At 35.3% G+C, this 72,089-nt stretch overlaps 1 protein-coding gene across 5 annotated transcripts; it reads left to right on the top strand.

Annotated features, from left to right (window-relative positions):
• Window positions 1-46,321: 46,321 nt before the first annotated feature.
• si:dkey-22o12.2 lies at window positions 46,322-69,438 on the top strand. 5 transcript variants are annotated; one of them, XM_073943635.1, is made up of 4 exons: window positions 46,322-46,783; window positions 55,511-55,561; window positions 56,327-56,624; window positions 65,161-69,438. In XM_073943635.1, exon 4 carries the CDS (start codon window positions 65,181-65,183, stop codon window positions 65,793-65,795), a length of 615 nt encoding a protein of 204 aa, XP_073799736.1. In that variant the 5' UTR covers window positions 46,322-46,783; window positions 55,511-55,561; window positions 56,327-56,624; window positions 65,161-65,180; the 3' UTR covers window positions 65,796-69,438.
• Window positions 69,439-72,089: the final 2,651 nt, after the last annotated feature.

Raw genomic sequence — 72,089 nt, 5'->3', positions numbered from 1 at the left:
AATCGAATTGACTGACAGCCGCGTATTAAGATGTCTCCATAGTAACACGTGTATCCACAAGACAGGACATGCGCAAAGCAACTGGGATTAAAAAGTCTGTTCAGCTCAAGAATAAGTTTTACAAGTTTAAAATATTTTGAAACAGTGCATGTTTCTAATAAAATAAACTTGCCTTTAAAATAAACTTTACTCTAAAGTAAAGAGTAAAATCACTATGTAATTCATCACCACAGCTGCATGTCAGTACAATCGCTTCAATATTGATTTTGCTCTTTAAATCAGGTTTATTTTGTACATAACATACACATAGTGGATATTAATGTGTTTCTTGTCACATTTGCCATGCAAACAGTGCAAAGTTAAACGTGTGTGTGTTCACGCAAACTTGTGTGTGCGACTCTTTGCTCCAGAAAAGCTTTAATTCACTTCACAACAAGTACATCAAACAACCATACTATTACTATAGTATTTCTAATTTTTATCTGTCGCTGTGCTGTTGATGTGACATAAGAAAATGGAGACATGATGTGTCAGAGCAATAGAGAGCTATCTCTGTGTCTTTGACAAGCACTGTGGGAATGGTGGGCAGGGAGAACCAGCTCATTTGCATTTGGCACAGGCAGGGGCGTTGCTAGAGTCGAAAGGAGTTCACAGTTCATCCCCCAGAACCATGTTACAGTAGCTATAAAATAATATGCTCACTGTCATTTAACTATTATAGGAACAGATGTGACGGGCTATATCATATCTAGATAAATATGTTTAGATATCTTTATCATATCTAAGCTAATACAATTTACGTTTTTTTTTCTCTAATTCGCATGTATTTACATTTATATGATGCACATATTATTGATTAGTTATTTTATTTCACCAAAACTACACACATTTTATGAAAACAAATATTAAGCTTCATCAGTAGTTGGAATTATTCAGTTTCGCGAAACAGTTTTATTATTACCTCATCAGCTTCAGCTCCTCAAAATAATGAAGGAATGATGAGAGTGCAGTGGCGGGATTTTTTTAACACTATGTGACAACAGTGCCACTCCAACCTGCCGGTAGAAACAGGTACTGCTGAACAGCTGACTATTTAATCACCAGACACAAATGCTGCTTTAAGTGGAATGTGCGTGATGCATGTGGTCATTTTAAGTACTTAGATAACAAAATAAATGTTATACAACCTATTTTTATTTAAGTGCATCAAATTCTAAAAGATCAGGGGCTTTTGACAATACATCAGGGGCTTAAGCCCCCAAAGCCCTTTCATTCAAGCTTTTCAGTAGATGGTGTAAATGCACCATATGCTAGTTTGCCATGCAACCATGAAGGGTGCAACCTTGATGTCACATGTATAGTGTGAGCAGTCAAGTTGCTGCTCAACAATCGGGTCTTATAGTATGAGTAGCCCACATAAATCTTAAGCTTTGATGTTTACATTAGTGTGCCTGAACTTAATGAGTGTCACTGAATCATTCATCCTGCTGATTAAAAAAACGTAAAAAATAAAAATAAAAATGTAACCTTTCACCGTGTATGTTTTTAGTACTTCAGCTGATAACCATCCCACAACATAAATCATATGTTTCTCCTATGTGTGTGTGTGTGTGTGTCAGAACACACATGATAACATGGGTATGATGACAGAGGCGGTGATTGCAAGATGGTGGTTTATTATGAGGACGTGCAACCTTGTCACCAAGGTGAAACCAATAAATTATCACATTTCAATTGGCATTTCATTGAAAGTGATAAAAGCAGAATAATTCTCACTAGAGCTTTGATGCTTCCCTATTTATTTCATTATTGACGTTTTAACAAATTTTTATTTAATAAAAAATCACTTAATCAAAGAAAATAGAACAAAAAAAAAAATACTACAAAAAGACTTTATCAGTATCTTTAGTACACCAACAGATATAGAACGAGGGTTGACACAGCATCACAGAACAGAAGTTGATTATCTAAAAAAAAAATTGTATTTTTAAAAAATGTTTAATAAGTCATTTTTATTATTGATGAAACTAGTAGATGACTTGTGCAATACATATGTTTGTTGGTTGTGTTAAAAGGTCAGGCAGATGTAACCTTGCTGCACTATCAGGCAGAGTCTTTGAAGGCTGCGTTTTTGCGTAAAGTCACCTCATAAAACAGATTTCAGTCAGACTTCATGAACAGCATGACAGTTTAATCATGTACAACAAAGTAAAGAGAGCATGATAACTAAGGGAATATTTGCTTAATTAATAACTTCTGGCTAGTAATGTCATCAAATGTGCAAAAAAAAAAAAAAAAGAGTAGGTCAAGAATGTTTATTTATCCATAAAATAAAACTGTATGCCAGTTTGACCCACACAGTGAAAATAATTGTGAAAATAAATCGTACAATGTCTTTAATCAAGTCTTAACCTGCATTTTAACAACCCTCTTTTTAGCAGAGGACTGGAAAGGTTTGTTCTACTTCATTACCACTTGATGGCAGAGTTGACTTAAAAGCTCAAACAGCTGTCAACACAGGCAAGGCTTTGGAAGGATTTGGAATTATTAACTGCCATTGTATCACAGAAAATAGCTTAAACTGCTGTCTAAAATGTGCAGAAAACATGTATAATGTATCAGGTGTTGTTTCTGAAAGCTTTGGCAGATGAAAGGAGAGGGGTCTGGCTGCAGACCTGGTGCAGTGCAATCTGAGCTGCATCCAATGCTTTTTAATGCGCTCACCTAACCTTACCCCTAACCCTACCCGTCATAGTGACTTCAATTACTCCATTGAGTGCATTGTGTCTGAGATTGCATCGCTGAGTGGTGCAATCTCAGCTTGCATCATAAAGGCTGCATCCAGATACTATTGGATGAAAGTGAAGTTTCTGTTTCTTTTTAAATACATTTATTGTCAGACTTGTGTCAGTTTTTTCTCCGGCATAAGTTGATACAGACAAGACACATAGACTAAAACAGTATGTTTCTAGACAGCCTGATATACAAACGAATGTTTTAATTTCACTTTATAAAATCTTGGGATTTTAATAGTACAAATTCATGATTCAACACATGACTAGAATTAGAAACAATATTCGAAGCCAGCCTTGTGAAGATCTTGTGATAAGAAAGATCATATAAATTTTGCAACACTGTAAAACGCTTATTGTCAGAGTTCTGGTAGAAAAAGGATCCAAATACAGAATGAGTTGAGAGGGTTTATTGACAAAGGGAAAACAGGGGTAAGAAACAATAACAGTCCACAGGTGATGATTGCAGACAGTGCAGGTTAGCCCGGAATGGTGTGGATGGCAGTCACAGATGGCGAAAAGCTGGCAGACAAGTCAGGAATGACCAGGACTGGCAGGAGGTGGTGGATGTCTTGGACAAGGCACAGCAGAGCACAGTTAATCAAGATTAGTAGTCTTGGGACCCATCAACGAAATTACCAGCACCCAGAGGCTCACATGTGGCAGGGCTAAACAGGCCCAGTGAAACAGAGACAGTACACATGACGAACACACAACAATCAAAGAAAAACTAGAAAACCAAAGCAAACGATAAACCAAATAACAAAAGGATAAAGTTATGTAACTGAAGAAAGAAAAAAGCAAAGTCTAAAATTCTTAAAACAGGCTTGAGATCAAAATAAAACAAGATTGTGAAAGGAAGAAAATTACACAACTAGATTTAACTAAACAAAAGCAAACCAGAAATGGAATATAAAAACTAAGACAAGAACTCTAATAAAAGGATGAACTGGACAAGCTGTGGAGACTCTTGAAGCTCAGGAACAAAGCAACACACACCAAGTGCAAAGATCACATAAAGTACTGTATAAAGCACAAAATGAAATAGCAAAGAAATAAGGGAAGAGTAATATAAAGGGAACTATAAAGGGAAGGAAGCACACAAGGACCAGGTGGAGAAACAAGCAATAGAACAGAGATAAACAAGGGACCATGGTAAAGGGAAATGAGGAGAAAGAACAAGGAAGCACATGGTAGACAAACACAGAAACATGAAACAAAGACAATACAGACATGATAGACAACATGTAAAGTTTTCCATAACCTTTAGGAATAGTGTTTTAATAGATTCTTGAAAAGTTGTTTGACACACTGGTGCCAAATGATAAGTTTTTTTTACGGACTACACATCCAACAGGTCATGAAGCTTTCTTACAATAAAAGACTTGACACATCCTTCTGACTTCATCAATATCCATAACAATCACTAATATACTGTCTTACTTTAAACACATGCTTTGATTTATTAGTAACACTTTACAATAAGGTTCATTAGTTAATGCATTTACTAACATGAACAACACTTGTACAGCATTTATTAATCATAATTGAACATTTACTAATGCATTATTAACATTTAAGTCCATGCTTGTTAACATTAGTTAATGCACCATGAGTTAACATGAACTAACAATGAACAACTGTATTTTCATTAACTAACATTGACTAACATAAATAAATACTGTAGTAAATGTATTGTTCATTGTTTGTTCATGTTAGTAAATGCACTAATTAACATTTAATAATGAACCTTATTGTAAAGTGTGACCGATTTATTCAGGTAAAACAACAGTCAAATTTATCTGCCCTATAAAGCAAACACTGTTCACATCAGTGGTGATGACTAAGAAAATTATGATTTTCTGTGAATTTCAGTAAACATCTGACAAAGATAAATTCAAGCTAGTTAGTAAGAAGTGAAGCTGTTGATACTGCACTGTAAAACCCAAAAGGTTAAGGTAATTCAAACCATTTGAGAAAAACAATTTAAGTTCAAAATCTAATCCTGAGTACAGTGAACTTAATCCATTTGAGTAAACACAGCAATTTGAGCACAGTAAAACCCAATAAATTAGAGAACTCAAAGCAATTGAGTACTGTAAAACCCAATAAGTTAAAGCAACTTAAATTGTTTGAGGGAACCAGTTGCTACAAACCATTTGGGTTAAAAAAATGAATCTATTTGAGTACTGTGAACTTACTCCATTTAAGTTGAAGTAATGAAGTATTTAATTAACTCATTACCTTCAACACTGAGCTCAAAACTCTTTTCAAATGAGTAGTATTAAATTTCAGTAACTTTTAAGTTAACTATACTCATTTTATTTGATGAAGCTGACTGTTGGGTTTTAGTGAGTTTGTGAAGTTGTTTAATGAGCCTCTGCTGAAATGTTGAGAAATTGATGTGTTTTATTTCTTTTAAAGCTGTGACTGAAGTCAGCTGTAGTTTTGTGTTTCTCATCAGGAATTCTGCTTGCTAACAGCAGGTGTTCATCATTTATGCTTAATCAACACTTACTTAAATACTTAAAAATCTCACTACTTCATCTTAAATGGAATAAGTTCTCAGTACTCATATATATTGTTATTATTATTATTATTTTTTACTCAAATTGTTAGCAATCAATTTCCTTAAACAGTTTAAGTTACCTTAACTTATTGGGTTTTACTGCTCAAATTGCTTTGTGTACTCAAATGGATTAAGTTCACAATGCTCATCAAAAAGAAAATATTCTGTTTTTTTTAAGATGTTCTTAAAAAAATATTTTTTAAAAATGTTATTTTTTAAAGAGGTTTTAAGGCTTGAATAACCTTGCTAGCAGGGCCGGAGTGGGATTCTTTTTCAGCCCTGGAGTTTCAAGCCTTAGACCAGCCCACCTCAGTTCACCACTGACTATATTAAAATAAGATCATTTCTAATTCAGTTTCTAATTACACTATCACGTCTTTTTTTGAGAAAACAGCTGTTTTAGAACTTCAAATGTTCAACAACACTTACAGTATTGTATGTCTTAACAATAAAAAAAGGACGAGGACTTAACCCAGATTGGCAGCGTAATAATCTAACGTGCTAACCACTGTACCACAACAGCTGTACATTGAATAGTGACTTATCTAGTTATATCATCATTAACTTGCAGGCTGCAACCTGCTCACGAGGCTACGAGAAAATAAATAAAAAGAGCAGAGCTGCGGTAAAATAATGAATAAGAAGGCTGTGGTCAAGTGAATAAATATATTATTTTTAAAAAGTGTGACTGCTGAGAGCGGCAGATTCTGGAGCTAGGGACACCGGCCCTCGCGGCCAAAAAACGGACCAGCCCGATTAGCCAATCCGGGCCTGCTTGCTAGCTAACTTTAGCAGTACAGTGCATGGGGAAAAAAAGATTGGTATAGAAATGGTTGAAATTGGCATTAACTTTTAATTAAAAGTGTTTTTTTAAAGTATAAAGCATAAATAATAATAATAATAATAATAATAATGATAATAATAATAATAATAATAATAATAATAATAATAATAATAATAATAATAATAATAATTCCTTACATTTATATAGCGCTTTTCTGGGCACTCAAAGCACTTTACACATAGGGGGGGAATCTCCTCATTCACCACCAGTGCGCAGCATCCACCTGGATAACGCGACGGCAGCCATATTGTGCCAGATCGTACACAACACACCAGCTGGTTGGTGGAGAGGAGACAGAATGATGAAGCCAATTATGATATGGGGAGGGTTGGGAGGCCATGATGGACAGAGGCCAGTGGGCATAATTGGCCAGGATGCCGGGGTTAAACCCCTACTCTTTTTGATTTTTTAATGACCACAGAGAGTCAGGACCTCGGTTTAATGTCTCATCCAAAAGACGGCGCTCACTGAGCAGTATAGAGTCCCCATGACTATACTGGGACATTAGGACCCACACAGATCGCAGGTTGGGTGCCCCCTGCTGGCCTCACTAACATCACAAATAGGCTAATATTGTCATGTAAAATGTAAGTCAATCATTTTAATTCTATGCACAGCTCTGAAAAAATATTTTTAGCAATGTGGTTTTAATTTTAGAGTAAGGGGAAATTGAACTACTTCAAAGACAATCTCAAGGCCCAGGCACAAAGCAGTAAAGCAAGGATGCTAGCCTGTCTGTTTATTTATTTTTATGTTTTGTTTTTTTGCATTTCCCCCTCAAACAGATAGAAAGAGAGAGAGAGAGAGAGAGAGAGAGAGAGAGAGAGAGAGAGAGAGAGAGACTTATAAATGTTTAATTAATGTTCCCCTTGCGGAAGTTATTTCATCATCAAAGATTAAAATAAACCTTCCCAGCATATTGCAGAGCCAGATTCATTGATAAAATTCCTGTGTGTAGACTGCAGTTCCCCAGAGAGATGCCATGACTGGGAATTATAGATTGAGGCACATTTGTTTCCACATTTTCATGATTGGTTAAGGATTGAGTGATTTGTATTCTGTGGAACATCTTTAAACAACTGAACCCGTTCATTGATGGGCAGCATGAATACACGTGGTGAACAGACACACATACCCACACACACACTGCAGGCTGTGCTGGATACAGAACGAATGTATTGATTTTGCATTGTGGAGTCAGTATCAGGTTTGTCATTGATATCAAAACTATACAGAAAAAAAGAGTGATTTTACAAGCCACAACATCAGGACACACATACATAAGGAATTATTCAAAAGAAGGAATTAACCTTTTCAAGAAAGAAAGTAAAGATATTGTGCCTTGTCCATCATCAGTGTTAAAGTGTGTCATTCAGACTGTGTTTAGCATTATAAAAGCATGTCTAAACCATAGAAGAATAGGTGCCTTTTACATTAATAATAATTAGAGGATGACAAAGAAATGTATTTAAATAGACTTTTAGAAATGTGGTGGCCAAGAGAGCTTAATGCACTGCACTGCACAAAAAAAAAAAAAAAAAAAAACACCAGCAAATTAAGAAACAATCTTAATCAGTTTGATAGCACACGTGTTGCAAATTCTCACAACTCAAACAACTGAAACAATGCGCTGCATTTTGTCACAATACAAACAACTGTAGAAACACGCTGCATTTATTAAATGCGCTGTATATAAAAAACAATGTTTCACATTTAATCATCAGTTTTTCTAGGATAATAATTTACTAAAGGCAATGGAATCGTGTAATCAAGATATAAAAACAAACAAAAAACTGACATTTTAAAGACCACTAACAACTTCACTGAGCAGCAGTCACAGCATAATAACATTATCCATATCTCAGAACTGTCTGTCATGTTTTTGGGTCCCCTTGAAACATTTCTATTGTGTTATGTGGATATCTGCAAGTCTTGTGACAAAATGCAGTAAGTTTCTTCAGTTGTTTGAGTTGATGGAAATCATACTGAAATATCACTTTGTGTTTTTTAATATAGACTCACGTTACAACAGTTTCATTTAACACATCCATATATTGTCGCAATAATAAGCTTTTAGATTTATGATCTGCTGAAAGTAATTTGTTACTACACTTTTCCTTTTAATGTAAGTGCCATGTGGCATAGGAAAAAGTGAATACACAATGCTGTTGTATAAAACCACTTTCATGTTACAAATTAAAAGTTGAAAGACTCAGTTTCTCTTTCATTGTGACTGTTTTAAAAGAATGGCTATTGTTCCTTTGCATGGAAGAAATCAGTGCATGTTTAGAATGATTTGTGGTAGGTAAATTTGATCCTAATATTAAAATAAAATGTTTTACTTACTCACAGGGCCATTTACATCGAAGCTGATATTTAGTTACACCATAATGTTGTTTCTTAACATCTAGTTTTAATGAGATGGAACGTTAGCCCAACGCTCAATCCCCAACCTTGAAGACCAGGACATACACTATGGACAATTTAAATTTCCTAATTCATCTAACGCATGTCTTTGGACTGTGGGGGAAACCGGAGCACCAGGAGAAAACCCACACAAAATATGGGTAGAACATGCAAACTCCACACAGAAATGCCAACTGACCTAGCCGGGGCTCAAACCAGCAACTTTTGCTGTGAGACAACAGCACTACTCAATCTGCCACCAAAATAAATGTTTAAACTGAAGAAATTTAAAAAGGATGTTTGCAAAGCATAGATTTAAATCTGCTAACATGTCCGTATACCTGCAACATACACACACCTGCCATCTTCTTTTGACTTCTTTTCTTAATACAGCGGAAATATCTAGATCACACATTACATTGTTGGTTTAACCCCAATGCTGGGTCAAATATGGACAAACTTACCACCAGCGCGCGGATCTGGGACTCCACTTCTTCCAGCTCCAGCTCCAACGCCTCCATCGATGCTTCTCCTGCACACAAGGACAGAGACGGAAGCGACATTTTACGGGGTAAAAAGCAAAGCCAGTAAGTCAAAAGTGTATGGTTAAAGAGGTCGGTAGCTTTAGCTGACCAGCGGCGCTAGCAGGCTAAAGCTACAAACAACAGGCGGATGCTCGAGGGACAGACCGTTTTTAAAGCAGCTTTGTTTGTATAAATGTATTAAGGGTTTGGTCACCCTAAGTAGGAGAGACAAATACTTAGCGAATGAGGAAGAATTTAATGATTAAGATTTAAATTGCGAGTAAATAGCAAGTCCAAACTTCAAGCACACAGTGTGTGACCGAACGGAGACAGTGACGCCAGTGACGTCACAGGAGAACATGCAAACTCCATACAGAAACGCAAACTGACCCAGCCGAGGCTCGAACCAGCAACCTTCTTGCTGTGAGTCGACAGCACTACCTACTGCACCATCGTGTTGCCCAACTGCAACCCAGTAATGGAAAATATTTATGATTATATTTTATTGTTCATTCATTTTTTTTATTAATCAGGGTTCGCCACAGTGGAATGAACTGCAAACTTATTCAGCATATGTTTTATACAGTCAATGCTCTTCCAGCCACAACACCACATTGGGTAACATCCATACACTCTCACATGCACACACAAACACTACAGCCAATTTTAGCTTATGCGATTCACCTATAATGCATGTTTTGGTCCCACTTTATATTAAGTGTCCTTATATGTACTTACATCAAAAAAATAAATACAATGTACTTACTGTGTTTATAATGTATTTTAGAACACTTGTGGGGCTATTGAGTTGGGATAGAGGCTGGGTTATGGACAGGTTTGGTGGCATGGGTAGGTTTAAGGGTAGGTTAAGGTGTAAGGGATGGTCAACAGTGTATTTACAAAGGTAATCACAAAAGTTAATTACAGATGTAACTACATGTATTTAATCAAGCATAAGTACACAGTAAATACATGTATTTACACAATAAGTACATTGTAACAAATTATTAGTTCCTATGTAAGTACATATTAGTTAAAGCCACTTAATATAAAGTGGGACCCATGTTTTTTTAACTGTGGGGGAAAACCGGAGGACCACGCAAACAAAGGGAGAACATGCAAACTTCACATAGAAATGCCAACTGACCCAGCCAGGGCTCAAATATAATATTTTACATATAAGCATCTGGCCACTGTTTTTATCCACTCTCACTCCGCCATAATAAGTGAACACAGTGTTAGGAAGCAACCTGCTAGAAACTCAGGAGGGGAGGAGTCAAGGCTACAAAGAAGAATGGAGAAAGATATTCACACAATATAAACATCACAAAGCTGTAAAGAATATGTCTCTAAATGAATGCATGAATGCATGAACATAATAAATTCATAATACATTAATCTGAGTTAAAAAAAAAAAATCCAACATTCAGCACATACATTTTATAATTAAATAATTCTGGCTAAATATAAATGAATAACAATCAATAATAATAGTAAAACAGTAGTCATGCTTTAGAAAGGTTCAGAAGAAAGCAATTGAGCAGCCATGCATTGCAGGCATGTAAAATCATTTGCAGGATCATGTTAGTTGAGGTTTTCCCCCAGCTGGGAAGCTGCACTGTTGAAATGGAAGAGTAACCCAGTTTCGGTGATGGATATAACTCAGTGCATCAAGCTGAGAGTCCAATTTCTGCCCAGATCTCATTACACAGAGAAAGCAAGACAACCTCACACACACACTAAACAGCTTTAGAAATGCACCATCCTGCCAATAACAATCTCAGTGCCTGGGGCAGTGTCTGTTAGGTGGATGATAGCAAATGTGATATTTAAGTTGCTCAATAAAGCCCAATGTCTGAGTGTGAGAAGGATTTCTCAGATGTTAAATAAAAATGTGTGCATGCGCGCGTTGTGAGTGTGTGGAGGAGGGGTGCTTTCAACCTAAATATAGTTACAGTATAGCTGCAGGCTTTAGGATATATTGAAAACGTCCCTCCAGTTCATGTGCCAGACTCAAAGAGCATCCAAAGGGGGAATGTTCTATCAGACACAACATCTACGTCACAAATCCTGGGCTAATTTTACTCTCCGTTTCTGTGCTTTCAACACCAGCACATCAGAGGGCAAGTTTATCTCGTGATTTATCATCTCCATGAACCTTCAGGCAAAGCTCTACACATCAAGACTGCCTCTTTATGACATTGTCTAGATTTGTGTGCAGGGTGCCTAAAATCATTGTTTTAATACATTTTACAGCAAATAGGGCATGAAATGTGAAATAAATATAAAGCTTTGCTGTTGTTTCATCATAAATGAATGACTTTTAGAAGCAGCGTCCTTGCTGAGATACAGAAGCATGAGCAGCATGAGGATGAGCTGAAGTTGTAGTAGGAGAACACTTCAATGATAATTCTTTCATAGCTTGAGACTTGCTTCTTCTCAGTTGCTTCATTTATTTATCAGTGATGTTTTGTAACTTAAATACTTAAATGAGCTGGCTTACATATATTAAAGGTCTCTCTCTCTCTCACACACACACACGCATGCACGCACGCACAGCATGATGTACTCTGAAATACACATGTACAAAATAATCATACTTTATCTTTCAATCCTTCAAATTTAAAGGTGCTGTATGTAAGATGTGAGTTATGTAACACGCCAAGTGAACATTCTTGTGTGTCTGAAAAACAATGCTGGGGTTCTTCTTTGTACATGGATTACTCAATTAGCTGGATTTGGATATTGACGATTTGACACGGATCGTTTCATTTTTCAAAACTTCAAAACTGAGACTTGTTGTCATAGCAACAGTTCTGGTAGCACAAACCTGCTTGGGAGCATGTTCATTTTATATAAACAGGATTAGATTGGGTCAATTCAAAAAGATAATACTGAAAGTATGTACCGAATGCTGATAATTTCTTACAGTAGTTATATATATATAATAGTGTTAAAAATATATATATTGATAAAACTTATGCAATCTGCACTAAGAAATAAAAGTAATAGACTGCCACCTGGTGGATCAAAGAGAAAATTTACAAGCGCGTAAATGCACAATATTGGACTTTTTTTAAATGATAATAATTTATGCATTCATGCTTGTGTTATGACCGCTAATATGCCAGTGATTGACACCTTTGCCGATATCAAATTGCTTTTTTGATGTAAAATTTATTTATACAGTTATTCCTTATGTCGATTTAAAAATTTTGAGTAGGCCTAGGCTGCTATAATAAAGAAAATCTTCTTTAAATGTAGAACTAAATACATTGATATGCATTGAAAAACATGATGAATACTCTTGACACATGAAAGTGTAAAGACTGCAGCTCACAACAAATGTGGAAAGTTATTGCGTGTCATTTCAACAAACCGTTTATTGCTAATTTTATGTAATTTTGCTTGCATAGATAATTGAATAATAATCAGATGATGTCATTAAGCTGCTGTGCCGTCAGCCAATCATTGCATTGCTCATCATGATTTCGAGGATCGATAGATCTGCCCTTCACAACACACACAGCGATCTCAGATAAGTTCATACAGACATTTTAATCTGATTCGCGAACTTGTTTGAAGAACCAAATAAGCCAGAGATCCGTTATCAAGATAAAAGATCCAGGATCTGCCAAATCATCCTAGATCATTTAAGTGAGGTACGAAGAACGGAGCCCTGAAGTCAGATATTCAGCTTTGAAATAGGCATTCCGGAACGCTGTCTTGTTTTTTTTTTTTTTTACCTGCCCAATGCCAGTTAAGCCAATTATAATTTCATCATCCTGTGTTGTCTTGTTGGACAACTGCATATTTCATGCATTCAGTCAGGAAGATTGCGACCTTCGGTGGACAGTAGCAGACTCTGAAATGAGATGCAGATTCAGAGTTCCACATGAGGTTATTAATTTGCAAATGATACAAGCATTATGAACATAAAAATTAGATGAGAAGGTTACATTGTAACTGCATGTCCCAACAACACGCTACATGATGAGATTTGTAGTGATGAGCAATTTGGTTGTTTGCACCAGACGAAACACAACAGAAATTAAATACAGCCATTCAGAAGCACAGAATATGCACTCACTCATAAAATGGCAAAATGGTATTGTTCACTTGTGAAAAATAGAAGCCGTTTATAATATATCAATTCGAGATGTTGGTTGGAACAAAAAAATTCATTTTAATATTGAAAATATTCCTTCTATCATGTGCCCTTGCTTTTATTTAGCACACGATTTAAATCAGCCTTTAGGCTCAATAGTCTTACTGTTTGTCAGGGATGTCTGTATAAAGGACCCAAAAGCAGAGGAGTTCAATTCAATAGGGTTTTTCAATAGGGCATTTGCTGAGATCCCAGAGCAGATCTTGGACTTTTGTAAAAAATAAACTGAAAACTGAACCACAGGCAATGTTCAATAATACAGGAAAAAATACCAACAAAAATTAGTAGCACCACATGAAAAAGACAAATCAGGAGTGGGCTAAATTTCAATAAAAAAATAAAGTTAGTCTTTGGTCCAGGCCTGGTAATGCAGGAGAAGGGAAATGGCAACGCAAAAGATCAGCTCTCCAGAAGGGCAGACCAAATCCGGAATGGCTCCAGGGAACTGGACAGAGAACACAATGATAATACAACAGACCGACAAGAAGGCTGTAAGAAACCCAACACTCTGGCAAAAGGAGAAGCGAAACACCCTCAGATATAGGAGCAGCAATTAGCAGAAATGAAAGGCAGCTGGCAGTAACATGTGAGGCTACTAATTGTTAAAGACGATCAGCTGAGTGAAGTTACAAAGCAAATTGGAGACAAATTAGAATGTTGTCAGTAAGGAAAGATAGAAAACGCTGTCAGAAAAGAAAGAGGGCAAAGTTCAAACCCGGGTTCTGACACTGTTGGCCATCAATCTGGCAACCTGCGCTTGAGTTTGTTTTGATCCAGGAATGCAATACCTAGTTCAACCACTGGGTGTCAAACTTACATACTGTAATTAATTGTGGAGTGATGTATTGGAGAGATTAAGGCCCAATCCCAATTCTATTTTTTTTACCCCTACCCCTTTCCCTTCCCCTTGGCCCTTAAAACCGGGTGTGAAGGGAGGGGGCTTCAAAATTTAACCCTAAGAATTGGGACAGCACTACAGCACCTGCACATCATAAGATGTCATCACAAACTCTTGCTTCATATGAGATCAGACGATCGCGACTGCTGTAGTTATTCCAGTCGTGTTATTTTTTGGTATTTATCTTCAGGATATCACTGATGGCATATATTATTTTATCATAATGATCTTATGTGGCAATAAGATACTATACCGTGCATTTACATAGTGGCCATATTCATTTATTTAAACAAACCAAAAACAACATTAACTATATAGCAGACACTGTAAAAAGTTCCTTTCCAGCCTATAGACATAACTGACAGGATATTCGAATGTCATCGAGTGTCAGAATGTTGTAGAACTGCTATACAAGAGTTATTATTATGGATTATAGCAATATTTAGCGTTTTTTTTTATTTTAGCTTTTTATTAAAGCATGACGGTAAAACACGAACGAGGTTATGAATATACAGTATTAAAACATGTGCTGGTTTGTGGTAAAAATTAGTAATAATGATGAAAAATAATAATTTGTGGATCTCCTTACTTTCGCGTGCAGCGTTCCTGTCGTTGTGGCTGGGGTATTCTTGGAAATTTTCTTAGCCCTTGGTTTCGAGTGTGGTCCTGAAATTTTTTCGTTCAAAGGGCTATATACCCCTTCCCTTTAGCCCTACACCTTCAAGCTAAAGAGAATTGGGACACCCCTACCCCTTCACAGGAATGTGCAAAACGAGGGGTAGGGGGAAGGGGAAGGGCTAAGGGGCAGAATTGGGATTGGGCCCTATTAGCTAGAGATATCTTTAAGTCACCAGAGTTTATCTCCTGAGTTTTGATGTGAATGACATTAAATGACATTGATATTTTGTTGACTTAAGGTTGTGTTGGAAAATGACCAAATCCAACGCCAAGACAACATAATACACCAACGTATATTGACATCAAATACTGACGTTTATTTGTAAGGTATGGCAAACAAAATTTAACGTCTGACAGACGTCATGGTGGTAACGCCCACACGATATTAAGCTGTAACATCATTAGACACTGAAATTTTGTTGTTTTTTATGTTGCATTGCAAAGTAACCAAAATGCAACATCTGTCCCACAATAGATATTGATGTCAGCCTGGTGTTGGGTTCTGATGTCAACTAGATTTTCATTTCCAAACAAAATGTGGTACAATGTCAATCTGACATTTTGTTGATGTGCTGTGCTTGCTGGGATAGGTTTAATTTCTCAACAAAAGGAACTGACAGAGACATATTTAAAGTTGGGTTTTAAAGCTTCAAAGTACATGAAAACACAGGCAAGGACTAATATCAAGATTTGCATAAACAAATGAGGTTTTGATGTTTATCGGCATTGTTTCATATCAGGAAAATAACAGTGGCATGGATTTGTGTATCTCCATTTCACACATACATAGTCAAATGTATGTGTGAAACTATAAACTTAGGGTTTAAACACTTTATACTGTCCGAACCATGCTTGGGCATGCTTGACAAGTTTGAGTCCCCTGTGCCATGACCAGTAGTGGTTCAGTTGGTCAGACCTGGCTGGGTTGGATGTGGTGGGCTAGAGCATGAAACTAAACATGCTATGTCACTTTTAAGGGAATGTTTGATATGGATTAATAACTCTTTCCTACTTTTTTAATGAATGCAAACTATCATAGTTTATCAAATATGCTGCACTTCAGCTGCCGACTTCAGCTAACTTCCTAATAAATGCAGCACAGATTTGTTGTATCAAAGTTTATGAGTATCAAAACCAGTGAATCTGTTAAGCAAAAGATTTATCCATGTCTAACTGTATCCCAAGCAACTCAAAATAATGCAAAACTATAAAGCAATATCCATTGTACTAAACAGTTACATCATCGATGACGTACTATGCTCGAAAAGTAAAAAATACAGTGTGATAACTTTAAAGACAAAAAAAGATACCCTTATAATATCTAAGTTGTTTTGGCCAATTAAATGCAGCCTGGAGTGTGCATATTAACAATAATGTGTGTGTTTTGTTCTGATTGTTCTATATTTCACTTGCACTGGACTCCTATTATTCAGCTATGCCTATGGATACATTATACCCAGATTTTCATTATTTGGCACCTTTAATGTTATGTAATTATGTAATTATCACCTCTAGATGCATGAAAATAAAGTTATAGTTTGATGACCCAGTGACTTGGAATGATGGAAGTTGTTGTCATTACATACGGCACTCCTGCAGAAGTCATGTTCATGGATGAGTTACAGTTTTCTATTCTACTGTGCTAGTATGAAGCAGAGTAGGGCAGAAATCTGTTTAAGCAATTTGAGACCTCTGAAGCAATTGCTGATGAGAGGCCAGTACAACACAGCACGAAAGCAGCTGAGCTTTTTGCCACAGTTGACTGCTTTCTGTTTTCCTGGTCATAATCGCCTAGGGAAGAAGTGTGCTATATAAATTTTAAGGTATATAGCTCAGTCTCATTTAGCCCACTCAGTCAAATAAATCGTACAACATTTTAAAGGGGATAGTTCACCCAAAAATAAAAATTCTGTCATCATTTACTAAATTCTTTATGTGTTCCTTACTTCTATTAAAAAAGAAATCATATTTTGATTTGACTTTTTTGTTATTATTATTATTATTATTATTATTATTATTATTTCTAAAATGGAAGTCAACAGAAGCAAGAAACCCATGAGATCATTAGGATTGTGTCACGATTGCATAGTCCTTGTCAAATAACTTATTTTTTTGGATTTTAACATTCTTTGAAACCTTTGGAATAATGTAAGTACATAATTAATAAATGGAATAAGCCGAAAAGAAATTGAATGAATGAATGAATGAATGAATGAATGAATGAATGAATGAATGAATGAATGAATGAATGAATGAATGAAACACACAGTTGAAGTCAAAATTGTTAGCCCCTCTATTCATTTTTTCCCAATTTCTGTTTAATGGAGAGAAGATTTTTTCAGTACTTTTCTAAACATAAAAGTTGTAATAACTCATCTCTAATAACTGATTTATTTATCTTTGCCATGATCACAGCACATAATATTTTACGAGATATTTTTCAAGACACTTCTATACAGCTTAAAGTCACATTTAAAGGTTTAACTAGGTTAATTAGATTAACTAGGCAGTGTAGGTTAATTAGGCAAGTAATTGTATAACGATGGTTTGTTCTGTAGACTATCAAAAAATAGCTTAAAGGGGCTAATAATATTGACCTTAAAATGGCTTTGAAAATGTAAACTTCTTTTATTCTAGTCAAAATAAAACAAATAAGACTTTCTCCAGAAGAAAAAAATATGATCAGACATACTGTGAAAATTTCCTTGCTCTGTTAAACTTCATTTGGGAAATATTTAAAAAAGAAAAAAAAATCAAAGGGGGATTAATAATTCTGACTTCAACTGTATGCTGTAGGCCTATTGTTCTAGTGTTTTTTGGATACTTTAATAAAATAAATCTTACATATTCAGTCCAAGTTTCTGACTTGAAGGTATGAAGGTCTATGGGAAAAGTATCAGATGCAATGGATGCAATTGTATGAAAGCGTCTGTTAAATATTTAAAGACTTGGATGCATGATTTAGGGTCAGTGGTCTTGAATCTTAAAATGACACATATGAAAAGGATGCATTTATTTTTACTAAGCTTTTTATTTCATTCTTTTTAAATATGTTTTTTTTTTTTTTTGTAAATCACAAATGTACATTCTTTGGTTTGTCGCTACAAAAGGACTGTCATCCTATGACATGGGTAAACATTAGGATCTCATGTTTTTTTATTCTTTATTTTAGATGTACTGTAAGTCCCAGGTTTCTTTTGGGTGCTCCGGTTGCCCCACAAGTCCAAAGACATGTGGTACAGGTGAAATGGGTAAGCTAAATTGTCCTTAGTGTATGATGGGTTGCAGCTGGAAGGGTCTCCGCTCTGTAAAAAATATGCTGGATAGGTTGGCGGTTCATTCCGCTGTGACAACAACAGCATAATAAACTGACTAAGCCAAAAAGAAAATAAATTAATGAATGTAAGTCCCAACAAAGAAATAACCAAGTTGTAACTTTTTAATACTATAGTTATAATTTATTTTATGCTTATATAATACATCCTATATTGAACATAATAATCTAAACTCAAATAAACTTCATATCCTAACAAACTATGTCAATTGTAGCCACATTTAAACTTCATAAAACTTATTGTATTACAAGACTTTGTTCTTTATAGTATTCACCATGAAAAAAAATCTAATGAATAAAAGCATGTACTGTACAAGTATTTTTTTCTAAGAATATTATTGTTTTTATTGATAATTGTGCTTCATTCGCTGAGTGCTGTATGTTGGAAATGTGCATGTGGCTGAGTTTCTCTGTAAAGCCAACAATTCTGTAATAAAAAAGAGTGAATGTGGACAAAAGAATGCCACTAGACGTGTGTACTCTGTTTTCTGTCAGAGCATATAGCTTTTCTAAAGTCAGCACAATGGCACGACGCCACACAGCAGGTCTTTTCTGTCAGAGAAAGAGAAAGCAGAAGAGGTTTATAACAGGATCGGTTTTGTTCCGTATGTGCGCAGATTGTCTCTGGCAGAGGCATATGCAGCAGTGCTGAGCAGAGATGGCACCATGCCCTTCTCTCTAACGCAACACACAACGGAAGAGACAAACACTCTCTCACAAGATAAGAACTGCTTTAAGACCTTGACTGTAATTGAAATATTATATCAACAAAAATATATAAATACAAGGTGATTTTATTTTATTCATAGTATGTTTTTTCTGCCTACATGCATATATATAAATCAAATCACTCGATATGTTAATAAGTTATCATTTAAAACTCAGTTTTCTCTCAGAAGAACATTTCTACTTAAGAGTAAATAACTAAATATTTAAACGTTATCATCATTTTACTGTCTCCTATATTTTTCCAAAAACCAAAACATTTCTGTCCTTCCATGGTGCACTTAAACGCACACACAAAATTATATTTTGAAGAACCTTGTTGTCTACAAGATGGAAATGGATGTGCAAGTGGTATATATTGCAAATCATCACATTTATGACATATCATGTCATTTCTATAAAGTTATATTACCTTTTGTGACAAGATGAAATGTCCAAGACAAGATACAGTATTACAGAGTAACACAAATCTGGAAACTTTGTTGATTGTTTGTTGTATGTGTCACAGCAGTTTGACAATAACATGTTGCTACCCACTTTAAAAATGCAGGGTTCCGCACAATTCATTCATGTTTTCCTAACACTAATTTAGGTTAACTTAACACTTTTAACAAGTTTATGTGGATTGAACATAGCAATTAATTGTCCCAATGAAGTCTTGAAAACTGTGTTGTTTCAGCTTATTTTAAATAGTTTGAACAAGCAAAAAAATAAATTTTTTTGAGTGCAGTAAATGGTGTTTTCAGTCATTGTGCATGGAGCCTATTGGAAAGAATGTGGCCTTGGACTGCACTCCTCGACATGAGACCACACCCTCTCCAATCCTGCTATTTTGTATTATCCTCAAGCTCCACTAACAAATCAGATCCATGCCAATGCTTTTCTTAACTGCACCTGTGGCTATGTTAGCCCTTTTGCTCTACTGTGTGTGTGGCTTTGTTGTGCAGAGTGTGTTTTCTTTGTTCTTCATGTTTGCGTACATGACAATGACAGTGATTTATTTTGTCTTTAGTCCTGCCTGAAATAGATTTGATGTTTAGATCTTCTTTTTATGAGCTTTATTTGAGTGTTCAGTTTTTCTGGTTGCCTCATAGAAACCACACATTCAGACATTTATTTACATCCTGAGTTTATTAAAGATTTTGTTATTGAGTGCGTAGACTGGATTTTGTTGTTCTAATCGAGAACCCTCACTGGCTTCAAGCTAGACCTACTCTCCTTTCCCCTAATACTTTTTTCAAAATTTTCAAAACCACTTAAGTGCTTAATCAAACTATTATAGTATTTTTAAATACTGTATAGACCATAGACCAAAAAAATAGTTAGTATTGTACAATAATTTAAAGATCTTGAATCTGATTGTGAGGGTTCTTGTAAATTCAGGAAGCGTTTAGAAAAAATAAAACACGAGCAAAAAAACTCGACACAGAGCAACATAAACACCTCACTACCAACTAGCGTTTCGGAAGTGTTATTGTAGAACAACCTAAACATCGCACAGAAGTATTAATGCACAGCTATGCTCGTTGCATGCGCTGTGGGTCACGCCGATCACTTGATGCAGAAGTATAAACCAGGCTTAAGTTGTTAAAAGTCAGAGACATCCAAAAACAGTTCTATGGATAAATTGGGTATCCCACTACCATTCATTCACTCACTATTCTTCGGCTTAGTCCCTGGTTTATTAGGGGTCGCCACAGCAAAATTGACCCCCTACATGCTTTTTAAACCTATTTGTTTTGTGCTGTTCTGTATGGTGGAATTATTTATGATGGCATTTATTAAAAGAACACAGCTTATGACCTATTAAAATAACCTTACTAAAATTCACACCATAAATGTAGGAATAACTGTCTTTTGTTCACACTAGTTAACATTTAACGTTTCCCATCACTGTTTGACGTTCTTTTTTTACATTTTTCCCCTCAAATGCTAAAATACAACATGGGAAAGACACTGACTGTATAAAGCCCATGAATATTTCATTTGCCAAGCTGTTCAGTTTATGATTGGTTGCAACTGCTTCACACTGCATCCTCAGTAGCACAATGCAAGTGCTAAAAAAAGGTCAAAAGCAGTCATGAAATTACATGTGTAAAACATTGTTATACAGGATTAACAGCTGAGTCTAAGAAGAAAGTGCACTGTGAAACAAACAAACAAACAAACAAACAAACAAAAAATCTGTTTTCAGTTTTATCCAGGCCTCAAAGAGAACAGGTACTTGCTTTCTACCCTGATCCTCAAATTGTGCAATCTCACTGGGCACTTTGTCTGTGCGGAAATTGAATGAATTAAAGAAAGTATCCCATCTCTCTGCTGCAAGCAGAAGCTATTTTTCACAAAGAGCACCAAAGCAATAACACAAGGAATGCCTGCAGCCTGGGACTTATTCAAAAAGAGAAAGAGCAGGTGATTGCCCTTTGGGTTAAAGTTTGAGTTACTTTTTAGCTTATCCTAAACCTTTGAGAATGATAGATATGCCAAAAAAAAAAACATTTCTTGTGATGACACATTCAGTTAGTAAATACATGATAAATACATGTGGAATAATACTCCGGTTACCAAAGTAGCCCTTGTTCCCCGAGGGGGTGAACGGAAATGCTATGTGGGAAAAACTTCCACTATGGAGATTTCGTTCAGAAAGCCAATCATCTGAAAGAGTATGTAAACAGGCCAATGAAATACCAATGAGTTGGTAGCTTCACTTTGCGCAGCTGATGCTTGTTGCAATCAATTTGGCAATATAAGCACAGCACTTGTAAAGCCAAATCATCCTTTTTTAGCTGAAGAGACTTTCACACCTCAACAGCTAAAGGGCAATCATAAGTCATTACTTATCCAACTACAACAGAAAATTTACGGATTTAGATATATTTTTCGAGAGCCACAAGCGTCTAGTTAATTTCTAGGGATTTAAGAACATTGGGAAAGCTTGCAGTGCCAATAGGGAGGATGCTGCGGAGGCATATGGACTAGCCCTGAGAAGAGGGAGTACACATATGAAGATAAGATGGTTAGCGGTGCGGGAAGACACGTGTCCACCTGTAAGGGGGTACTGCACCGTGTCTGTATAAGCATATGAGATCGCCTAGTGGTGATTGCACATTGCAGGCACCTATACCCAGAATGCGGGCTGACCAGCGGGCAGACCTACAACGTAACGGGTCAGCATCTGACTCCTCCGCTGAATCAAATGCTGGGGGCCTCGGGAGAATCTCTGCAGAGCTCGCCTAAGCGGGGAACTAGAAAAAGTAATGAAAGGGCTGGGTCTACCTCCTCTGGGGTTAGCGCTTGAGGCTCACTACCTGATTCTTAAACGGTGTGGTAGAAACCTTGGGCACATATCCAGGTCGAGGTCTCAGGACAATGTGAGAGTAGGCCGGCCCGAATTTGAGGCACAGGTCACTGACCAAAAATGCCTCCAGGTCCCCGACCCTCTTAATCGATGCTAAAGCGACCACCAGAACTGTCTTCACAGACAGAAATCTTAAAGATACTGAGTCAAGTGGTTCGACTGCATCTGTACGGAGGCTTGTGGGAACTAGGGCGAGATCCCAAGAGGGCATGAGAGGGGGGCAGGGTGGATTAATTCCCTTAGCACTTCTGAGGAACCGGATGATGAGGTTATGCCTTCACAAGGGGCTGCCAGCCACTGCGTCATGGACAGCAACGCCGTCAGTAGGTTATCTAAGTCTTCTTTGCATCTAAGGACCAACGCGGAGGTTCCAAAGATCTGGGTGAGGGTGCCAGATGGTGCCATGTTCCTGAGACAGTAGGTCCTCTCTCAAAGGGATCTGCCAGGTCAGGGCCGTTGTGAGGAGGGAGAGTTCTGACATGCAGGTCCGGTTGGGCCAGAGAAGCACGGAGAAAGTTTGGTCTTTTCTCGGTTGACCTGAAGCCCCAACAGGCAGAGGTGCCGAAGCACCTTGTCTCTGTGCATAATCAATTGCTCCCGAGAGTGGTCTAAAATCAGCCAGTCATCGAGATAATTGAGTATGCGGATGCCCATCAGCCAAAGGGACACTAGGGCACCCTCCGTGAGCTTGGTGAAAACCCGCAGTGACAGAGATAGCCCAAAGTGGAGGACTTGTACTGCCAGGCTTGACCTTCAAATGCAGATCGCAGAAACTGACGGTGGGAAGGAAGAATGGAGACATGAAATACGCGTCCTTCAGGTCTATTGCTGCAGACCAATCCCGAGGACGAACACACCAGAGTGTGCAATTCTGCGTATGCATTTTGAACAGCAGCTTATAAAGAGAGCAGTTCAAAACACGCAGATGTAGGATTGGCTGTGTCCCACCTTTCTTTTGGGTAGGATGAATGACAGGCTGTAAAACCTGCTCTCCATCTCGATTGGATGGATTGATTAGATTGCATCCTTCGTCGTAATGTTATCTCGCAAGACAGGGGTGGGCACAAGGCTGAACCTGGTGAGATCCACACTTGAGAATAAATTGAATGCCGTAGCCGAATCTGATTGTGCTTATAAGTCACTGCGAAGGGCTGGATGTAACCAGGTAGGCAGAGCTCTCGCTAATAGACTCATCACTACAATCGCTGACATACCAGCAGTGGGGCTGCCTGGAGTGGGAGTGCTGATCAGGGAAGCGCTGAGGTCCCACAGAAGAGCTGGTGGTGAGAGATTCACATGCAGTATGGAAGTAGCCTGGCATTCGGCTGTGTGGGCTCTGGCTCCGAAGGAGGCAGAAAACCTTCACACTTTGGATGGGAGACGAGGCTGACTCCAGCAGAAAGAGGCACCAAACGGGCCCACAATGGCACTCTTAATCTGGGGAATCGACTCATACACCCTAGCTGTTCCACCATCAAGGGTGGTGAGGTAGAGATGCACGCAGATTGGGCAGAGAAAGGTGCCCTCCAGGACTGCGTGAGCCCATTGTGCACTTCCGGGAAGAAAGTGATGGGAGGCTAGAAGGTCTTGCATTTAGTCAGTCCGGCCGCAGGATAAACCATCTCCAGGCCCGCAGCTGAAGCAGCCCGGAAGAGCTTGGTTATCGAGTCTGTTTCTAGATACACCACCGCGCTGGCTCCGGAGTGGAGGGAGGGAATCCTTCATCAGACAATGACAGCCCGTCCGCCGATGCAGCGGTGGACATCTGAACCTCGGTGTCATCAAGTGAGAGGGCGGCCATCTGAGGACGGAGCACTTCTCTCACTCGAAATTTGGATGGAGTGCGTGGAGGAGCGAGAGGTTTGTAAGCCCAAGGGCAGCAGATTTACTCCCACTGTAACCCTTAGATCTGCCACGAAGCGGGGGACAACTAGGGTGGGTGGCTCTTTTGCAAGAGTGAGCCACGATCTTAACTGCGCAACAGACATGCCACCGCAGTGATGGCATGCACTGCCCGCGAGCACCGCATTAACATGCTGGACCCCCAGATGTATAACGCAGTGCTCACGCCCATCATCCTGGGACAGGAAACAGCGACATCCAGGAACGTACAGTTGGAGTGACGTCTTGAAAAAGACACTCTGCTCGACCGTGTTGCTCATTCAATAAATTCGCAACAATACAAACCCCTCTGGAGGACTGGACCCAAAGGACGCCTGTTTGCACGCACTGTGCTTATATTGCCAAAGTAATTGCAACAAGCAACAGCTGCACAAGCTGAAGCAGCCAACTTATTGGCATTTTATTGGCCCATTTACACACTCTTTCAGGTGGCTTTCTGAACAAAATCCCCGTAGTGGAAGTTTTTTCCACATAGCATTGAAGTTCCCCTCCTGAAGGGGAACTGGTGTTGGCCAATCAAATTATTAAAGTATATAGTATTTAGAAAAGTAATGCATTATTTTTTAATAATTAAAGGGATCAGACTCAGTTAATCCACTTTACAATTTGTTCGGTTTTTGTCCTCAAACAGCTCCTGTGTAATTTATTACACATCTCATCCAAAGACTTTAGTTTTGTTTTAATTTGATCTTTGACAGTTTTGACTGTTGTAATAATTGAAATCATTCAGTGTAGTGACATGAAACTGTAATAATCAAAACCTTTCCAGAAATAGCCTTGTGGCTCTCTGAAAATAATTGTAGACATTAGAGTATTCATTGGAAAATTAAAACCAAGTATCCAACAGCCCTGTCTTATAAGTAAGGGATAATCAATGGATTGGCAATTGTTGGGGCGTGTAAACATGACATGATGTCATTTTTTTCAAAACATACCAAATACAAGTTTGTTGTCTTTGTTTGTGCAATGTGAATTGACTTTCAAGACTTAACTTGACTTAAGGCAAGTTTACAGTATAAATGTGACTTGTAAACCTCTATTTTCATTCTAAACCACTGCTAAAACCACTAATAAATACATAAAATGTATTAACCTAAGGTTTTTTTTGTTTCTAAGTGTTCGATCACACCAAGTATTGGCCCAAATTCAGGATCAGGCTATTTGTTTATTTCTGATTCAAGCGTCACCTGTATTATTGTTGTGGTTGCTGGTACATTAAAAAAATGTTAGTTCATGTAATTAACATTATATCACTTAAATAGATAGTTCACCCAAAAATAAAACAACATAAAACAAAATATACAAGGCTTGAATGAAATGTCCATAAGAAAAATACATGGGTGAAGTAAATGTATTTAATTAGACATCATAACCTTTGTTGTCATCCAATGATGTAAATTTAACCTTGTGGGCAAAACTGGAATATCTCAAAAAAAAAGTGTAAAAGAAATATTGCAAAAGAAAAAAAGCACTGTTCATATCCAATGATTCGAAGAAAACAAAATCATCAATTCCTGACACACTGGTTCAAGTTCAGGAGCTAATAAGACTGGACCATTTTAATGATGGACTTTGTCTAAGGCAGGCATGGCCAAGCTTGGTCCTGGAGGGCCGGTGTCCTGCAAAGTTTAGTTCCAACCCCAATCAAACAAACCTGGGCAAGCTAATCATGCTCTAACTAGGCTTTCTAGAAACATCCTAACAGGTATCTTGAGGCAAGTTGGAGCTGATATCTGCAGGACACCGGCCCTCCAGGAACGAGTTTAGACACCCTTGGTCTAAGGGATTTTAGAATGACCAAAACAACATTTCAAAAGTTTTACATTGTGATCGGTCTGCTGGTTTGTTCATTAATGCTGTCCATCACACCCATTTTTTAATATCCTTATTCCGTATAACAAAATGCCGGAATTTATTCAGTAAATGGGTTTCCATTATAGTTTATGCACGTTTGGTTTTAAGTTTATCCTACTCAGTTGTGCACATACATTTTTTTTATGTACATTTTCAAAATGTATGTGCATCTTGGCGTTTCCACAAGCACAAATTGTGCATAAAAATAATTAAACGGAAACATATAGACAGCTTTCACTGTGTCTCTCTGTCCTGCGACACAACGTTAAGTTGTTTTGTAGTATTTATGTGGTGTTGTGCAAAGAACTGCAAGAAAATAATCTTATATTTGCAAAAATGTGTTCCTATATCAAATATCATTAGTCTGAAAAGAAAAAAAAAGTTGTTGGTGTCATACTGCCCCATGTAGCTTTCATTTTCTCTAGAAACTGTCGAACCTATGTTGAAGTATATGTTTTTGGGGTTTCACATAAGCTGAAGCATGTATTTATAATGAACTTGATGAGAAGTAATTGGAAGGTATTTAATTTTATAGACACAATTTAAAGGTAAATAAACTGCACACTAAATAAATAAAATATGCATTAAAACATATTTTGATGGTTGTTTAAACTACTTTTTTTATAGGGGAAATGAAGCACTCAGTCAAGTTTACAACATTTTGTACATTGGATTCCACTTGAAATCAAAATGTTAAACAAACTCTATTAGTGTAACTATTTGAGAGGGGTCTGGCTGCAGACGTGGTGCAGTGCAATCTGAGCTGCATCCGATGCTTTTTATTGCGCTCACCTAACCAGACCCCTAACCCTACCTCACAGTGACGTCACTCACTCCATTGAGTGCATTTTGTCTGACATTGCATCGCTGAGTGATGCAATCTCAGCTTGCATTATAAAGGCTGCATACAGATACTATTGGTTCCCTCCGCTGAACAGATACAATGATAACCCCCCCCCCCCCCCCCCCCCCCCTTTAAATTACACTTTGATTCACTCTGTATTATGCTGCCTGTCTGCCTGTCATCAACCCATGATTGTAACTGACTGAACATAGAGGCTGAACAGCCTAATTTAACCCAATGCGTGAAATTGTGGACCTGCATCACAGAGCTGGTGCACATACAACAAATGCAAGCATTTAAGTGTTTTGAGTTAGGTATATCTTTTTGTTAATACCTCTCGTTTGATGTGTTTGGTGCACTCTCTCACACTGCTCCAGCACTGCCTGATGAAGGGATTTACTTCCAGACAAGTGGAACAGTTAAAATGATACATGACTTCACGCTTTACTAAGTCACATCTTTCTGGATCAAGACATATTCTCTTATTAAGTCAATTAACTCAATCTCTTAACATGTAAGAAGGACGCAAAAAACTTTCATGTGAAAAAACGTACCAATCTTAGTTTGGTTTGAAGACAAACAGAGGTGAGGGGCTGTAGTAGTGAAAAGTGAAGGTACCCGTCCTCATTACGTCAGTAATTATTCACTCTCTGTGTTATGCTGCTTGACTGCCTATATGGGTTTCAACCATGGTTTCAACAAGGTCTGCTAGTGACAACACAAACAACGGAATTTTTATAAAATTAAATTGTTTTACATTTAAACCATTTTCATTTGTAAAAATGATTTAAGTTCATTGTATCGATTTGTGTGTGAACAACATGAAAGAATTGTGAAAACCAGCATTTTTACAGTGTATGGTTATAAGTGAAAGGCAAATGCAAATGTATAGGCATTTTGCCGCATTTCTTTTAAGCAGTAAATGTAACGAGTCATTATTTAAAACATGAAGAAAACAATCAAACAACAACAAAAAAAAAATCAATATACCAAGGCTGCACAGTTTTACACAGATTTTTACTTCGAAATCATATTGCCAGACCCCACAGGACTCTTCAAACACCCATAAAGGGAATGTATGCACACACTTCACCCCGACTGATAACTACAGGTCCCATCTCTATAGTGAAAATCTAATCAATCCTTTCCCTACGATCAGCACTAACTTCATTGATTGTATAGTTATTGTGACACATGTGGTGGCAGCAGACGCTTGACTCCACGCTCCAATGAAACATGGCTCATTTATAAGCCTAACCATCCTGCATGGCCAGCCTGCAGCCTCTGACAAAGTGGTTATGGATGTTGGCAATTTAATGGTAGTTGTGTGTGTGTGTGTCTTTTCTAGAGTCAGAGACAATAATATGGGTCTGGGGAGGTGATAAAATCGAAACGAGGTTGTAGTCACATGACATTACCAATCTTTACTAACATTAAGGAGGCTTTGCTCATTGACAAGACAATTTAAACAAATAAATACTGTTAACGCCAATGAAACCTTTGAATGATGAATAACATCCTTGTTGCCCTGGAGACAGTGAGTACTGACATTTCAGCTGAAGGTTGAAATGTAATTAAACCAGAAGAGGTCAAGAGAAAGGTCATAAACAATGCATAGGACCAAACATAAATCCATGCATTAATTCTGCTCTGCAAAGCAAAGCACATGTAAAGCCATTATTCAGATTTATAGTTGCATACATGCTGCCATTTTATTGTAGCATGCCATTAAAGTTGCACAAATCTAGCATCTTTATATTTGAACTATTGTATACATACAGTACCCTTTTAACTTTTCAGTAATTTACTTTTCAGTGAACTAGAATTTATTTGTAAGGTAATTGTGTTTTCATTTTTTTCTTTAGCAACTACATTTCACTGCTGGGAAAAATAAAAATGCTTTATTTAAAGTCTAAAATATATTATTATGCAATTATATTTTATGTATTTTTACACTGAAGCAGAATCCATTAATTAAACAAGGAGTAAATCATCTTCTTTCCAGTAAACAAGGCTAAATTTATTCTGATATTGATTTATTCTGCTAATTAAGACTTGCCCATATTGGTCTCCATTGATTATAAATGTTTCATATTTTCAGAACACACATCCTTTACTTAAGTACTCTCATGTTAAATATGACTCTGGTAAAAGATGAAGGACTGATTTTTGAAGGACATTTATTATAAGTAAAAGAAAAGTCAAAATGTACAGCCTCAAAAGTATCTATTACTACTTTCTATTTTAGTTTAATGCTAATAACTAGACTCCACATTTTATTTATAAATGTATACAAAAAAATAAACATTTCTATATTTTTATAAATAATAAATGTTTTAAATATACCCCTTAATTACACCCCAAACATTTTTTTCTTTTGCTAAAATAAGTATTTAAATATCAGAGTTTTGCATTAAACCATCTGCTTAATTCTCTTCAAATAGCAGCTCTCATGCTGCTCCTTTGATTTCAGTACTTGTTGGTTTGTTTGTTTTGTTTTTCCAGAGCCAGATTTAAATAGCAATGTGTCTCCCTTGTTTACCTGTGATCCAATCAACCAAAACGCATGTTATTACTCATGGTTAACAGGGTATCAGTTGTGTTTACATTGCTGATTCCCTCTCTTATATCCACCTTTATCCTGCTATAAGCTTTATGAATTAGTACATATATATATATATATATATATATATATATATATATATATATATATATATATATATATATATATATATATATATATATATATATATATATATATATATATATATATATATATATATATATATATATATATATATATATATATATATATATATATATATATATATATATATAGGCGAGGCAGTGGCGCAGTAGGTAGTGCTGTCGCCTTACAGCAAGAAGGCCGCTGGTTCGAACCTCGACTCAGTTAGTGTTTCTGTGTGGAGTTTGCATGTTTTCCCTGCCTTCGTGTGGGTTTCCTCCGGGGGCTCTGGTTTCCCCCACAGTCCAAAGACACCTGCGGTACAGGTGAATTGGGTAGGCAAAATTGTCCGTAGTGTATGAGTGTGTGTATGAATGTGTGTGTGGATGTTTCCCTTAGATGGGTTGCAGCTGGAAGGGCATCTACTGTGTAAAAACTTGCTGGATAAGTTGGCGGTTCATTCTGCTGTGGCGACCCCGGATTAATAAAGGAACTAAGCCGACAAGAAATTAATATATATATATTATATTATATAGATTAATAAAGGATTAATCAATGAATTAATTATTATTATAATTAGTATTAATGCTACTACCACTAGTTCTACTTTCAAAAGTACTTTCAGTGACATTCTGAACTAGCAAATTCCACAATTTTGTTTACATTTCCGGAATTAATAAATCCCCATTACCGCACCATTAAGCTGAGCTAGAAAGTTAGACCAGACTTTTACTCCAAGCATTGCACACGACAGCAGTAATTTGAAAAAAAAAAAGTTTGTTGCTCAATCAAAATCTTGAGAAAAGTATTTGCTTGGACAAAGCTACAGTATATACCTACAGGTGCCTGGGCTTTATTCTAAAGGCACACACAAACTGCACTGTTACAGAACACATGAATCCAATTGTTTACTGTACTAAAGGCATAGTCCTCCCTCCCCTTTTTAACTGATGTAAAATCAATTACTCCTTTGATGTCATTACATATGCTTTGTACATTTTATGCCATAAGGAATTTCTACAATCCAACTTCTTCTTTTATCTTTGATAAAAGATTGCCTGCAAGCTACTATAGAGCACATCTTCTATGCATGGCATAATGTGGCCTTGACCGTTTTGTTCCACACCAACCAGTCTACTGAGCAATTCAAAAAGACAGGCATTTCTCTTGAGGTGGTCCAATGTGAAGTCAGTCACTCTGCTGTCAACACTGGCTTTGAAGGATAAAAATGTTGGGTGAGCTGCTCTGGAAAACTGCTGACAATACAGTAGCTTTGAAAACGGAACACTTTGAGGACAGATGCCCTCTATGACTGTGACATTCTGTAGGCTCTCTTTGAAAGCTGAATATTTTCATCTCCACAGCCAATATATGGTGGGACTGGAACTCTTCCAAATTACTCATCAAAAGAAAAACTTGTAATTTTTTTTCATTCTATTTATATACTGTATATATATATAATAAAAATAAGGCTATCTGTACATTTTTTACAGCCCAGCTCAGCTCCTAGTTGAGATGTACACCCCTCACAAATCTATCTTTTAAATTCATATTTTTAATAGGAAGCTTTACACTATTATATTTGTGCATGTACATTAGATTAGTCATTACTGAAGCCAAATCTAGAGCTTATCTAACAAACTTATGATAACAGTAGTCTTATAATACACACAGTGTCAAGATGATTTATTGCCTTATGTCAATAATTTATGAGTATGTTTTGGACGGTGTATGGTAATAATTTATGGTATGGTTTGTCCAATGTGTTTCATGAATGTAAGACTGGTGACCAATGACAGGCAGCTTTCCCCAGTTCACAGGCTAAGGGTCCCTGCTTAGTGGTAGGATTTATGACGGTTTGTCCCAAATTGACAGTTGAACCAAGTGTCGGGCTGATTTTGGCAAAGATTTACAGTATAGTTAGATTTGTGGCAATGTGTATGGTTTGTCATTTTTACAACCTATGCCGCTCTTCTGGCATTCCAGCTCCTACCAATCTGTGAGTGTAAGCAGTGGGGTTTCAGGTTGGGGGTGTAATGGGTAAGCACATTTAGAATGAAAGAATGGCAGTAAATAGTTTTTTTGTAATTTGACCCATACACATGCAAAGCTGGCTATCTGGTGTGTTTGCGATGTTTTTACATTTTTTTTCTTTTCCTAAAAAGTCGTTTGACTTTTTTTTTTTTTTTTTTTTAACCATGATTCCCAAGCCTCTGTCCTATCTGTGGCCCTTTTCTGTGGGGGAGAAGAAAAGGTGTCATGTTTTGTGTGCCCTTCTCAGAACATCAGCATGTGTTTATCTCAGTACTATCAGTACAACACGATCTAGAGGCTAATGTAAAAACTAAAACATTAAGCAGAAACAAAAAAAACAAAAAAAGTATTCAAACAAGTGTTTCCATTGTTGCCTTGTCCAACTTCAGTGTGTTTGAGCCACATTTTTGTAGATGTACATCAAGACCTTTTAACCAATTCTTTGAGTTCACATATACATTTTAGCATGTCAATGTACTGAAAGTATGTTGTGTTTACATTTTTATTTATTTTTTTCTGTTTAACAAATGTTTTGGGTATCTGCTTTAGGAGTCAGATTTAAGATGCTTGTTCCAAAACTGACAGTTGAACCGGGTCTCAGTCGGATTTGGGTTAGACAAACTTCTAGTTAGAATTGTGGCAATGTATGGTTTGATGTAGCATCTCATTCCTTTTTTTATGACGGTGCTCCTTTCCTGACTATCTGTATTCTTTCAGTCTGTGAGTGTAAGCAGTAGGGATTCTGGTTGGGGGTGTAATGGGTAAGCAAATTTGTAATGAAAGAATCCCAGTAAATAGTTTTTTGTTTCTTTTTTTTTTTTTTTTGTAAACAGGCCTATACACATGCAAAGCCGGCTATCCAGCGTGTCTGCGATATTCTTAATTTTTTTCTTAAAAAAAGATAGATTGATTTTAAAACATTTAGGGTTAAACGCTGCTACCCAGACCTCATCTATCCTATGTGCCATCCTACTGTGCCTGGATGGTGACTATGAGTCCAAATTCTGTGGGGGAGAAGAAAAAGTGTCATGTTTTGTGTGTTTTTTCTCATAAACTTCAGCAGTTTTTATCCCTGTACTATCAGTACAACACGCAATAGAGACTATGTATAAACAAGAAAACGACAACAATAACAACAACAACAACAACAACAAAAGTCAAAAGTATTCAAACAAGTATATCGCTCTTACATATATTGTCTTTTTACATGGGGATCATGTGAAATTAGCAGTGTGGTAGTGTTAATGATTTTTACGATGGCAATTTTGTGTATATGTGCATCAACACTTTATTACCAATACTTTGAGTTAACATACAACGTTGAGCAAACTGATATACTAAAAACAAGTTGTGTGTACATTTGTGTTATTGTTTAACAAATGCATTCATTCTGATCTGGCCACACATATAGTATGTAAATTATAAAAGGAACAAACATAAACCACATTTCGCTATGTCAGAATATAAATATAAAAGGAAACTGTGATTTTTAAGCATACCTCAACATATCGCACGTCACTATATTAAGGTGCTTTTGTCAATCCCCTTCAAAAAAACTGTTTTACTTTAGATTGTTGTTCAAAACGAAATTCAGCACCATTTTCTTCAAGTGCTTTTCTCACTTCAGTAGAAACATCATGCCCAGTTTTTATGACAAACTTTAATTTCAGGAAAAAATCTATTAATTTATTACTGAACATTTTCCTCAAAAATGTGTTAAAAATGCTTTATGCGTCACGATCAACTGAACTGTAGGTAATTGGTACAATAGTGTTAGGTTTTTTCACCTACTTCTGTATGTGTAAATATTTGGGCTAAAAACCTCTCATGGGATTTTACATGCCTACAAATATATGCCACACCCATGTTCTATACACACTTAAACCCATATCTAACGGCGATATTCTTGTCCATAAAACACTGATGTAAATTTTAAAGATGTGTAATTTACAGCGAAAATCTTTTTGTATTCATTTGAAAATACTATTGTAAAATCTTAATTTGGAAACTATGTTTACACCACTAGATTAATTCTAGATTTGTATCAAGATCATGGACAACACTGTGCACGTTTTTGTTTGACAGTGTTTTTAGGTGAAGTCTCGTTTCTGATAGCTGTCAGCATTGTATTTACAGAAAAGATACAAGAATAATTTCAATATTTTTGTGAAAAATTAACAAGTTTCATCATGAAAATGTTTTTTTTTTTAACATGTATGAACGGAATGCTTTTTTTTTAGGGTAACATGTTTCAAATTATTTACTTGCATTTTTGTTTTAGAATTAAACAGGTATAGCTCATGCGACCACGGCACAATCATGGTGTATTATTACATTTCTGAGGGTACACTCAGAACATCAAAGCTTTGTTTGAGGAATTTTGAAAAAATTGTTCACACCAAAACATAGAAAAGAACAGCTATAAGATATGTCTGTTTCGAAAAGTGAGCACACTTCAACATACGCTATACAAAACCTTTAATCAAGAACTAATCTTTTCAACATCTACCATAAAGTAAAAGAGCTGATAAAAGATGTTTTATCTTTACTACCAACTTCTAGAGTGAACGACCACAAAACATTTTTTCCCCCAATTGAACACAGCACAAATAAATGTGTTACATTTTTAATGTCTTACCACCTCTAACTAGTATTGTTTGTGATGCGAAAATCCATGTGTGGTTTTTTAAACTGCAAACAAATTTATGCTATGCCTTAGTAAAACATTTTCATTCTAAAATCTCCCATGTTATGTATAAAACCTACATATCTAACTAAAATATAGTCATGCACAAAATCACGTACGTAAATTAGAAAAATGTGCAATTTACTATGAAAAAAAAAACCCAAAAAACATTTGTAATTATTTTACAATGTGCTGATTTGTAAATGATGTTTCCTTCTCTTAAGATACAATCTTGATATCCATCAAGATCATGGACAACATTGCACACATGTTTTTGTTGGGCGATATGTTTGTAGGTGAGGACAATGAAATGAAACACAACTAAATTCTAAATTCAACTAAATTTAGAATGTTTTCATTATCAAAAAAACTTTTCAATGTGTAAAAGTATTCTTTAGAGTAACACGTTTCAATAATTTACCTGCAGGGACTACATTTTGTTTTATACGTAAGCAACAGGTGTACACACGACTACGACTATAGTACGACGCTATGATACGATTATTGTGTTTCTAAGGGATCACTCAGAAAACAAAACATTTGTTTTAGGAATCCGGATACGTCAAACATGCATCTATCATGCTAAACAAGATAGAAATACATAAATGTATGTGAATATTCACAGAACAAACTGATTATACTTTAAACTGTATTATAAAAAATCATTAACCAGCATATAATTTTTCAACATCTAGCACAAATTAAAAGAGCCGGGGATGACTCAACTACTTTTCTGAAAACATCTACACTGTAAGAAATGCAAGGTTCCACACAATTCATACATGTTGTCCCAACAAAAATTGATAAAGTTAACTTAACACTTTCAACAAAATTTATGTGCGTTGAACATAAAAAATTAAGGTTGTCCCAATGAAATCTCAAGAATTGTTTTTGAGTGTAGAGTGAAAGTCCAACAAACAGTTAACAGATTTTAGCACATGAAAGGGGTAGTGCTAAAAAAAAAAAAATGTTTATCTCTTACCATCTTGTTAGCGGTGTAAAAGCACATTATTATAATACAAGCAGATTCAACAACTATGATGTTAGAAGGGCTTGCAAAAGTGTGCACAAAACCGTGTGAAACTCAGAAGGCCGAATCTGAGATTCTAAAACAGGAAAAATAAAGTAATGTTTAGGATGCAAGTACAGGTCCTAAATGGTCTAGTGTTCGACTCCCGGTATGGGAAGCCCACCCCTTATTGCCCTCCTGAACAATAACTTGGTAGGACAAGACACTATTAATCCTAAAAAAAACATTTTTCACCACTAGATTAGTTATCTGCATCAGAGAATAATTCACAGTTGTTATTGTTTGGCTTCATATGTTTTTAACAGTGTTGACATTGTCAACAAAACCATGTTAATACCAAAAGTGTACAATAAACACCTTTAAGAAATTCAACTTCAGACTTTTTTTTAAACATGTATTTCAAATCATTCAGCATCAGGTGTTTAACAAAATTTTCTTTCTTTTTTTTCACCCTCAAATCCATATTCTCCATCTCAAATAAAGCAAAAGCTCTGGTGCACATAAGGTTCAACAACTCGTGTCAAAGTCTTTTTTTACCACTGTCAGTGTGATTATGTTATACTACTGATGCAAACACGTTTGGAAAAACTACAATGGTCAATGCTTTTTTAAAGCAAAAATGTTAACAATTATGCATGAGGAAGTAGTAAAAAAAAAAGTTATTTCACAAAGATGTATTTTTTAATAAAGGTGTGTGCTGTGTATTAGAAAAGAATATAATTAACATGTCTTTTTTGAAAATCCACTCTTCTGAACTGTAATGGTAGGTTGGATTGCAAAACACCATGTTTGGTGAACGGTATTGCAGTCAAACAAGAAGTGTGTGTTCAAAGAAATTTCTACAAATTAAAACCCACCTAGATAAGATTCTTTAAAACTTAAAGTTTCATTTTTCTTTTTTTTCTTTTTAGTTTATCTTTTTGGCCCGTCTACTCTATGGTTACAAGACATAGGATGAAAAGTAGTCAACATGAAAAGTAAGTCTCACTGTTTCTCATGCATAACATAAACTATTACACTTAAACCATATCTATATACTACACTTACAGCTACACATTTATGTCTTAGTCAAAAAATGTCATACATTTATTTTTCTATAGTAAAAAAGCAGTCAATTAATTGAAAAAGTATATATTTTCATGCAGACCCAACACATTAAAACATAATAAAGACATTGTTCTGACCTACATGTCTGATCCAGGAAAAGGGTATAACCGCTCGCTGTAGTGCTTTTGTCTACTTGAATAAAATAAAAATCATGTAGTCGATCATTTTAAAGCATATAGTTAACAGAACAATAACATGTTGTAACATATCTACATTGTTCTACATTTTATTTTGCATAAATATTGGTTTTACCAAGTTGTCATACAGCAATGTGCTTTAAAGAAGTGTGATTTTTTTTTTTAAATATATTAATTTATTTTAATTTTTGTTTGCTTTTGATATAATTTAGGGCATATATATATATATATATATATATATATATATATATATATATATATATATATATATATATATATATATATATATATATATATATATATATATATATTTATTTATTTTATTTTTTATTTTTTTGACATTTCACCATGATTAAAGGACATTTGACTATGCCTAAAAGAGGTAACACATTAGAAAAAGCTATTAGAATTCTCTTAGATGGTCTATGCCATATGCTATAATCTACCAAACAATATTGGTTACTGTTTATCACAGTGAGCACACACCATTGCAGATGTATGTATAAAGCATTTCATAGTTGCAGATTTGATCCTTTGCTCTTCTTTTGCACAGCAGTGTTTTAATATTTCTGTAATTTTGGTCACACACTGTAAAAAAAATTCCGTTGTTTTTACAAAAAAAATTTGGCAGCTGTGGTTGCCAGAATAATTTTGTAAAAAATACAATAAAGTTGTAAACCTGTTTACAATTTAAAACTGTTTATGTACACAATAATTATGTAAAAAACTATTTAATAATATGTAAAATTTACAGAAATTTTGTGTAAGAAATAATTACATTTTTTGTATTTTAACAAAAAAATCTTGTTTTTACAAAAAAAATTTGGCAGCTGTGGTTGCCAGAATAATTTTGTAAAAAATACAATAATATTGTAAACCGGTTTACAATTTAAAACTGTTTATGTACAGAATAATTATGTAAAAACAAATTAATATTATGTAAAATTTACAGAAAGTTTGTGTAAGAAATAAGTACATTTTTAGTATTTTAACAAAGAAATCTTGTTGTTTTTACAAAAATATTTTGGCAGCTCTGGTTGCCAGAATAATTTTGTAAAAATAACAATAAAAATGTAAACCTCTTTACAATTTAAAACTGTTGAACATATAGAATTACTAATCTGGCAGCTGTGGTTGCCACAATAATTATGTAACAAAAATACATTGTAGAATGTAAACAACTAAACAGCATAAAATCATCACTTTAGTCAATTGTGTTTATTCATAATTATCAAAAAGTAAACAAGTAAATCTTTTCTGAAGTGGCACAACTACACCTAAACCAATTATTTTAAGAAGACCACTGTTGTTTCGTATACTGAACATAGTTTGATTTCAGTAGCAACTGTAAATCATTTGCTTTACCCTTGACCATTAATACGATAACTTGTATGTTACACATTACTTAGGAATATAAATTCTAGATATGCTTAGACCAGAAACAGCACTCAAAGACTTAGTAACCAAACTATAATTTGTATTTATTAACCATAAACAAGTCAACACTGTCAGTTCACATTTGTATTGCTTACTTTCCTTAAAAACTATACATTCACCATTTTGAGAGCATGTGACAGATTAATGATTGTCTTCTTTAAAAAAACAAATAAGGAAAATTATAGACAAAGACATGGGAGACATTGCCAGTAAAACTAAAATTGAAATGGCAATAAAATGAAAGACTATTCGGTAACACTTTGTAATACCTGCACACTATGATCAACCATTAGCATATAGTGAATTAACTATTCACTATATGCTATTAACATTAATAGCTATTAACATTAACTGTTAAGCATTAACTCTACATTAACAGACGTTAGTAAGCAGTTTATATCTAAGGCTACAAATGCTGTATTCTTGACTTATGAGCACATTTATAATGTGCCTAATAGTTGTACTTTCATAATTTGTGAGTAATTGATTTTTCATGACTAAATTAAGTATAGCATTATTTACAAACCAGTTATTTAAGAGTAGTTGGTGGTTTTTTTAAGATCATTCAGAATGAGTTAGTAAATGACTAATAAACCATTGAAAACAATGTTTATATATCTTATTATTCAGGCCTATAGTAATGGTTACCATGTATGTTGATAAATGCTTTACTAGCACAACTTCATCCAGTTTTGTGACCTAATCTAAAGTGAGGACTATTTATGCTTTATAAATCCCTTATTAAATTCTTAACAGGAATTTTTTTTTAATTTGAAGAAACTAAAATGAAACTGTGTCAAATGAAAAATTAATCTTTGCAATCTTATGTAAAATAAAATTACTGTACAGTTTAAACATTGCTAAATAATAAAATGTTGCATCCTATTATATTGTTCAATTATATTGTTGTTTAATCCAATTTTATGTCATATTATGACACTCCTGTTATTCAGTAATGTTTAAACTTTACAGTAGTTTAACTTTTTAGATCAGATTGAAAAGATGTATTGGTCATTTTATACTGAGCCTTTATTAGTCATTTATAAGGGATTTATAAAGCATAAATAGTCCTCACTTTAGATTTTACAGTGTGTGACCAAAATTACAGAAATATTAAAACACTGCTGTGCAAAAGAAGAGCAAAGGATCAAATCTGCAACTATGAAATGCTTTATACATACATCTGCAATGGTGTGTGCTCACTGTGATAAACAGTAACCAATATTGTTTGGTAGATTATAGCATATGGCATAGACCATCTAAGAGAATTCTAATAGCTTTTTCTAATGTGTTACCTCTTTTAGGCATAGTCAAATGTCCTTTAATCATGGTGAAATGTCAAAAAAATAAAAAATAAAATAAATATATATATATATATATATATATATATATATATATATATATATATATATATATATATATATATATATATATATATATATATATATATATATGCCCTAAATTATATCAAAAGCAAACAAAAATTAAAATAAATTAATATATTTAAAAAAAAAAATCACACTTCTTTAAAGCACATTGCTGTATGACAACTTGGTAAAACCAATATTTATGCAAAATAAAATGTAGAACAATGTAGATATGTTACAACATGTTATTGTTCTGTTAACTATATGCTTTAAAATGATCGACTACATGATTTTTATTTTATTCAAGTAGACAAAAGCACTACAGCGAGCGGTTATACCCTTTTCCTGGATCAGACATGTAGGTCAGAACAATGTCTTTATTATGTTTTAATGTGTTGGGTCTGCATGAAAATATATACTTTTTCAATTAATTGACTGCTTTTTTACTATAGAAAAATAAATGTATGACATTTTTTGACTAAGACATAAATGTGTAGCTGTAAGTGTAGTATATAGATATGGTTTAAGTGTAATAGTTTATGTTATGCATGAGAAACAGTGAGACTTACTTTTCATGTTGACTACTTTTCATCCTATGTCTTGTAACCATAGAGTAGACGGGCCAAAAAGATAAACTAAAAAGAAAAAAAAGAAAAATGAAACTTTAAGTTTTAAAGAATCTTATCTAGGTGGGTTTTAATTTGTAGAAATTTCTTTGAACACACACTTCTTGTTTGACTGCAATACCGTTCACCAAACATGGTGTTTTGCAATCCAACCTACCATTACAGTTCAGAAGAGTGGATTTTCAAAAAAGACATGTTAATTATATTCTTTTCTAATACACAGCACACACCTTTATTAAAAAATACATCTTTGTGAAATAACTTTTTTTTTTACTACTTCCTCATGCATAATTGTTAACATTTTTGCTTTAAAAAAGCATTGACCATTGTAGTTTTTCCAAACGTGTTTGCATCAGTAGTATAACATAATCACACTGACAGTGGTAAAAAAAGACTTTGACACGAGTTGTTGAACCTTATGTGCACCAGAGCTTTTGCTTTATTTGAGATGGAGAATATGGATTTGAGGGTGAAAAAAAAGAAAGAAAATTTTGTTAAACACCTGATGCTGAATGATTTGAAATACATGTTTAAAAAAAAGTCTGAAGTTGAATTTCTTAAAGGTGTTTATTGTACACTTTTGGTATTAACATGGTTTTGTTGACAATGTCAACACTGTTAAAAACATATGAAGCCAAACAATAACAACTGTGAATTATTCTCTGATGCAGATAACTAATCTAGTGGTGAAAAATGTTTTTTTTAGGATTAATAGTGTCTTGTCCTACCAAGTTATTGTTCAGGAGGGCAATAAGGGGTGGGCTTCCCATACCGGGAGTCGAACACTAGACCATTTAGGACCTGTACTTGCATCCTAAACATTACTTTATTTTTCCTGTTTTAGAATCTCAGATTCGGCCTTCTGAGTTTCACACGGTTTTGTGCACACTTTTGCAAGCCCTTCTAACATCATAGTTGTTGAATCTGCTTGTATTATAATAATGTGCTTTTACACCGCTAACAAGATGGTAAGAGATAAACATTTTTTTTTTTTTAGCACTACCCCTTTCATGTGCTAAAATCTGTTAACTGTTTGTTGGACTTTCACTCTACACTCAAAAACAATTCTTGAGATTTCATTGGGACAACCTTAATTTTTTATGTTCAACGCACATAAATTTTGTTGAAAGTGTTAAGTTAACTTTATCAATTTTTGTTGGGACAACATGTATGAATTGTGTGGAACCTTGCATTTCTTACAGTGTAGATGTTTTCAGAAAAGTAGTTGAGTCATCCCCGGCTCTTTTAATTTGTGCTAGATGTTGAAAAATTATATGCTGGTTAATGATTTTTTATAATACAGTTTAAAGTATAATCAGTTTGTTCTGTGAATATTCACATACATTTATGTATTTCTATCTTGTTTAGCATGATAGATGCATGTTTGACGTATCCGGATTCCTAAAACAAATGTTTTGTTTTCTGAGTGATCCCTTAGAAACACAATAATCGTATCATAGCGTCGTACTATAGTCGTAGTCGTGTGTACACCTGTTGCTTACGTATAAAACAAAATGTAGTCCCTGCAGGTAAATTATTGAAACGTGTTACTCTAAAGAATACTTTTACACATTGAAAAGTTTTTTTGATAATGAAAACATTCTAAATTTAGTTGAATTTAGAATTTAGTTGTGTTTCATTTCATTGTCCTCACCTACAAACATATCGCCCAACAAAAACATGTGTGCAATGTTGTCCATGATCTTGATGGATATCAAGATTGTATCTTAAGAGAAGGAAACATCATTTACAAATCAGCACATTGTAAAATAATTACAAATGTTTTTTGGGTTTTTTTTTTCATAGTAAATTGCACATTTTTCTAATTTACGTACGTGATTTTGTGCATGACTATATTTTAGTTAGATATGTAGGTTTTATACATAACATGGGAGATTTTAGAATGAAAATGTTTTACTAAGGCATAGCATAAATTTGTTTGCAGTTTAAAAAACCACACATGGATTTTCGCATCACAAACAATACTAGTTAGAGGTGGTAAGACATTAAAAATGTAACACATTTATTTGTGCTGTGTTCAATTGGGGGAAAAAATGTTTTGTGGTCGTTCACTCTAGAAGTTGGTAGTAAAGATAAAACATCTTTTATCAGCTCTTTTACTTTATGGTAGATGTTGAAAAGATTAGTTCTTGATTAAAGGTTTTGTATAGCGTATGTTGAAGTGTGCTCACTTTTCGAAACAGACATATCTTATAGCTGTTCTTTTCTATGTTTTGGTGTGAACAATTTTTTCAAAATTCCTCAAACAAAGCTTTGATGTTCTGAGTGTACCCTCAGAAATGTAATAATACACCATGATTGTGCCGTGGTCGCATGAGCTATACCTGTTTAATTCTAAAACAAAAATGCAAGTAAATAATTTGAAACATGTTACCCTAAAAAAAAAGCATTCCGTTCATACATGTTAAAAAAAAAAACATTTTCATGATGAAACTTGTTAATTTTTCACAAAAATATTGAAATTATTCTTGTATCTTTTCTGTAAATACAATGCTGACAGCTATCAGAAACGAGACTTCACCTAAAAACACTGTCAAACAAAAACGTGCACAGTGTTGTCCATGATCTTGATACAAATCTAGAATTAATCTAGTGGTGTAAACATAGTTTCCAAATTAAGATTTTACAATAGTATTTTCAAATGAATACAAAAAGATTTTCGCTGTAAATTACACATCTTTAAAATTTACATCAGTGTTTTATGGACAAGAATATCGCCGTTAGATATGGGTTTAAGTGTGTATAGAACATGGGTGTGGCATATATTTGTAGGCATGTAAAATCCCATGAGAGGTTTTTAGCCCAAATATTTACACATACAGAAGTAGGTGAAAAAACCTAACACTATTGTACCAATTACCTACAGTTCAGTTGATCGTGACGCATAAAGCATTTTTAACACATTTTTGAGGAAAATGTTCAGTAATAAATTAATAGATTTTTTCCTGAAATTAAAGTTTGTCATAAAAACTGGGCATGATGTTTCTACTGAAGTGAGAAAAGCACTTGAAGAAAATGGTGCTGAATTTCGTTTTGAACAACAATCTAAAGTAAAACAGTTTTTTTGAAGGGGATTGACAAAAGCACCTTAATATAGTGACGTGCGATATGTTGAGGTATGCTTAAAAATCACAGTTTCCTTTTATATTTATATTCTGACATAGCGAAATGTGGTTTATGTTTGTTCCTTTTATAATTTACATACTATATGTGTGGCCAGATCAGAATGAATGCATTTGTTAAACAATAACACAAATGTACACACAACTTGTTTTTAGTATATCAGTTTGCTCAACGTTGTATGTTAACTCAAAGTATTGGTAATAAAGTGTTGATGCACATATACACAAAATTGCCATCGTAAAAATCATTAACACTACCACACTGCTAATTTCACATGATCCCCATGTAAAAAGACAATATATGTAAGAGCGATATACTTGTTTGAATACTTTTGACTTTTGTTGTTGTTGTTGTTGTTGTTATTGTTGTCGTTTTCTTGTTTATACATAGTCTCTATTGCGTGTTGTACTGATAGTACAGGGATAAAAACTGCTGAAGTTTATGAGAAAAAACACACAAAACATGACACTTTTTCTTCTCCCCCACAGAATTTGGACTCATAGTCACCATCCAGGCACAGTAGGATGGCACATAGGATAGATGAGGTCTGGGTAGCAGCGTTTAACCCTAAATGTTTTAAAATCAATCTATTTTTTTTTAAGAAAAAAATTAAGAATATCGCAGACACGCTGGATAGCCGGCTTTGCATGTGTATAGGCCTGTTTACAAAAAAAAAAAAAAAAAGAAACAAAAAACTATTTACTGGGATTCTTTCATTACAAATTTGCTTACCCATTACACCCCCAACCAGAATCCCTACTGCTTACACTCACAGACTGAAAGAATACAGATAGTCAGGAAAGGAGCACCGTCATAAAAAAAGGAATGAGATGCTACATCAAACCATACATTGCCACAATTCTAACTAGAAGTTTGTCTAACCCAAATCCGACTGAGACCCGGTTCAACTGTCAGTTTTGGAACAAGCATCTTAAATCTGACTCCTAAAGCAGATACCCAAAACATTTGTTAAACAGAAAAAAATAAATAAAAATGTAAACACAACATACTTTCAGTACATTGACATGCTAAAATGTATATGTGAACTCAAAGAATTGGTTAAAAGGTCTTGATGTACATCTACAAAAATGTGGCTCAAACACACTGAAGTTGGACAAGGCAACAATGGAAACACTTGTTTGAATACTTTTTTTGTTTTTTTTGTTTCTGCTTAATGTTTTAGTTTTTACATTAGCCTCTAGATCGTGTTGTACTGATAGTACTGAGATAAACACATGCTGATGTTCTGAGAAGGGCACACAAAACATGACACCTTTTCTTCTCCCCCACAGAAAAGGGCCACAGATAGGACAGAGGCTTGGGAATCATGGTTAAAAAAAAAAAAAAAAAAAAGTCAAACGACTTTTTAGGAAAAGAAAAAAAATGTAAAAACATCGCAAACACACCAGATAGCCAGCTTTGCATGTGTATGGGTCAAATTACAAAAAAACTATTTACTGCCATTCTTTCATTCTAAATGTGCTTACCCATTACACCCCCAACCTGAAACCCCACTGCTTACACTCACAGATTGGTAGGAGCTGGAATGCCAGAAGAGCGGCATAGGTTGTAAAAATGACAAACCATACACATTGCCACAAATCTAACTATACTGTAAATCTTTGCCAAAATCAGCCCGACACTTGGTTCAACTGTCAATTTGGGACAAACCGTCATAAATCCTACCACTAAGCAGGGACCCTTAGCCTGTGAACTGGGGAAAGCTGCCTGTCATTGGTCACCAGTCTTACATTCATGAAACACATTGGACAAACCATACCATAAATTATTACCATACACCGTCCAAAACATACTCATAAATTATTGACATAAGGCAATAAATCATCTTGACACTGTGTGTATTATAAGACTACTGATAACGGTCCAAAAATAAGCACACCCAGATTTTTTATAGAAAAAATGGAATTAAAAAAAAAAAAAGAAAAATCAAGAGAAGCAAAAAAAAAAAAAAAAAAAAAAAAGTTAAGTTAAAATTTCGTAGGTTGTATTTTTTATTTTTTTGCAATATTTTGCTTGAATTTAATTGTATTTTCTTTCAAAACTGAATAGGTCTAACTACTGATGAACCTTAATTATTTTGACAAAATAAAATGTGTAGTTCTGGTGAAATAAAATAACTGTAATCAATAAAATGTCCGTCATATTAAAGTAAATACATGTGAATTCAGAAAATCTGAAAAATTCAGAAAAACATCAATTGTACTAGCTTTTTAGATTTGATATAGAAAGACATATTTATTTAGATATGATATAGCCAGTCACATCTGTCACTGTAATATAGTTAAATCACAGTGAGTTCATGCATATAGCTTATCATTTTACTGTAACATGCTATGTCAGTTAACATCGGATTATTCATTCATTTTCTTTTTGGCTTAGTCCCTTTATTAATTTAGGGTCACCACAGCGTAATGAACTGTGCCAACGTATCCAGCATATGTTTTACGCAGACCTTTGCCCTACCAGCTGCAACCCATCTCTGAGAAACATCCATACACACTCATACAACTATGGACAATTTAGCCTACCCAATTCACCTGTACCGCAAGTCTTTGGACTCTGGGGGAATCCGTAGCACACGGAGGAAACCCACGCAAACGCAGGGAGAACATGCAAAATCCACACAGAAACGCCAACTGACCCAGCAGAGGCTCGAACGAGCGACCTTCTTGCTGTGAGGCGACAGCACTATACCTACTCACCCACTTCGGATTATAAATCAACTTTATTTTTTAAGAAAATACCTAATGTCTGGAGGAAGATGGAGGATTCCTTGTGGCTCAGCCTTTTAGCCCTCTTGACCCTAGCAACGCCCCTGAGCTACAGTACATCATCTTACATCCACATTTAGTCTAACCTACTGTCACATAGCCTATGTGGTCAAAGATGAAACTAACTGCATTAATGAACAAAGTTCCAAAGTAACACAGAAAGCAGGTTCTGCGAAATAAATACTGTAGTGTGCGGATTTTTCACACATGCATTCAGTAAATGCGTGGAAATCAATTCATATAGGAACAGAGAGAGAGAGAGAGGGAGAGAGAGAGAGAGAGAGAGAGAGAGAGAGAGAGAGAGAGAGAGAGAGAGAGAGAGAGAGAGAGGCGGGGATCGTCGGCGCAAGGCAAAACGGAAAATCCTTCTTCGACAATAAGAATCAAGATTATTCACCGTATCTATCTGTAGCTGTATACAGACGCGTTCGGTGCGCCGATTTCATATCCAAGGGGGAAAACAAAACGATTTTAAAGGCAACTCGGGTGGAAACGAGATGTTTTTGGTTTAAGCGCTTGAAGTGGAACTTGGGTAGCCGAAGTCTTGGGCGTATTTCCACTTTTGTTCGATACGGTCGAATTGAAAACCAACCGACGTTGAGCGCATCAAATCTCCCCCGAGCGCCCGGTGCTGATGAGGGCTTTGTCGGTGTGATCGGTGCGCGATGGCCGCTTCGGGCGGACAGAAGAGTGAGAAGTTAGATGAAGCTCAGGCTTTAGCCAGGAGTTGCGCAGGACGACCGGACTTTCTGCCCTGCGATGGACTATCCATCTGCGCCACACACAGCCACGGGAAATGTTTCAAGCTGCACTGGTGCTGTCATCTGGGTTGGTGCCACTGTAAGTATTCGTACTGTCTTTCTCCAGCACCGTTTAGATGTGGATAGACGAAGTATAGGCTGCTATCAGTTGCACAAAACAGATGATCCACGAAAAGACTTTAAAATATCACCCACAATGAGAAGAGCAGCGCCCTAACAGTTCATCAGTGGCCAGTAACTCATTAAAGACGTTATGCTAGAAAAATGTAGGTGAATATGATCAATTTTAAGCTTAAAACTATGTTTTTTTCGGTCAAGACTTGTGATGTAATAAAACACAGATTTAGTGCAGACTCGTGGAAATTCTTTTGTTCTCATTTCCATAAGCTATTTTTTAGGCTATTGTTATTATTATTATTATTATTTTTATTATTAACCTACTTTTTAACCAGATCTAGCCAGATGTAGGCTAATAAAGGCTTAATTAAACCGTCTTTTATTTTTTTATTTTTATTTTTTTTTTGTAGAGAGCACAATATTCGAAGCTCGACGATACTCTTGCAAATTTAACTTGGCAAAAATAGATTAGAAAATAATTCTATCATATTGTAAAAGTGCAGTAATTGGTAATAGAAAAGTCAATGTTAATTAATCTGATAACCATGCAAAGTTTATCATCGGCATCTGCGTATGTAGCAATATAGCATCCGCTTATCTCATATTCTCAGAAGGATGGAAATCTTTCGTTATAGTGTCACTCGTGAAATATTAAACAGTTCTATAAATGATGGATAAACATCTTAGCCTACCACTGGTTGTGAATGTAGTCCCTCCAAGGAAGCTTTATAAAAAACAGTTTTAAATCAATCTTTGAAGTGGGCTAAATGGGAATAAACATTGCTGTTATTGCCATGACGGAAGACACAAAATGATAAAGATAGGCTAGATACCATCAAATATTATGGTTCAGCGTAGCAGTTAGTATTAAAGTTATTACAGGAATTTCCAAAGATGATCAGATGCACCGGGGGAGGGAGCTATTTCTTAGACTTTATTCGTGCCTTATTTTTTACACACTCATATAACGTAACGTAGCGTATTTTGTACACATTTGTGATTTGAAATGTGCCTTTTAGAAAGCTCTTTGACAACTTTAACTGGAATTAATCAAATAATACTGACATTTAGAGATGCTTGATTTATTTAATTTTTGTTCTTTTTTAAGTACAATGTAGTTTACATTTAATTAAAATTGAAATTAAAAAGTTATAAAAATAAAATTAAAAGTTTATTATTATTATTATTATTATTATTATTATTATTATTATTTATCAGTATAATAATAATAATAATAATAATAATAATAATAATAATTATTATTATTATTATTATTATTATTATTATTATTATTATTATTTTATGGTATACTGACTTTAAACAAGTTATATGTTTTGACAAATCTTAAGTCATGTTTTTCTCTTTGTTTGAACAAATGTTTTTTGTTCAAAAAAGTTATTATGTAAATATGTAAGTCATCAGTTTTAAAAAGAAAAAGAATAAATGCAGAACTTTACTAGTGAAAACGTCAAAATTTGCAAAAATGATTGAATACAATTACAGGATCTAACACAAAAAGACTTTTAGGTTTTTTTTTTCTTGGTATAATGACCAAGACTGTACTAGTAAAAGAGAATTACCATATTTATAAAGAATAATCATTATAGAGGAGGAAGTCAACAGCAGAACAAAGCTGAGCACTAAGATGTCTTCATGAAGAAGTGATACGATCAGGCCATTTCGGATGTCAGATAAAAATGGCAGTCATTGTGAGGCTAACAGATGTCTTATGACTGTGAAGGAGGGAGCAGATTCTTTAGATTCCTGCGATGTCTGATAATCATCTCCAAATGTGTGTGTGTGTGTGTTTAAGAGAGCAAAAGAAAAGTGGAGGGAGGGGGAATCAGTGACACAAGTCATATTCTTCTCTTAGTTTGAACACATTTATCTGTATATATACATAAATAAACAAACAAATAATTGGCATGGCCTGGTATAAGTTTCTGACAGTATGATAACCTTGGATAAAAAATACCACAGTTTCACGATATTGTGATTATTGCTCTAAAATAAGTTATTTTCAAATGTCTGGGTAGGAAAAACTTTTTTTTCCATTCTGAACACATTTTTTTATTTATTTTAGGAAACATTATAATTTATGATATTTTGGAACAGTAAACATGTCAGGCTAAATAATTAAAATAGATAACTGACTTTGTTCTCTTCATTAGTTTCAAAAACACAGATTTCTTTACAATACATAAAAAACACATTTAAAAAAATTACATATACCTCGGAAACGGTATAACAAAACATTTTAGTGGTATTAAAACCTTGACTTTTCCTAACCGTGGTAAACCTTGAAACCAGTTATCGTCCCATGCCTAGTAAGGAGCTTTTTTAACACTGAATGCAGATTCTTTTGGGCAAGTGATTCTAAAATGAGGTCAGTATAGGTTAGTTTCAATATGCCGTTGCATAAATACTGGGCTTCTGCCAAAATACTGTCTGATTCTTAAGTCTCACTTCCTGTTCTAAAATCTGTGAAGCAATGTAGATCAATTTTAAAAGAAAGGTTCTGTGAGAAATCCACTATCAAGCAAAACCACACTAGAAGAAAAAAAATTGTTATTTATTTGTTTATTAGAGACACATAACCCTTTAAGTAACTTTGGCTTGGAGCTATGAAAAATAAATCCAACAATGTTGCTACTTTTCCTGACTGACAAGTTGAAAAGGAAATTAATCAGGATATGACAGGGTTCACATAGCTCTGTCAGAGGTCAAGCGCTACTGACCTTGTTGCTAAGTTGGGCTTTTTTATCTCAGCTTTTAAAGGTCAGCTCAATTTATTCCAAGCTTTAAGGTCTTAGCTTTGGCTTTGCTTTTTTAAAGTTCAACCTTTCGCTTTCAGAAAAAAAATTATAGCGGTCAAGTCTTTGAGCTTCTAGACTCGCTCAGTATTAAAATACAAAGTACAATATCAAACCCATCAACCACTTGAAGCTAAATTTATTATGCTTGTTGACCTAAGATTCCAATTAAGTTCATGATTTTCAACAGAATCAAGTAGAAGTACAACATTAAACTCACTTAACACTTACAGTATGATAGTAGTTATAGTCATTCATTCATTCTCTTGTCAGCTTAGTCCCTTTATTAATCTGGGGTCGCCACAGCGGAATGAACCGCCAACTTATCCAGCAAGTTTTTACGCAGCAGATGCCCTTCCAGCCGCAACCCATCTCTGGGAAACATCCGCACACACATTCACACACACTCATACACTATGGACAATTTAGCCTACCCAATTCACCTGTACCACATGTCTTTGGACTGTGGGGGAAACCGGAGCACCCGGAGGAAACCCACGCGAAGGCAGGGAGAACATGCAAACTCCACACAGAAACACAGAGGTTCGAACCAGCAACCCAGTGACCTTCTTGCTGTGAGGCGACAGCACTACCTACTGCGCCACTGCCTCGCCCATAGTTATATTCCAGTACTAATAATTAGGTTCCAGAAGTTCAATAGCATCAGGATGCAAAATTGCAGTTACAATTTAAGGAAACAGAATTAAGAATGACTGAGTAAATGAAGTAATTAAGATGCCTTTTCTTTCCACAAAATAGTCAAAAGTTATTTCCTGTTAAGCATGTTTTAGGACATGAATGATGACTATGCAAAGAAAAATGTTTTCCGTAGTTGAAAAATCTGCTACAGTACATATAAGGAAATTAATGCAGAATTCTAAATCTGGGATGTTAGTAATCATACTTTAGATCCTTTTGCTGCCATTTATTTTAGGAAATTGTAGGGTTTTAACAACAAAGGAATACAATTATTCAATACATTACAAAGCTGCGTTTACATAGACACACCCACACTACATAACCGTAAAGTTCAGTCATCGGTAATTAAGCCATTATTTGTTCTAATTAAAGGGAGGATGTTTATACTTGCAATTCTAGAAGCATTATGTAAACATGTTGAATATTAATTTGATTCTTCATGCAATGCTGCACAGGCTCTCAGGCGGAACCAGTGTTGTTTAAAATGGAACGACAAGGATCCTCCTGGGAACTTGACTGACACTTGTCCTACTTGTGAGCGGAATTGCATGCATTTTGTCTCCTTTCATGGCCCAATAAAGTTAATAAGAGTATTGCATACATGTGCGTGGGTAAATTAAATAATAAAATTTACTAGGCCATTTTAGTAAATATTAAAATAAAGCAGGCAACATGTATAGTTGCTAAACCTAGCATTTTTAATATGTTTTATAATTTTATGCACCATATAATGCATAAACAAATATAAATGTTATGATCATTAGTACTTCTGTAAACTGATAGGAGAAAACTTGTGATCTTACCTTTTTACTTGTCATCTTTACAGGTAAGAAAATGGCAGCTGTGTTTTTTTTGTTTGTTTTTTTGGGGGGATTATGCAGAGGTACATAATGATGACGTGATAATTTTTGATTGGCTGATGGAGTTTTTGTCCCTGGTTCATCATAAAAAAAGTTGGTCTCAGGACAACTAGCACTTGGCAAATTCAGGACGTGCCTGTGTAATTGATGAATGCTGTACCAACAGATCACAAAATCACAAAATCACATCCATATCACAAAATAAACTACAGGCAAGGTTATTAGCTCTTGAAGGTGATTTATTTACTGAAAATGGACAGCTGACTATACAACTTTCCCTTTATAACATAACTGCTTATAAAATAAATGAATCCTAAAATAGATAAATATTCTAAACAAATAATATTAATAAAAGAGAAATAAAATGTGTGGCACGGTGACTCAGATCAGATACAAAAGAAGAAACATCTTACACAGATGGTACACATTTATAATACACATATTTTTCCATATGTACATTGATTATAGTGAATTTTAGGAAAAATATTTCATGTAGTAGACACCTTTAAAAAATGGCCGTGCAAAAACTGATCCCAAGATCCCATGATACAGTACAAGAAAACATGGAAACAAGAAGTCACTGTACACTATAAAGCCCAGAGGCAGTTAGAAATGTATTTATACACACTTGCAGGAGTGAATAACTGAATAAAGATAGGCTTTGTCCTTTGAGATAAGCCTTTTAGAGCAGTTCTCTGCAGCCCCTAGAGAATTCTGTTGTTTTTCACTCTCGTTTTTCTCCTTTTCTGTCTTTTATTTGTCTTTGCTGTTTGGATGTGTGTAAACACAGCAGTCGTTGTTCTTGTTTACCTCCCTAAAGGTTAGGAGAAAGGATATGCCGTTCAGGGACTTCAAACTGTAGAGGAAGCCTTTAAGAGTTCAGTAAATCTACTGTGTGTGTGTGTGTGTGTGGTTAGATTTTGAGTTCTTCGGAAATGAAATTTTATTTACGGTTGTTAAAACTGTTATTTGGCAGCCACCAGATGTCTTTCAGAAATGTTTCCTTCCAGAGGCACCAGTGTATTGGTGTTCTGGGTGTAATTCTGTTCTGTACTTGTCAAGCTTTGGTGGAAAAGGAAGTTAGAGAGCTAAGTTTCTCCCAGCAGGCTGTGGGGTAGACCGTAGCAAGTCAGTACTATCATTCGACTTAACCTTGTTTAGTGTCAATAAGATGCCATTTTCCCTAATAGTTGGAGTGTAAGTAGAAACTGTGTTAGCTGACCAATAGGTAATTAATGGGACTTCAGTTTTTACAGTGCACTGAAGATTATTATCAGGGGCCCCAGAACATACAGCTCTCATACTGTAGTGTGAGGAAATTACTATAAGGTCACATGCCAAACAGCACTGTACAATGTAAGATTATCAATTGGGGAACCAGGACTCATATACAGTGTGTATTACCAAGAACCAGGGGGCCCTCAGTGTTTTCATGAAAAATTAAATAATAGAAGCTACAGAACACTAAGTACAGGGTACTGTATGCTGATTTTTTTAAAATCCTCATTGCAAAGGCTGATTTGTACTTCTTATATTTTTTGTAATTCGGCACAGCCTTCATGTGGTCGCATAGCCCTCACCATGGCTGACACCAACACTGATGCGCACCTATAGCTAAAAATATATATAGCTACACATTGCTACGACGTGCAGTGCAAGCCGACCAAGTGATTGGTCGACTTAGTTGCACTGATGAGTATGGGCGGTGCTGGATGGAGGGATTGTTTAAGTGTTGAGTCCCTTGATGGAGCTCCAGATGGAAACTTTACCAAGGCCACTTAATGAGCCTTTAGTAGATTACTAGGGGCCAAGTATTTACAGCGAAGGTGATGGATACTCTACAGTAGAGTCCCCATTGTTATCAGAATTTTTTTTTGATGTAAGATAATTACTAAGGCCCACCAGGATTAACAGAGCAAACAGTGATTGTTGAATACAACAGAAACAATTTAAGCTGAGAATCAAATCATCAGTAGAGAATCATTAAGCAGTAGAGAATCTATGGATCCTGAGTATTTACAGGAAGGTCATCACTAGGAGCTGTTGGTGTCATTAACACATACTGTACAGTATAAGATAATTACTAAGGGCCTTAGGACCCTCAGCGCATGCATGTACATTGATTACTAGAGGCCTCAGTCTGTACGGTTCATTGCCTTGGACCCAAAGACCCTCAGCCCACACTGTAAAACATAAAGTTTCACACAATTTATTCATGTTGCCTCAACACAAATTGATAAAAACAAATTTAAATGGATTAAAAATAAAACATTTAAATTATCCCAAAAATTTGTTACAGCTAATGTTAAATACTAGGCTCCCAACAGAATATATTATACAGTACAGGATGAGTACTAGGGCCCTGAGTCTATCCACATACAGTACAAATCCACATACAGTACATGGTGATTACTTGGGACCTTAGGCTTCTCAGAAGACACAAGTTTAAAGTGTTTTAGACTTGTAGGTAATCCACGGTTATTAGATAAAGAAGAGAAGTGATTTTGACAGGAGAATAAATCAAATTTTTGAATTTTATTGTAAATTTTACAAAAGACAGAGAATAAGTATAAGGGCTCGGGCAGATAGAAAAAGTCAGGCAGACTGCAAGTGATTGTTCTACTTGAGGTGAGCCAAGAAGCAAATGTGAATGGCCTTGCCTGTCTATCGAATCCTGATGAATGATTCACACTAAGAGATTTTCAAGGCTTTGATCATCAGTCTTCAGGCAAGCCCACCTTCACACTTCTCAGTGACTGGTCCAATCTGTAATTGCAGGATAGAGATTGTTGGAGTGTAGAATCAACTCCTGTCATCTGTGACTACTTCTCTAATCAGAGTTCACTCTCAAGCTTTTCTCAAAATGTTCATCACATGTAGCTTGAGAGAAACTACAGTTTTCTCAGCACTGGTTTCACTGAAGTTCTTCAGGGTTTATTTTGAAAGTGGAAGAAAACTGACACAAATTATTTTAAAAAGACACTGTATTTTTTTGTCACCACTATGTCTATTTAGTTTTATATGTTTTTTCTTCTGCTTTTGAGGAACTTTTTTTTTTATTTTTCCATTCCATACAGTTGAGAATTGACTGCAGAATATATTCACCTCCATTCCAAATCTACAGAGCCTTTTACAGGGCATGCTGAAACAAACGCACACAGCAAATTAAGAATTAATTTCTTAAAAATAATAAAAATAATTAATTCACCCATGTCAATTGTTTGCATGATACAATAATTTGGTGCCTCAATTTTGATTTTGGTTTACAGGAAAAAAAGAAAACGTATCCGAAACCCAAGAATCTGCAGATTCTTAAAAATATGATTTTATTTATTTATTTATTTTTTTTAATGAAGAAACTAAGTAAAACAGGTCTTAAACAACATGAAGGTTTATGTAAAAAATTATTGGGATAAATAATTGTTTAGCACCACAAACTCTGTAAGTCTGTAAGATCTGTTGGGAAAGAAGAGCATATTAGCTGGTCAGCATTCAGTTTCACTTTTTTTTTTTTATCTGGGTTATCAACCATAACCAGAAAGATTTCTGTGGTTAAACAAAAACATCATGTTTTTTGATCATCTTCACCAACTGTATTTTGCTGGTGTTCAGAACAAAGCCAGCATAAATCAACAGGATCAGCACAAAACACTGTAAAATAAAAAGATAAAATGCTCTAAGAACTCAACTGCAAATAAACTCATTTATTTGCAGTTAATTGGTAGTTGTCAATTCTCCAGACTGATCAGTAAAAGTGACCAGTTTGCATTATAGTCATATTCCAGTTTGTCAATATAAAAATTATTGTAAATATCAAATCATAATTACTCAAATCCGTAACTTAATCGATTCTCGTTCCTTTTAGTCTTTAATTTCTGATTTCTGATGCTCAGAATGCAACTGTGTATAACAGGATATGGAAAGTCCTGGTCACATCCGCCTGTAAACCCCAACTGTACAGTACATCAGACTTTGTTTGCACAATATTTGTATGAGCACAAGAGCTCAAAGCCTAAAAATAAGACCAACAATCACAGGATTACTTCTTATCGGCAGACACATTCTGTCTCTCTCAGTCAGCAGAGGTTTTAAAAATCCTGTTATCCCATAAATGGGAAAAGTTTTGGATTTTCCACTGATAAAACCTACCATAATACTCACTGGATCACTCAGATCTTAATTATGCATTATAAACAGTGTTTGAATTGCACTCTCACAATAATAACTGGCCATTTTATGACTTTTTTCTCTGCGGTTTTATCAGATACTTGAAGTCAAACACATTGACAGCTTCTTAACTTTTGTTTTTTCCCACAGAGGTAAACCCATGGATTTCATTGAAGAACATTTGTGTTCAATAGCAATTAGGTAGGCCAACAGGGAATTTGTGTACACAGAAAAATGCAGATTTCTATTTATTTACTTGTGTAAATGTGCGTAAAATCATATTTATTCAGTTTTTAAATTTTGTAATATTATTGCCTAATATGAAAATTTTCATATGATTTATTTACAATAAGGCTTGTAAAGAAATATTTTAGTAAACATATAAAAGACTTTGTTTTTGTTTGTGCTTTGTTTACAAATTAAGTGGATCTAATTGGATTTGTATTGTAAATAATAAATAAAAGTTAAAAAGATCATATTGTTTTAGCTTAAATCTGAAGATCTTTTAGAAAATATAGCATAGAAAAAGCAAAAAATGTCCACAGATTTTGTCTGGCCCTGCTTAAAAGTTATGGTAATTTTATCATTGTGAATATATGCTGGGAAGCTAAAATGGAATTATCATGACATGATAATTTAGTGCATGATTTTCATTATCATTATCAGACATCTTTGCCTTTTTGGAATGAATTTCATTTCAGCAGAATAGAGGCTTAAATTTCCTAAGTACACTATTTTTACTTCTGATCACTTTATAAATTGACAACCTTTTCGCTCATCTTTAAAATGTTTACCATTAAACATTAATTTTAAGTGAGCTATATTTAGAATTTATAAAGAAATAAATGCAATTAAATGTATAATAAAAATCACAGACACTTTTATATCTGCAAGCTGTGACTGGTTGTTGTAAAGCCTAAAATGAAACTTTATCCGAATCATTCATTCATTTTCTTTTTGGCTTAGACCCTTTAATTATCCGGGGTCGCCAGAGCAGAATGAACCACCAACTTATCCAGCACTTGTTTTACGCAGTGGATGCCCTTCCAGCTGCAACCCATCTCTGGGAAACATCCATACACACTCATTCACACTCATACACTACAGACAATTTAGCCTACCCAATGCACCTGTACCGCATGTCTTGACTGTGGGGGAAATCCGAGCACCTGGAGAAAACTGAGCGAACACAGGAAGAACATGCAAATTCCACACGGAGATACCAACTGACCCAGCCAAGGCTTGAACAAGCAACCTTCTTGCTGTGAGTCGACAGCACTACCTACTGCGCCACTGCATTACCACTTGATCCGAATCAAAATAAAAAATGTAAGAAATTTCAATCTATGGCCTGACTTTGGTCATTTCTGATATATTTTTCTGGCTAGTGGAATTTTTGAATAGCTTAAATTTGTAGTTTTAAAACACTGGTCATAAGTGTAATAGATATGTCAAAAGGTGATGTATGCTGTTTCATTAGCTTTCATCATTTTATCACTTGTAAATGAAACATGAGGATGGTTAAAACAGACAACGGCAGCTTTAAAGTTTCTTTGGGAGAAACTTGGATGAGTTTTCAGTTAGATGTAAAGCTTCTTTCTTAGCACTTGGCACAGATTGCTAACCCACCTACACTCTCAGAAATAAAGGTGCAAAAGCTGTCACTGGGGGGGTACCTTTTTGAACGTTACCTCTTAAAGTTTCTAATATATACCTTTGAGGTACCAATATATACCCTTTAAGTACAATTTTGTACCTTTCGAAAAGGTACTATCACAGTGACAGCTTGCGTACCTTAATTTTTGAGAGTGTATGGACTTAGTAAATAGTTTGGGCTTATAGTAAACTGTAACATACTGTATAAGATTACAAGTCTTTAGTGGCACATTATTATCTGTTATCTTACCAATTTACTTTGTAAAGGATGTTATACTTCAAAGATCTAGTAAAAAGGCCTGTCAAATATTTAGCATGTTAGCAGAGTTTTAAAGTCGTGCAAATATGCTGTGTTCATGAATTCATGAGTACTGAACCTCAGCTTATGCCTTAAAAATTACTAACTTGCATAAACATTAAGGTCCCTGGCACAATTACTTCACACGTTAACTATTATATTCTCATTTTTTTATTTTTTACTCTTGGTAATTAGCATTACACACATCAATAGATCTGACATCTTATTAAAATGACTTGGGGATAGGCACACACTTTTTCATTATAAACAATTATTTTAAAGGGTTGGGAATGTTTTTGTTCCCTTATACCCAGGAAAGACTTTGTGTTTTCGAACCCTAATTTAAAAAGACAGACATGACGGTTACAATTACAGAAGCAAGAATGCTTCTCGACAGGATGTTGATGTGATTATTACAGGGGACAGTTTTTTTCATCATGGCTAGGAGATTTTTTGCAGGGCTCAAAGCATCTATCATTTCACATTTCATGTTTAACACTTGACTGCAAATGCTTGTATTTCAGATCCATAGTGATGTGGAGCCAATTGTTATGTAGATGGATCTTTTCGGTTTTCAAATTCTTTAGCTTGGCAGTAGAAAAGGTGAAAGCCTTACTGTCGCTAAAATTGTCAATGACTGTACTGAATGGCAGGATTAGGGGTATTTACTGTTGTTCTGTGGTTAACTGGGGCAAGGTTTTTCCATTCTTTTATGAAATGTCAGTGAGGTAGGCCTGCTTTCTGTTCATTTTCCATCAGAAGCAGATAAGAATTCAGCCTACCACAGCTAACATGACAAATCTGCCCATGTAGGAAGATTATGTGGATCCTCTACATCATAGGTTTTAATAGAAATGCATGTCTTCTTATATTTAGATGATTCTGATTCATTCCAATTCCCTGGAGAATATTTTAGATTTATCGAATGCCCTATTTCATTTTTGACACGTCTTTATTGAATAAAACAACAGAGACTTGACAGAAAGCAGAGTGAGGAGGAGAGAGACAGGGAAAGGAATTGAAAAGTACCACAAGGCAGGACTCAGTTCTGGTTGCCCGAAGCGCAACAGCATAATGTGTCAGAGCACAAACCACAGGGCTATTGGCTCCAAGAACACACTATTTAGTATATACTGTATATAGCAAGTATTCCTCACACATCCTGAAAGTTAGGCCCAGATATTTTGATCACCCCCTGGTGGGTGGCTGCAGTGAAGAATTATAAACCTTGTCCTCTCCATGTAAATGAATAGGCTGTGATAATGAATGAATAATCCAGAGTCACTGCTACGTTTTATTGCATCAGTGCATTACCCCATCTGTGTCTGTTAGGATATTTTAAATCTTGCTTTTGCTGTGCTTGTCTAGTTGTGGAATGTCTGATAAGTGATGAACTGTAAGCTGGTGATTGTTTTCATTTTTCGGCGTCTGTCGGTGCAGTGTGAATTGGGCTTAAGTTAGCATTTTATTTCTGCTGATGCATCTTCATGTTTGTTTTTATAATGTATGTGTTATTAGCAAGGTTAATTGATGCTATACAAATGGGGTGGGATGTGATCGTTGTGTGCTTGTGATTAGATCCATCTTTTTCAGCCTATGCCATGTAACCAGTCGAATTAATCAGTACAAACTGAGAACAGCATTCTGCACACAAGCTCATTGGAAATAAGTGCTTCAGCCTACATTTTTGTGAAACTGTAAAAGCATACTTCAACATACTTTTGACTGCAGTTTCAGGGTAAACATTAATGGTACAAAGTAGTATGAAGCCTAGAACTTTTGTTCCTTTTCTTATTAATGATACTTACAGGGACAAAGCTTTTTACAAAAACAAACAAATTACACAAACAATTCAATAGTATATCTATAATTTGTAATCAAAAACATGTGCCTCATCTATGCCTCACCTCTCCATTTGGACAACATTTCTGGTGTGGTCAATTTGCTTAGTAGCTCACCTTGTACAGTGTTGTACATGTGTTGTAGAGAGTTTGAGTTCAGTAAAACACAGTTCCAACAAGAATTAAAATGTATGTAATATTAAAAAATATGTAAAAAGAAGGTAAACCCATGTGGTTTTAGATAGATTCATATCCAGCTTAGGGTGAAGAACTCATAATAAACTCATGAAATGAATGCGGTGGTAAAATCTGTCCTGTCTGACCAGATATTTGCTGGACTGATTAAGTTGGGAAATACTTCAGAAGACAATTGACCCTTCGTTAAGCCACACCCAAAAACTGCCACCCACCAATTGTGGCTTAGCAACTGTAGCTACGCACAGGAGCTCTGTCAAGCTTTCGAGCGAAGGAAACAGACCAAAGCGTTGTGCATATGGATTGTGCAAATCTGATACCCAGTATCCTAAAAGTTTGGACAGGGTGGTAGAAGTTTTTCCCTTTTCAAAACCTAAAACCCAAGAGGAGAAATGCCAGCATAGATACAGCTCTGTGAGGGGCGTTCAAGGAGCGAAGTGACAATAACTCACACACCTTTTACCCTAAACAGATCTAAACGGTGTTTCCTACAAAAATACAAAGCGGGTTAGGTTTTTTTCTTCTTTTTTTTTCAATCGATACTATGAGCACTGCTTCGCTAAAGCCTTCACCATAGTAGTCAAACTAATAGCAATCATATTTCCATCTGTGGGGCGAGGCAGTGGCGCAGTAGGTAGTGCTGTCGCCTCATAGCAAGAAGATCGCTGGGTTGCTGGTTCGAACCTCGGCTTAGTTGGTGTTTCTGTGTGGAGTTTGCATGTTCTCCCTGCCTTCGCGTGGGTTTCCTCCAGCTGCTCTGGTTTCCCCCACAGTCCAAAGACATGTGGTACAGGTGAATTGGCAAGGCTAAATTGTCCGTAGTGTATGAATGTGTGTGTGGATATTTCCCAGAGATGGGTTGCGGCTGGAAGGTCATCAAAACTTGCTGGATAAGTTGGTGGTTCATTCCGCTGTGGTGACCCCCTTTAATAAAGGGACTAAACCGACAAGAAAATGAAAAGAAATGAAATTTCCATCTGTTTCAAGCTACGAATATTTGAAATTACATGTCAACAGAACAAAAAAGAGATATGATCACAATCTGAGCATTTGCGATCAATATACTACATCTGCAGCTGTTTTTTAGTAATTTATAAGCCTCAATGTCCATGTCAGAGCTACAGTTCACTGATGTTTTCGGCAGTCTCTTGGAGATTTAGTCATTGGTGACATTGTTATAGCGGGTTGGTGTCTGCTTTTATGTTTGGTATCGGATTAATATTTGCTGGTAAGGAAAATCTATTTGTTCACTTCTGCTATTTAAACTTTAATTTTCATTTCAATTTATTTATTTATTCCACTAAAAATAGAATTGGCATAAAGAGCACACAAACATGCGTACACAGTGATAGGTGTACATTGTTATGTGTCAATGATGCTAATATTTAACACAATCCATTAATTTCGCCTTTCTGGCTGTTCTATGCGTGTTTCCTTATCGGTTAGTAACGCTATATTTTATTGCACAACAATTAATTTATCAGGCTTTTTGACTAAAAAGAGATATTACGGTTCAATTTATTATTATTATTAGATTATTTAAAATTTCACCTCTCCTGCTGTGCATAAACTGAGCTGTTGAATGTTCAGCGTATGAGGCGGCTAGGCTAAGCTAGCTTGAATTTGGATTATTTTCCAATCGGTTGCGTATTATGTCGTGAATATACCCCTGTAATGCATACTGCAGTCCTTTTTTTTGTCTGGCTTTCTCGAATATTTCACCTGTTCACTAAAAATGACTGATTATATCACTGGCAATGTCTGACACCTGCACATACACATTGTAATAGACGTTGCAGGCATGACAACTTAACAGGCGTAGCAACAGTATCTAAGGAGGGCGGGACTTAGTGAAGGGTCAATTGGACACAGCATTATATTGTATCAAGAGAATGATATTGTGTAACACATAAGCCAGATACATAATTTGACAGGATTACACCTGATTGCATCTTGTAGAAACAGCCATAAATGAGATCTTGTTCCCTTCTAGTACACATGAATTTTTTCATGTATTATATATATATATGTGTGTGTGTGTGTGTGTGTGTGTGTGTGTGTGTGTGTGTGTGTGTGTGTGTGTGTGTGTGTGTATGTGTGTTTGTGCGTGTGTGCGTGCGTGTGTGTGCGTGTGTGTGATTCAAATGTTTAGAAACAAAATTTAAAAGTTGTTAAATTTCATTAGTGATTCCAAATATGAAATGTAATCCTAAGCTTGGGTTTGGAGTGTATGATTCAAAAAAGATAGAAATTTGCACTTGCATGCCCAAGAGGCTGTTCAAAGATATCTGCTAGGTGAAATGGCTTGCCTTTAATGGGACTTTGAAAGCACCCTTTAGTGGATTTGTCACTGGAAATGTGCAACAAAACTTACCCAGAGGAATGTATTTTATGCTTTACAAAAATGATGACTGAAGCATGTATTTTTAATGAGCCTGGCCTCATATATAATTTAACCTGCCTAAATCTAAAACAGCATTGAAAGACCAAATGATGGAGCATAGTCAAGGACGAACATAATGAGAAACTGATGATTATCTGATCTTCAGACTCTCATTGCCTTACAAACACATTATACGCTGGGTTTAATGAAAAGAGACAGGAAGACAGAAAGATGTTTTTCAGAAAAGTAGTCTTTTTTATAGCCTATTTTTATAGGAGCAACTTAAGCAAAATAATTTTATAGCAACTTAAGTATAATCAGGTTATTTTATACATTTTTTTGTTTATATCCACCTCAGCCTTTTTTTAGTGTTGTTATGACGGCAATTGAATGGTTGGAAAATGTTTGACCTGTCAGAACATATGATCAGCCCTTGTCAGGGTATTGTACAGTTGAATCTGAGATACAAATCGACTGGCCACTGAAACTGTGTGAAAACAGACTAGGTTCAGTTGTGTGTGATTTAAAGGATATATTAAAGAAGACACAGAAACAATTGAGTGATATTTTATCAACATTTTTGTGAGATACAGAGCTGATTAGAATCTTTTTCGGAATTGTTCTTCTACGTCTGATATTCACATATTCCAACCTTTTGATTTAGTGGGTAATTCATATTAATTTGAACAAACTCATTCACATATTTAAGCACGATTTGCACATCCTCCAATAAGGGCTAGGTTTAGGAGTTTGGGAAAAGTGTCCTTTTAAAAATAGAATGTTTTAATATGAATAAAATTGTGTAATTTTGTATTCATTAGCCACTTTAGTGACAATTTGTAAAATAGCTACGTTTCTTTGTTAGATTGATTTGGATATTCACACCCCATTTGTTGGTGAAAATAGCTAATGTTGTTTTGCCAGCTGCAATTTACATTTACTCATTTAGCAGACGCTTTTGTCCAAAGTGTCATTTAAGGAAAAAGAAGAAAAGGGCTGTGAAGGGTTGATTTCACACATTTAATGTGAGCTGTCAATTCACAGCTTAACAGTCTGACCATGTAGTATAGGGAAATAAATTGTGAACTTAGCCATTACATGGCATGCAATTTTCTCTCTATTTTATTTTATTTTTTTTATGCAAGGTAATCATATCATCAGAAACTTATACTGGCCCATACCTCATTGTAGTATGCAAATATTCTGATAGTAATCACCAAAGCTGTCTTTATTTTATTGTACATTATTAAATTGATATGGTGTCTCAGAAGTCTTTCTGAAATCAGTTTTACAAGGTGCCTTTGTGCACAAACACTGCCTCTAGAGTCACTGCCTGTTAGGGCAGTGAGGCAACAAGTCAGCTGACTGCTTTTGGACGCCGCGTAGGTCTGTTCCAAGGCATTCCTCTCATTTATACTTTCTTGTTCAAGGTGTTTGATGTACACTTTAGTAAGCCAGTCGTTTATTGCTTACTTATATTTACCACCTGACAGTCACAGATACCTGACAATGCAATGCTTTTCAATATTAAAGTACTTCCATTTCATATTTATGTTGCTTTACAATTACTCATATTGCATGTAAGTTCATCTTACCATGCAGCGGGTAAAGATTTGACGACTTTGTTGAAGTCTGGGAAAAAATCACAACTGAGCAACACATGTGACTGAATTCTCTGTAAAAGAGCAGGGTGTCTGCGGGGTCTTAAAAAGTCTTAAAATGTCTTAAATGTCAAAAACTAAATTTAAGCCCTAAAAGTATTAAATTAACTGAAATATGCTGTTGTGGGTCTTAAATACTTTTAAACAGGTCTTAATTTTCACTGATTGTCCATGTAAAGCTATAGTCAATCAGTACAACCAACAAATCAATCTAAGAAACACGTTTAACAAAACTAACATTTATTAACTGTTTAGCAATATGGTTTAATTGTCTTCCTTACATCCTTACAATAACATTTGTTTAAAAGTTCTCCATGTTTTTATGGATAAATTTGTTGTGCATAAATTTAGTTAATTATAGCTTTTAAAACTTGTCTCTTTTTAAAAGTAAATATTATGCTAATAAAAATATATATGTATATAAATATGTATAGTTTGCTTGTTTTGACACATTAATTAAAATATGTGGCTAATAAATAACTGAGTTTTAATTATAATGGGGTAAGTTAGAAAAAAATCCTATGGTTATTACTGAAAATTGTTAGTGTTTTGCCACATGAAAGTCTGACATTTCATTCATAATGGTCTTAAAAAGGTCTTAAAAAGTCTTTAAATTGACGTGATGAAGCTTGCAGAAACCCTGAAGAGGCATCTTGAAGCTGAAGCTTGTCAATGCAATTTTTCATGTCAACAGCTCCTTTAGAAATAGATTTTCCTTTAAAAATTATGATTTGTGCAATATTTATTGCACCTACTCTACACAAAACATATTTATGCATCATCAAACATACATCATGCATATATTTATGTATTTATTTTATTTAGTTGGAAATTTTTTATGTACTTGAAGTGCATAACCTGCATTTTTCTAGGAATTTCAAGTATCAGACTCTAACTTGGAATCAGCAGATACACAGCATTTCATGGCTTAGATTATAAGACTCTGAAATCTCTATAAATTGATATGTGAGATATAAGCCTGTGATGTTACAGAAAACATATTTTGCTTTGCTTTGTATTAGATATGAGACACCAGACAGATTTGTATCATATCTAAATAAGAGCAGAGATTTGATTTAGATGGAAATAGCTATTACTGCATCCTGACAGCCAGCTGGGCCTTAGAATGTTCCAGAGTGAAGAATCCATTCCATCACTATAGGGAATTCTGCCTTTGTGATACTGGCTATCCATCTGTAACTCTGGGGGAAATGGAGTGAAATTGGATTCAGATAAAAAATAAAATAAAAAACCCTGCAAACTTTTTTACAGAATGACTCCACAAAAAGTTTGCTTGCATATTTGCTCTTATATCTGATGATTAAAGGTCATTTTCAGATAATCTGTGATTTGTATACATGAAATGCATGTATACAACTATTCAACTAGAAGTCAAGTTATTATTTGTTTTTCCTAAAACTTGAGTATTGAATAAAACTTGAATAACAAGACATTTGTCAGGTAGTGTATATAGAAATATTCTCTCTATGCTGTGCAAACATTGCTGGCTTGTAAAATAATCCCTTTCTGTCTGTCATAGAAAAAGTTTTCAACAAGAACTTATTATTGCTCAACCTCACTTTCCCTAATTGTCTGGTATCTATTTTTAGTAGTTTTCTCACATTCACTCAATGATATCATTGTCCTGGGCATATTATTTGTCATGTAGCAGCTGTTGTATTAAATACATTTGAATGGAAATTGCGAAGGTTATTCATTGCTTATAAATCAAAATGTTTCTTCTTTTATTTTCCCCATCTTTGCAGGTAAATACGTCTACCAACCTATGACCAGCGTATGCCAACTTCCCAGCACAGCGGTTCCAGTCGCTCCCTCAGGTCATACGCACACTATGAACTTGTCCATCTCGCTGGCTGAACGTTTTCTCAGGACAGCTCCCAAGTTCCAGGCTCCACCCTGCCCTGAGTCTCCCAAGTTCTGTGTCATCTCTGACCTCTTTGTGGATGATTACATGGTCAAGCGTATCAATGGTAAAATGTGTTACGTGCAAAGGCCTCCCCCGCCTACACCAAATCCCACACACCAACCTCAAACGGCGGCACCTCAGCCTGTGCCCCAACGTTCCAAAAACAGTCATCAAGTGGGCCCAACTGTTAAACAAGGCCAAGCAAAGGAGAAGATCTCAGCCCCTAAAATGGACCACTGCTCCTCTCCCTCCAGCTCAGAGGACTCTGGAATCAATGCATTGGGTTTGCACTACATGGAATCATGCGACGAGGACTCTTGTGTAGATGACGATGACGAGGAAGAAGAGGACGATGAGCTGAGTACTGATGGAAACTCCAGCCCAGGTAGCATCTGGGACCAGGACGAGTGCACTTTACTATCACCATCTAAATCAATCGTTGAGATCATTGAGAAGATTGAGACTACAGTTTGATGCACCTGTCAGTCAATAGCACAAATGGAATTCCTCAGTCACAGAAACACTTCCCTTCACCATCCTGTCTGCAGGTGCATGAGTTCAATGAGCCAGTGCAAGCACACACTCCTTGTTATGGCAATGCAATTCGAGGTTGTCCCAGAAAAACCCTCGAGAGATGAGTCACAAGGACTTCTCTCCTGTACTTACTACAGCTCTCATTTTCCCTATAGTCCCTTACGCATGGTGAGGCTAATGTAGGTTACACGCATTTAAGTGCGCTGACATACACATATCGTGAGAACTATGACCAAACGGGACACAAAACTTGATAGAATATTTCATGGCTGAACAGATATATCAAAGTCGAGCTCAAAAAACTAAGGGGTACCCAGGATATGTCTCTCCCCAGAGGGCTCTGTCCATTGCATATAAGCGGAAGAAGAAATGGCTGATGCAATATAGAGAGATCTAGACCAAGACAGTCTGTGTGTGTTAGGAGGATGGAGAGAGCAACAAAGATAGGAGAAAAAAATTGAAGTAGGGAGGCTTTCAACATCCTGTTAGCAGGATTAGTCAGAACAGTGGCTAAATCATGCATGAGCTCAGAGGATGGTAATGAAACCTTGCGATGAAACGAGATTGAAGCTCTGTGCTTGAGGGAATGCCCCTTCACTCACACTCTCTCACACACACAAATTCCTCAGAGGCGCAGCCAATGGTGCATTACCAGACGTTTCTTGTCTGGCACCAGTCTATTTGGGGAGAACCAATTCTCCCATCCTCATCGTTCTTTGTGGCTTCCTTAAGAGTGGAATACAACTTTTTGACAATCAGTTATAGAAAAAATAGTTTATCTTAGGTTTAGAATAACAGTTAAGAGAAAAAGGTAAAATTGTCTTTCGTTTTCCAGGAACATCACAGCAAAAGCGCCTATCCTACTTTGAAGGGTCTGTCGTTACTTTGACAAAAGCCAGAAAATGCTCAAGGGCCATTCAAACAAACTGTGTACTTGTCTCCATCTAAACTAGTTTTCTAATGTTAGTTTGCGACTATGTTCCTGTAGGCACACCAATAGAACCCACATTTTTGATGTCTTTATCTATCCATCGATTTCTGTTCTTGGGCTGTTTCTCAATATACGTGTTCAATGTGTTCTCATCCAACATAGGCATGGGCCTGTTAATGTTTCTGGTGGTATGATAACCTTGGATAAAAATATCAGTTTCAGAGTATTGTGATTACTGCTCTAGAATATATAAAATATTTTAAATGTCTGGGAAAAAACAAAAACTTTTTTGAACAGTATATTTTATTTTTATTTCTTACATAAACCTTAGGTACCCTGCAGGCGCAGGACGTCATTATGATGTTATACTGACGGTTTACCCTAATGCACCCCAATGTCATGAGGATGATGGATTTTGTTCGGAAATGAAAATCGGGTTGACGTCAGAACCCAACATCAGGCATACGTCAATGTCCAATGTCCAACCTAAAATCAACCAAATATATAATCATGTTACACCTTGACATTGTGTGGACGTTACCACAATGACATCTATCAGATGTTAAATTTTGGTCACTTTCCAATACAACCTAAAATCAACCATGTCAAAATCTAAAACTAAAATGTCATGATCTAAAACTAACCTAATATTAAGGTCTTATGATGTTGTGCCTGCTGGGAATGCTATAACAGATCATTTTGGCTGTTTTAAAACCTTGACTTTACCAAACCACGTTATACCTTGAAAACAGTTATCATCGCATGCATAATCCACCGTCACCATCAATCTCCAAAGTTGGATGCATTAAAGAATCCAGATGAAATTGAAGATGCACCGAAGAGTTATTGCAGCTATATAAAAGAAGAGGAAAGCTCCAAATTTTATATTCAATATTATTTACAGTTTAGATATATAACTTGTTTATCTCAGGAGCTTCTTTAAATGAGATGAAGTAAACTTTCAGATGAAAATTTAAATAAAGGCATAAACACATGGAAAGGTGTTTATTTACTGCTTTTTGCAAAGTAACTTTGTAATGGTTTTGTACATGTTATATATTAAAAACAAAAACAAATAGAACAGATCAGTGTATGAATGTTTAATCATTTTCAGTGAAAACGTGAAGGTCATGTAACCATCAGGAAGACTGCAGCATCCCATTCCTCACAACATGTGTATTTATGATCTTTTTTCTTCCAAGGTAACTCAACAAGACCTGTCTTCACGAGAAAGCGAGTCCAATCACAGTGTTCATGGTATTGAGAAACAGCCTTGTAGTCTTGAATACCACGCAGATTAATTAAATCAGCTGTATTTAATTAGTTTAATAATATTTGGTATTGATGTGTATCCAATGCATTGTTGGGAAACATTGTTATAAACAGATTTATTTTGACCCTTGCAGCACATCTTGCTGGTTTTCAACATTTTAGGCCACAAATTCCATATTCATTCTACATCAGGTGATGACTGTTTTAAACACAGAGCTTATAAGAATTAGGCAGGATCGAAACAATTACATTTGGACAAGTGTTTTGAGTGTTTACACTAGTACATCATAATGCAGTAGTAATTAACATTTTTGCAGTTTGAAATTGCATTCTAGCTATATGTTTTATGAGCTGATGCATATCTAGAGAAGCAAACCCATTAAACTGGTGTTACTACAGAAATGCTATAAGCCATCCAGGTCAGTTCTATTGCCCTTGTCTAGTTGTATTTAATGCAAGAGTGCACTGTGCATGAAGGGCCCCTTAGTGTCATTGAAAATACATCTTTGAGATCTTCACTGGATGCAACAGTTTCAGTTTTTTTAAAGGTTCAAGAATTTTTCCCCGATTTGACTTGATGCAGCATCTACAGTACTTATTTTATCCAAATTAATTTTATTCTATTATGTCTATGAATGGTAGCTCGAAATAACCAAGCACAGTTACAGACTGCCCTTGAATGAGAAAAAGACCTGTGTGTCAAGAAGTACTACTTTTTTCCTGGTTTATCAAGCACATGAAACTCCTCAAGTGTGTTTTTAAAATCTTTGTTTAGGTGTCAGCCATGTTGGATTCTTAGCATCCACATGGTGAGGTGGAATACAGACCTAAATGAAATATCAAAATTGCACAATATTCATACATCAATGTTTTGCTTCATTTTTGTAAAATGAATACAACTTTGTTAACCAAAAATAAAAGTTATGACAGAGAATTAGCTAATTAAAGGTCTATGAGCTGAGACTGCCAAGAATGTACTGACTGGATGAAAACCAAGTGAACCGATTTGATAATCCAACTCAGTTTATTTCAAGTAATGGCTCAAAGTTATTACACTGGCTTAAGGGTTGCCAAACCCATGTAATATATAAGCACATATGTAACTTCACTGCCTGGATAAAAATATAAATTTTTGAATTATGCAGACGGAAACTCTGATAATCACTGAAGGGCCATGATTGATTAGAGAATGAATGAAGGAGTGTGACTATCCTGTCCCTGCAGTTTCATATCAGGGACTGATACTGTAGCTAAAAATGTATACTGTATTATACAAAGGTTTATCAGATATTTAAATATACCCCTTTTCTCTTTTTTTTCTTATATCAATTACTGTAACTCACCTCTTATTTTTTTCTTATAAAGAACTATACAAAATAATGAATGCCTCAGTCTTTTATTTTGAAAATGTGCATACTGTATTTCACATGCTTACACAAAATATGACTTTACTATTCACAGTAAGAAATCTCAGATGGCACAACAAAGGTAGAGGATTTTTCAAACTTACAGCAATGTTCTTGTGTGATTCGTTTGCCATTAAAGGCTAACTGCATTGGCATTTTAATTCTAGATAATCCTAAAGAATTTACACTTCAACTTACTAGCTTCATCCAGAAGAGAGGACATTTGGGAATTATTGAGGTACGCATAGAAACCGGTTTGCAGCAACTGAAGCAGTAATATCTTATGCCTACTCAGGCCGTAACCAGCCTGGTTGAGGGGGATGGTTCTTTTTTCTCAAAAGGTTGACCTTTTTTTGCAATTATACACCTCAATTCCTATTATCTATGGACTTTAAATACTGCATTTTAGTGACATTTTAAGCACTATTCTGAATTAGATTTGACTATTTTAGCCAAAATAGTTTTCAAATCAATTTTAATATGGTCCGTTTTTGGTGCTTCACACCTTTTTATTTATTTATTTTTTTTGTTTCAAGAATAAGGTCCAAGATTCAGAATTATACTTACTTGTAAAACATTTTCTCAACAATACAGTAGTTTTCTTGCGCAGCTGGATGTTGGACTCATGAACTCTTTTTTAATTGGTTATTTTCACGGTTATTTTTCTTTTTTTAATTGGTTATTTTCATGATGGCATAGCAGTCAAAACAGGACAAATGAGCTCATGTTTAGGACAAATTCTGGGCCTTTGTTAGTGAGCGGTGGGTCTTCCGAACCACCCAAACTCCCTTGGCTATAGGCCTGCTACTTGGAAAACACAAAATAACTTTCATGTTAGTCATATTTCGGTTGAATAAACATTTTGGGAATCAGGCAGAGTAACAGACAACAAAAACCTACTCCATTCATGTGACCTAAGAGTATGTAAGAAAAGTAAACAGTGATAAGACACTTACTCCTGAACAGCATGTTTACACTGTAAATAAGTGGAGTGATACAAAAAAACATCATGGATGGATTTTGCCTGGGGCATCCAAGTATTAGAGGCCTTGAGCTGACAGGCCCTCAGTGACTGCTAAAGTAAAACTGATGTAAGTGGATAGAATGAACAAGTCCACCTCTTGAATATGTGTGAATAATACAAAAAAAAAAACAAGAAGGTGTGTAAAAAAAATAAATAAAGCAAAATTGATCAGATTTAACTAATGTAATAAATGAATGCTTCTTTTAAATCTGTTGTTGGTTTAGGTGGAAGATCAACAAATTAAACAGTATCTGATGGAGGAGAGCTGACAACAAAAAGTATTTTTTTTACAACACTGATTTCTTAAAACCAGTTACCAATCAAAGGTGTTTCATATACTCAGAATCCACCTACTTCTCGACATGAGTTTGTGATCATTGCTGAGTTTTGCAATCCACTAGTGAATCCTCTCATTACAGCAAACAAAGTGGTGTGGACAAGCTACAAATGAAAGCAATAGGCCTAAGCTTTTGAATTTAGAACAGCATGGTTAGGCAGGAAACAGAAATAAACGCTTGACAGCAAAAATGCAATGATATTGATCATCTTCTGCCAAGCAATAGAGAAAAAAAAAAAAAGATCATGCAGCACAGATGCAGCGGCACAACAATATTGTAATGAGGTCACAGCTGTGTGTTTCTAAAGTCATTTACAGCTTCCAATGTCCAGAAGTGTCTATCTGATTTATATATATATATATATATATATATATATATATATATATATATATATATATATATATATATATATATATACATTTTTCAACCTAATAATGTGAAGTGACATGCTTTGAGCAAATAATATTCATATTTCTAACACTTTATTCATTTATTTTCAGTAACAATTTAAACTTAGTTACTAGTTTAAAGGCTTGATGTGAAATATTCATTGCTAAAGATATATACAGCACTTGATAATTACAGGCTAGTGTGTTTGTTATAGGTTGCAACTGAAATCTGCAGGAAGGTAGATCTCCAGGAACAGGGTTGGTCACCCCTGTCATAAAACCATGCAAAATCAATTTTTCTCTAGTCCAAGGTTATTTCAATCTTTCAGTTTTGGAAATAGTGACATGACATTAATCCTCATTTTTACACCTCTCTTGTCTCAAGATCTTCTTGGGCAAGTTATTTTTAGTGCCGGAACTAATCAAAAACATTATTATTGAGTGGTTTCTAGAACTGCACTCCTTTCAGGATTAGCACTTGTGTTTCATAGTTTCTCTGAAAACTACTGTTAGATCAGGGTGAGCCAGTGCCTCACCTGTCATCATCCTCACCTGAGTTGTACTGTATACTAATGATAAAATAAATATTGGTCTACTGATCTGTGATATAAATGCAATTTATGTGTGATTCAAACGACTTCAATCCTTTTAATAATCAAATCACTGTATTTGATTTATTTCATGTTCAATTACAGCGTAAAAAGCGAGCTGAGGCAGCGTCAAGCTGAGCCTCATGGCAGATTGTGCAATTCCCTGTACACTGGCTTGAGCGCCCACCTTTTGCTTACTCTGGTTATGCTACCAATGTAATGCTTTATGAAAATGTTTTTTTTTTTAATAAATTGTAGACATTTTTTATTATATGTCCTCATTT

Source organism: Danio rerio, chromosome 1, assembly GCF_049306965.1.
Source record: "Danio rerio strain Tuebingen ecotype United States chromosome 1, GRCz12tu, whole genome shotgun sequence".
Lineage (NCBI taxonomy): Eukaryota > Metazoa > Chordata > Actinopteri > Cypriniformes > Danionidae > Danio > Danio rerio.
The sequence above is the reverse complement of the archived record's forward strand: the minus strand, read 5'-3'. Positions and strand labels throughout refer to the sequence as shown.

Excerpts from the sequence above, each read along its gene's own strand:
- si:dkey-22o12.2 (XM_021480583.3), top strand. The coding sequence starts at position 46,703 with ATGGACTATCCATCTGCGCCACACACAGCCACGGGAAATGTTTCAAGC. Across the intron at positions 46,784-50,788 it reads TCATCTGGGTTGGTGCCACT|GCTCTCAGGCGGAACCAGTG; the intron begins GTAAGTATTCGT and ends AATGCTGCACAG. Across the intron at positions 50,868-65,160 it reads GACTGACACTTGTCCTACTT|GTAAATACGTCTACCAACCT; the intron begins GTGAGCGGAATT and ends CCATCTTTGCAG.